Here is a 72,089-nt window from a genome sequence, read left to right on the forward strand (position 1 = left end):
AGTCAAACCCAATGTCTAACTTGCCAAGTTTCCAATAAAAGGTTGTACGTATTCACCTTTCAAAATCGAGCTTTAACTTCTTCCGTTTAAGCTGGATGAACGGGATTGATCAGGCCTATAGTTTGATAACAACCACGTATTAATACTAGATCACGTAATGTAGTTCCATATCTTGTATCTGGTTTAACCTTGTAAATCTTTTTGAATAAAACTCTTTTGTTTATTCTAGGGTGACGTTTGATATAGCATGCTTTGGCCTAATAGGTTCAGTCGCTCTCATTGAGTTTCTCCAGGTAAGTAAACGGATCCCTCGGTTGATTGGGATTTATATGAATTACTTTCCTTAGACAAGAAACCTGGTATACCGGAGATATCCCCTTCCAGTTACTACATGCCCGTCAAAATATAATTTTATTTGGACATTACTTCATTTAGAAATAATATCCTTATGAAAACATTTAATCGTATATTAAAACAAGGTTATAAGCGATACCATTGACTAGGGTTTAGTATAAAGATAACTTAGTACATAAGTCACCTTTGATAGTCTAGACAAGTTGATAATAACTTGGACAGACGTTCGATTCTTTGTTTTGATTGCTTACGAACTTCCTGACTCACAGGGCTTTGTCGTAGCGCTTAGCAGCGAACAATCAAGTGTTCAAAAGAGAGAAAGAAGTGATTTTGGTTTGAGATTTGGCTTGAACTCGAAGTTGCTATTTATAGGCTAAGCAGGTGACCCATCGCGATACGTGATGGGTTTTTAATGTACCCATCGCGTATCGCGATGGGTCATTAAACCGCCATTTGATTAAAATAATCAGCCGACATATCAGATATTTTCACAAAGGGTCGCGATATGCGATGGCCATATCCTTGGGCCCATCGCGTATCGCTAAGGGTCATAATTTACAATTTTGTCCCCTAAGCTTTTATTTTGATGCTTTCGAACCCTGTACTTTCTCGTTTCACCATGCAAAACACCCGACATGCACGCGCACGGACACCACATGACTAAGAAACCAAACTAAAGGTCTGTAGCCTAATCGAGAGACGGTCCGGGTATTTATAAACCTATTTGTTTATAGGTTAATCATCAATCATTCATAAAGGTTTTCAAACGAGATCACCATATCATTCAGATCAACAATCACAGGTGAATACGTTAAACCTTTTACAATCAGTCATTAAGATAAACATGTTGTTTATCTTAACAAGTCAGTTAAATGTTTATATGAGATTAAGTGAGTTCTAACATACAAAGATTTAAGGGATTACGTGATCCCTATTATATACAAGATAGAAAATAAAAGCAACTCAGACCTAGTACACATGTGTCTAGATCAAAACATAATTTGTCTAGTCTATCAATCAAGGCTACGTGGTTGCAGACTAGAAATCATAATAAAAGTTATCCAATGGGAATCAGTTCCTGGAGAACCAAAATTGTGTGTGTATGGAAAGTGGTACAAATCCCATAAATAAGAGATGTTTTTGCTGATATTGTTCAAGAAAATGACATTGTCAGTCAGTCAAAGATTTATAAATGTTTTAGAGTCAACGATTCATCAGCATATCAATGATATATTTTCCACTATATTTCAGGGAAACATAGTAGCACAGGTAGCAAAGAATTATAGTCATTCATGGAGTTAGACGCTCGCAAGGTAGAGATGGTTCAAATGTTTATTATTAAAATATTGTAAACAAGATTTAAACATGATTTGTAAAATCAAACAATTTTATAAATCAAACACTCGGGTATTTATTATCCGAGAAGCTTTCTAAATAAATTAATATTTTATTATAAATAAAGACTTCCGCTAAATAACATGCAACTCAGATATATTTACAAAACATGTACCAAATATTGTTCACACGCCTAGGCCCTAAGTCGAGGTGTGATATGTTGGTATCAGAGCCATCGATCTTAGCGAAATTGGTATTTAATTATACCTAGGCTTTGATGATAGAGATATAATTTCTTTGTAAATTTCCTTGCCTTCTGTTTTGTCATTCACGATATATATATCATACAAATACATGATTTCCTAATTGGAGATAAGATCTCAACCATAATTCCTAATTACATCATTATAATATATACTACATATATATCAAATATAAGTCTATTACACCCCCGCTGTAGAAGCGGGAGGTGACCGGATGCTGAGACTGGTCCTGAAATCTTCAAATAGAGAGGTAGACCTTTCATGAAGATAACTACAATATGATATGGATAGGGTACTTGAAGAACACGAACTTGACCGTGTTGTACTTGTTCGCGAACGAAATGAATGTCAAGTTCAGTTGTGTTTCATGCGCTGATGATTGACGGGTTTGCTGGCCAGATAAATGGCACTGACATTATCATAGTAGACCAATGTGGCTCGAGATAGAGGTCGATGAAGTTCCTATAGGAGGTGACGAAGCCAACAGATTTCGACAACTACTTTTGCCACACCTTGATATTCCTCTTCAGCACAGGATTGGGAGATAGTTGGTTGACGCTTGGAAGACTAGGAGATAAGATTAGACCCGTAGTATACACAATATCCCGATGTCGATCAACGGGTATACTGACAACCTGCCCAGTCAGCATTCGTTTAAGCAAGTAAAGACGGTTGCATGGTTTTACCCAAGGTGAGTCCAAAGTGAACAGTTCCTTTAACATTAACATATCGAATAATACGCTTCAAAGCGTCCAAATGAGATGATCGAGGTGCATGCATATGCATGCAGACCTGTTGAACCGCATAACTGATATCCGGACGAGTGAAGGTGAGGTATTGTGATGCACCTTCCATGCTACAGATAACGTGGGATCATCAGATGTGGTACTTGTGTCGGCACTCAGCTTTCCATTTGTGTTAACATGAGTCACAGCTGGCTTGCAAGCATTCATTCTAGCGCGTTTGATGATGTTTGGGCATATGTAGCTAGATATATAAACATGTTATCACCGGTTCTAGTGACTGAGATACCTAGGAAATAACTAAGATGCCCGTAATCCTTCATGGAAAATTATGTTGCCAAGTTATTCATTAATTGTTTACGAAGATCATCGAAGGAGGGGGGCAGAATTATGTCGTCAACATAGAGAAGTAAGTATGCCGTATAATTACTCACGTGTAAAATAAACAAAGAATTATCACAATGACTCTGTTTAAACCCCAACTATAGAACATGATCACTAAACAGTTGATGAAAAGCCCTCGGTGCTTGTTTGAGCCCATATAGAGATTTCCTTAGCCGATAGACCTGATATGGATGAGTTTTACTACGAAAACCCATAGGTTGATACATGTAGACGAGTTCGTTGAAAGTGTCGTGTAAGAATGCGTTAGTGACATCCAGTTTGTGTACCGGCCATGAGCGAGACAATGCAATGGATATGACCGTGTGTATCGTTGCCAGTTTGAAAACCGGGTTAAAAGTTTCCCCACAGTCTATACCAACTTGTTATGTTCGACCATCACACACTAAATGCGCTTTATACCTTTCAAGTGTGCCATTAGAATGAAATTTGTGTTTAAATAATCACATGCTTCGTATTACATTCGTTTGTGGATGGAGACAAGTTCCCAAGTCTCATTCTTAATAAGGGCATTATAGTCGTCGTACATAGCTTTGTGCCATTCCGGGATGGACAAGGCGTGGGATGGGTTTTTGGGAATAAGGACGATAGTGGTGGCCGATATGTTGAATAATTTCTTAGGTTTGGAAATGTCGTCCATACCGTGCGTACGCATTGTACGAACAATGGGTTGTTGGTGTGGTGGGTTACTAGGATTGTGCATGATAATGGAAGGAGAAGAGGAAGCTGTGTGTGGTGACTTGTTTGTTTCAAATTTAGGTGGGGAGGAGATGTAGGTGGGGTTATTTTGGGTCGGAGATGAATGTGGAGTGGCTTGGTTGAAGGATGATGGTTGGTCCGATAGGTGGGTGTCATAGGATGTGATAGTGGAGTCGGTGGGTAATGGGCTTGGGTTAGGAGTATTTACTCTAGAATCAAGATTGTTATGTGTGGAGGGGCTGGCCAAAGTGGATGAGGCCACTTGTGTCCATAGGTGGGGATGATGGGGGGTGTTTAGGAAATCGTAAGAGATAGGTGGTTGAGAGGGAGTGGAAAGTGTTTTGGCAAAGGGGAAGATAGTTTTATCAAATATGAAATGACGAGATATCGTGATTTGACGTGTAGAGATATCAAGGCATTTATAACCCCGATGATTTGGTGGGTAACCAAGAAATACACATAGGCGGGAATGGTGCGCGAGTTTATGAGTAGGGGTAGCTGGGTGTAGAGGATAGCATAGGGAACTGAAAGCCCGGAGATGATTATAAGATGGGCTTCGGTTGTAAACTAGTTCGGTGGGTGCTTTAAATCGGTGAAGTTTACTAGAAAGTATGTTTAGAATGTAGGTGGCCATGTCAAGGGCATGATGCCAATAGGCGGGAGGAAGAGAATCTTGGGCGAGAAGAGTGCGAATGATATTGTTAATGGTGCGAATTTTGCGTTCTACTTTGCCATTTTTAGAGGAGGTGTGTGGGCATGATAATCGAAAAATCATGTTGTGTTCACAATATTGTTTGAAGGAGGAATTTACTAATCGGTTCCATTGTCACATTGGAAGGTTTTTATTTTTCGTTCAAATTGGGTTTCGATTTGTTTAGAAAAGATGGAAAAAATAGTGTAAACTTGGGATTTCTTTGCTAACGGGAAAGTCCATAAATAATAAGTGTGATCATTTTACTTCTCCCACACCATCGGCATAATCATCTTTAAAGAAACCTGCTGATGCCGACCCTAAAACACCACCAGCGCCTCCAGTTCTTGACTCTTGGGAACGGATTGACGCCACTGTCCTTCAATGGATTTGTGGTACAATCTCTAGTGATCTGTTACAAACCATTATGAAGAAAGACACAAAAGCCTTTGATGCATGGACAGTTATTGCTGATCTTTTCAACGACAGCAAACAACCTGAGCGGTATATCTTAAAACAAAGTTTGTCAATACCCGACTTGATAACTTTCCAAACATGCATGCTTATTGCCAAGCACTAAAGGTGTTGGCATATCAATTGGTAAATGTGGATGCCCCGGTTGCCAACAACGATTTGGTTATACAATTAGTTATTGGCCTTACCGAACAATACGAAGGCATAGGCTCAGTAATACAAAACACCGAGCCACTCCCCTCATTCCACACAGCGTGGTCAAAGGTAACAATGGCAGAACAGAAAAATCAACACCAAGCGGCGATGGCATCGTCTTTCGCCGGCACGGCTCTACATGCTACAACAAACAAAGAAGATCAACCACCCTACTCGGATTATTGATTAGATTCTTCATATGATCGGGTACGTGGTCGTGGTCGCTATCTGGGTCGAGGCCGAGGTTGAACAATCAACACCCTCACAATTCGGCTGGAACGGGTCACTCACAAAATCAAACCATCTGGAATCATCAACCTATGCAATCCCAGCCCCCTTGGTTCCAGCAGCCCGCACAAGCCCAGCATCCTTATTCCTGGCCCAATGAAATTCTTTATGTTAGTGATGGTGATATCAAGGTGTAGTTTGGATTCCATGGCGATTGATTGGAGAAATGAAGGGTAGAATATAGTGGTGGAAGAGTGGGATGGGTGAGGAAATAACCGTCGGTGAATAGAAAGAGGTGGCTAGGGTTTAAGCTAATGATACCATGATAGAGATATAATATCTTTGTGAATTTCCTTGCACTATGTTTTGTCATTCACGATATATATATATCATACAAATACATGATCTCCTAATTGGAGATAAGATCTCAACTATAATGCCTAATTACATCATTATAATATATACTAAACATATATCAAATACAAGTCTATTATATGATCAGAAATAAATACCAGTCTTATTACAAAGCTATTATTTTCAGTGAATTAGATACTTGATTGAAAAGTATCTAGGCTTAAACTATTGCATATTTAAATTGTTACAGATAAGATATAACAAGTACGGATAAGATAAGTGTAACATCGTGAAAATTTCGAGTTCAAAGTATCAACTTTCCAAAGTCTAGGAACTGAAATGGCCAAATTCCAAAGTTGAGGGTTTAAAAATAAAAGTTCTGATTTTATGACCTATCGCGCTACGCGATGGCTTAACTGAGAGACCCATCGCGTACCGCGATGGGGTGTCTGACAGCAAGACACGTGGTATGCCACGTGTCCACACGTGGCACATCGGTCGCCACGTGTCCCGACACGTGGCCACACATGGCACGACGTCTGCCACGTGTCAACACGTGGCACGGCGTCTGCCATGTGTCAACACGTGGCAGACCTACTGTCTGTGTCACCAGGGCTACGTCGCGGTACGCGATGCGTACCCTGAAGGCGGTCGCGTACCGCGATGGGACCCAAGATTTTGCCTATAAATAGCAGCCTCGGGTCTTCATATTTTCACACACAAATTCAGTCTCTCTTTCTCTCTCTAACATCTCTCTACACCTCGATATTCGTACCATCGATCCACCTCGATAAACGTGCCCCGATTTCCTCGTTTTGTGTACCAACGTTTCCTCAAAGTGCGTGCCACCCTCCATCTACATACCAAGAATGGCGTTTGTTCTCGAAGTACGTGCCAACGTGTGTTGAAGTTTGGCGTTCATTGATTTGCGTGTCGAGAAAAAAGTTGATCAAGAAGTAAAGTGGTGTCGGAGTGCTGCTCGATTTCGTAGGGTTTCCAATACGCCAATAAGGTTAGGCGTAATGTCAATTGAATATAATATTATATTATGTTAAAGGCTTAAGCCTTAAGTCGAGGTTATACTCGATACCTCGATAAAAGAGAAATAAACATAACAAAGAAATGAATGAAAGATAAGATATTGGATATGATTACGTATATATGTGTGTAAGTATATATGTATGCTCTTTGTTATGAAAATATTATTTAATGAATAATGAGTATTCTTAAATAATAAAAGAAAAAGAATATGTTCTTGGAGAAGAAGAAACATCGGGTTTTTATATAAACCAAAGGTTTATAATTACTTTTAAACTAAAGGTTTTCAAGTAAAAGAAAATGAACTAAAGGTTCATCGAGGTTGAGATATAAAATAAGACTAAAGGTCTTAAGCCGGATCGTGTATCCGACTAACAAATATTTATACTCGTACTATAGGTGCGAGATAAAGAAGGGAAAGACCCTTGGACGGTGAGTGAAGCCGATCCTAAAGAGAAAAGGTGAATACGCCCCCAAACTTTTACTTATTTTAAAATGTTTCAAACTTATGAAATTGTTTACAAGGAACTATGTGTTCCTAAAACCGTTATGAATAAAGGGTATAAACCTAGCCCTTAGGCTGTGGTATACGTATGTCTGGATCCTTACATAGGTGGTACTATGCGATGAATGGCCATGATCGCACCACCCTTGGTCGTAGGACGCTCTCCTGCAGGGAGTACGACCGTTGTGTATATTTACGGGTACTTAACTAAGTCGAACGCTGCGGTGTTTGCTGAGGTGACCTAGAGTAGAGACTCATATTTATAATGTGTTATTAGACTTTGTTATTCCTAAGCCACGTTGGTCCGAGGCAGGCGTAGTCTTGAGGGGTAATAAAGTAAAAGAAAATATTTTGCGTCAGCGTGTTCACCAGCATTCGTTGCTGACGTATTTTCTTACATTTCGCAGGTGAACAAGATTAGCACTTGGAAATGTCAAAGTGCTTTGAATATCCGATGGTTTGGATTTATTCTAAAACTTAATATATGATGGTTTGTAAATATAAACAAGTAATGTTTTGTTAACAACTCTAACGGGTGTTTTATAATCCCGTCTTTTGAATGTATATATAAAAGTTATGTTTTGATCCTTAAAGATTTATAAGTCTTCCGCAAACTAACGCAACTCTGATTTATTTACACTTATGGTACCAACTATTGGGTCACACGCCTAGGCCTTAGATGGGGGTGTGACAATAAGAACACCCTCCTATCCCTAATATAACCTTGTATAGATGTCCGATCTTCAATCGAGCCGAGGATCATTTCAGCCTCGATCTGGTAAAGGAAAATGATATATGAGGACATCTCTATTTCCAATTTCTATATCTAGTGATGAAAATATATACCAAACAGTAATGGAGGAATATTCATATTCGTTTGATGCTAACATTCAACTAGCTCATATTATTCTAAGTCGAATGTGTACGGAGAAGGATCAAGTAGATCAAATAAACCAATGATGTCAAGGGGAAATGAAATAATGACTTATCCTAAAGAAAATCCCCAGGGACAGGAATATTTAATTACCCCACAATCCAAGATCCGTACTTTTCTCACACTCAAGGTGAATGCTAGGACGTGGAATATAAAGAAATGTATGACATTGAAGATTATTCAACTCATTATGAAAACAATTTCACTAAACTAGCTAAATCAATGATTAAGAAAGAATTGGATACTGAGGAGGAGCAAAAAGAAAGGGAGAAATACGAAAACATCAAGAATGATTACAAAATCAGAAAATTGATCGTTCGCTGGAAAAAAGTAGACAATAAGATCTCAACAGTTGTAAACAATATAACTGTAATAAATTTGTGCACTCTTGTAACTGCAACACAAATAAAATATATGTTTTAATTTCCTCGAAATTATTAAACTTATCTTTAAAATTTATGTCAATAAAAGATAGCACGAACTTAGAGAGTAATTATTTCAGTAAGTCTGGAAATGAAAGAAAACGAACTAGAAGATGCAGAAGAAATCCAAGTGGACAAAATTCAAAAGATGACTGGCATCAAGTCAATGCCACATAAAATAATTAGCACGGATTAAAAGAGACAGACCCAGAAAGAGAACTATAGAAATTCTCGTGGTCTATTTATACACAAGGTATGTACTAGCCATTTCAAGAATATGCAACTAGAAAGTATTGATGCCTCTCCAAGAACCTCATCGACTATCATCATTAAGATATTTTGAAAATGATATAGTGGAATTATCATTTCATACGATTATCCCAACATCAATTCTAAAACAAAGAATAAACAACATAATTGTGCCCTTTTGAGACAAATAACCTCAACAAAAAGTTAGTTGAGGTTAAGTAAAAAAAGATGAATCAAAGCCAAAAACAAATCCTCTCAAACATGTTAAACATTTCATAGACAATTAGACCTTTCGTACATGTATCATTTTTTGCAATGTCACCCAGTTGTTGCAAACCTTCTGTCATTAGTATATAAATAAGAATTTCTTTCATGCTAAATCAATTCTCTTTACAGAATGTCTAACCCAAACAATCAAGAGAATAATGACGAAGTTTCAATTCAAAGAAGCAACAAGGATATATTAGAACCTGCATAGGAGGTTCCTGAGCAGTATCTTGTTAAAATTCAAGAGATGATTCATAACACAATGACTCCTCTCATCGATGCAATGAAAGGAGAAACACATAAAAGTAAGTCTCAGCATTCAAACAAGACCGTAGAACTCACCCATACTGAAATCCTTCTCATAAAGACGAAAGCGTTCATAGTTCCAACGTTGATACCAAGTTCAATCATAAGTTCAAGAAACAATTAGTCATCCAAGGCTGTAGTTTCAAGAACTTCAAAGCATATGTACCAAAAGAATTCAATGGTGACAAAGGTGCCATATCATCTTAACGATGATTGGAAGAGATCGAGTCCATTGTCATTATCAGCCAATGTGCTATCGTGAAAGGCACTAATCTCAAGGAATACAATACTAAGTTTCATGCGTATTGTATATTGGTACCACATATGGTAACACCCGAATTCAACAAAGTGACCCGTTACATTTGGGGGTTACCACGGAAAATTAGAGACATGGTGAGGTCTCATTTGCCTCAAACCACTTATTCAACCATGGAATTAGTTGGTTATCTCATTAATGGTCTTATTAGAAACCAAGAGGAAGATAAGAATGGTAAGGTAAATAAAGAAGAACCCGAGGAAAAGAATACAAAGAAAAACAAAGAAAAAGAGGAAGGTTCATTCGAATTCACAAGACCAATCTGCCAAAGTTGTGGCAGAAGACACCATGGGAAATGTTTAAGATCAACTAACATTCCCAACATAAATCTATTAATAACATGTACCTTTTGCAAGAAACTCGGTCATTCGGAAGATAATTGTCAAAGGAAAATAGTTGTATATTTCAGTTGTGGAGAAAACGAACACTTTAGCTTAGAATGTCCGAAAAAGACAAGCAACGCAAGTGGAAGCGGTGCTAAGAAAGGGGATGCTAAAATAAAAATGTTAAGCAAACAATATGTATCCGATAATCAAGAATAAAAGCAGGTAAGAGTACGTCAAAAGAATGTTCAAGATTCAAAGACATTAGAAATAACTAATAGTATTAGTTAACTCTTGTAAACTCATTTTTAAACGAGGAGTTTTGTAACAGCAAAAGGGTAAGTAAATCCCTAATGTATACAAAGAAAGATATTAGCATAAAGATCGTGTCTTTACACAAAGAATGTTTATACTCATGAGAAGAGAGATAGTTAATTTCAAAAATTATTCGAAATACAATAGACTATATATTTAATATAGTTCATCACCTATAGAAAAATGAAATAAAGAGAATGATGAATTAAACTAGACATAAGAGCATGTCTACTCAAAGAAAATTAGTTATCCGAACTTTGAAAGTTCAAAGAAATAATTGATAGACATAAGCAGAAAGAATCCGCTAAGATCATGAAGCAAAAGATTACATGACTCAAGTTTGGATATTTGGAAAGTTATCAAGATAAATAAAAAGGATTCGATAGACTTAATCTAAGATGCAATCTAGTTAACATCAGTTAATGTTTAGAATGTAAAAGGTAAGGTAAATAGTTAAACACAACTGGCCACTGTGCTTAGCTATTTTTTACAATTACTTATCACATTTTAAACTATTAACTGAATACATCATCCAAAGATGTGAGTTAACAACAAATCAGGAATTTCAACCATTCAAACAATTTAGTTAACCTTGAGAAACAAATTAATATAGAATCTAATCATAAATCGATAAGCAAGAAATCACTTACAACGAATCTCGAGGATGAGATTCATTCCAAGATGGGGAGGATGTAACATCCCCAAAATTTCGATACAAATTTGACAACTCAGTAAAGTTGAAGGATTAAAAATATTCTCAAAAATAAGTAATGGCAAAATTAGATAAGGAAATAAAAGTATTCCATAAAGAGGTTTATCCCATATGAATGAAATGGGAGAAAGGAATTCATCTCACATGGAAGGATGGAAGAAAGTGGAAGCATTCCACATGGGTATAAATAAGAATAATAAAATCCATCCCACATGGAAAGTAAGAAAAATTTGGAAGCTCTTTATAAGGAGATGAGATTCCATAATAATATTATTTTATGCCTAGCATGCACCCAGTGGTCCTAGTGAAGGGGCGCACGGGCTCGGGCGAGGGGTGCAATGTGGCGCTTTGATGGCGCACTTTGCACTTCGCACGCTCGTATCGTCGCTTAAGGGTTGCCTTAGCACTTTTGGAAAATGAAAGTAAAACCAAAACATGACAATTTACCAAAGACAATGGACTAAAAGTGAAAATCTGAAATATTGGTCCTTCGCGCTACACGAAGCAACTTAGAATTACTTCACGCTACGCGAAGTGACCCTCATGCATGCTTGACACGCGTGGACACGTGGCATCACGTCGCAGTCCCGACGATGACTCATTAAGGTCGGTTCGCGTGACGCGAAAGACCCTAACATTTTTCCTTCGCACGAACGGGAAGGAGCACAAAACTTACTATAAGTTGGAAAGGTTCACTACACTTCCCATTTCACCCTAAAACATACTCTCTTACACATCGTTAGCCTCATTTTGCGTGCCAAGCATCATGGTGTGTGTCAAGCCTCTAACGGTATAAACTCTTGTACACAATATAGAGTAGAAGTGTTGCTCGTACAATCTTAGGCGTATAAACTCCAAATACCCGTATAAGGTAGGGGTTCTGCCTAAGTTATTATATTATTATATAATGGCTTAGACCCTAGTCGATGGTATAGCCTAGACCTTGATCAGATTTATAAATACAAAGGTTATAGATAAAATAATTTTTCTTTATAATTAAGAAACATAGAATTTTATATACATGAGGATATAATTAAAATAATGTTTCTACAAGATTAAGAAACATAAGTTGTTACATACAAAGGATATAGTTAAAACGTTTCTTCATAAGTAAGAAACGTAAAAGTTTTATATGAAATGAGTATAGTCAAAATAGTGTTTTTTCATGACTAAGAAACATAAGATTTTACTTACAAGGATCATAGTCTGATTAACGTTTCTTCTTGAAAAAGAAACTTATTATCAATGTTTCTTCATGAAGAAGAAACTCATCACAGGACTGGTAAATTAAACAAAAGACTTCAAGTCTAAATATTTTATTTAATCTAATGATCAATCAAGGTTTAAAGCTATCAATCCAGACTAAAGGTCCGTAGCCGGATCAAGAGGCGATCCGGGTATTTATAAACCTATTTGTTTATAGGTTAACATCAATCATTCATAAAGGTTTTCAAACGATATCACCACATCATTCAGATCGGACGATCACAGGTGGATATGTTGAACCTTTTACAATCAGTCATTAAGATAAACGAGTTGTTTATCTTAAGTCAGTCAAATGTTTGTATGAGATTACGTGATCTCTAACATACAAAGATTTAAGGGATTACGTGATCCATATTATATACAAGATAGAAAATAACAAGCAACTCAGACCGAGTACACATGTGTCTGGATCCAAACATAATTTGTCTAGTCTATCAATCAAGGCTAGACTAGAAATTATAATAACAGTTCTCCAATCATCAGTTCCCGGAGAACCAAAATTGTGTGTGTGTGACAAGTGGTACAAATCTCATAAATAAGAGACTTTTTTACTGAGATTGTTCATGAAAACTATCTTGTCAATATTTATTAAATGTTTTTAGAGTCAACGATTCACCAGCATATCGCTGACGTACTTTTCCCCCATATTTCAGGGAAACATAGTTCCACATGTAGCAAGGATTTATAGCCATATATGGAGTTAGATGCTCGCAAGGTAGAGATAGCTCAAATGTTTATTATTAAAATATTGTAAACAAGATTTAAACATGATTTGTAAAATTAAATAAGGTTTATAAAGCAAACACTCGGGTATTTATTATCCGAGAAGCTTTCCAAACAAATTAATATTTTATTATAAATAAAGACTTCCACTAAATCCCCTGCAACTCTGATATATTTACAGATAGGTACCAACTATTGGTCACACGTTTATGCCTAAGTCGGGGTGTGACATTCACCTGGTCTTTTTTAACAAATTGTTTCTATATTTACTTATTTTGTATATAACTAAAGCGACACTTCTTTTGTATATATTAGTTAAAAATATCATTCCCAGTAGGAGGTAAGTTTTATCAAATAGAAGTCAATATGTCATGGACTCCGATGAATTGTAAAATTAGCAAGGATTATTAGTATATTCTTGTATAAAATAGTCGGTTATTCTATAGAACAAATTTGTAATTATTCATACATAGGACAAAATGTGCAATTAACATTTAACTTATCTAGCATGTTGTATTTAACAATAATCTTATTTTGCTTAAGGGATATACAATTACTGCATTTAAAATTCTATATGATTTGACATGATAATAAATTTGTATTATGTTTTCTTCACGTGTAGTTCTTTTCTTAAACTATTTATTTTTAAGCTTTCTCTAAATTTTAATTTGAAATATCAGTCCAAAAATATATTTTTAAACAACATGTTTTTCATGAGTACATAAGAGCATCTACATCAACAAACCATTACAAACTGTCACATCAACTCCACATCAGATTCCAAACTTTTTTTAAAAAACCTCTATTTATTCCATAACAACAAACCTCCACAAACCGTCACATCATCACCTCATACTCCAATTAATTTATATAAAATAAATTATCTTTTATAATATATATTAATTATTTATAGTTTATGTTTGGCATATTATACTTAAATAATAAAATCTATTATGTAGTGAAATAAAAAAATTAATAAAAAATTAACAACAGTCAATGTTCTTCTTCATCAACGTTTCATTTTCTTTTTCCATTTCCAGATCTCATAAGTTTTCCTCTTCATTTCAATCAACAGTTCATCAACACCACTATTGATTTTGTCAACACATTCGTCCTTAATCGAATCAGGTTTGTTCTTCGAATCATCCTCCAATTTTGCCCTAAAGATTTTGTTCTTTCCGGTTGAAAAATTAGGGTTCGTTATTGGAAGGGGAAGTTTAACGATCCTCACCTGAAGTCGCTGCCATCGATCCGTCCTTGGTCTTGTTTCTTTTATCCATTATATTTAATGGGATATAGCAGAGCCGGCCTCGTCCGCAGAGCTGTTTGCAGTCCCGAACTGCTTCGCGGGACTTAATGGCCACAACGGTGAAGTCCGTGCTTTCCCTCTCCGCCGCTTGGCCACGTCATCCAGACCTTGGAATTCGTAGCCCGTTGAGAGTGCTCTAAGTTGCGTTTGTTTTATTGACCATTTCTTTTAACAATTGTTGATGCTTAGGTGTCAAAAGTAGTAGTTGTTAATCACGCATATTTAAAGTTTGATCTATTTCTTTAAACAAATATAGTAAATCAAACTTGTGGGTGTGTACTCTTGCCAAGGATTATTTTAAAACATCATTTTTAGTTACTATCAACAAGTGTCATAAAATATGGAAGGTATAAATTGGTAGCAATGTAAAATAATTAACTATACAATAATTGGATAACTATAATAATAGATGTTGAATATTAATTATTAAATATTTATTTAGAATAATATAATACCTTTTTTTTAATGGCACAAATTTAATGAAATCTATTCTTAAATCTACATAACATATTTTTGTAAGACTCAAACCCGCATCATTTTGACGAAGATAAACACATGTTTGTGATAATATCAGTAGGCTAAGTGGCCATCACCAAAATTATCGAATACATGATCATTTTATAGGAGTGATACATGAGAACAACTATTTAACTAGCTAACTATCTAATCTATTTATACTATCAAAGCATGGTGATTTTTTCATATAACATTATTCTAGAGCTGTCACATAAAACTAGAGTTGAGCGTTTTTCGGTACCAATACTGGTGCCGAATCAGTACCAAGTTTTTAGTTTTCGGTATCGGTACCGTACCGGTACCGAACCGGACATTTCGGTACCGGTACCAAATATTTTGAATTTGCAGGATCAGGGTTTTCGGTATCGGTGTCGGTCGGTACCAGTACCACCCCGAGCTCATCCTTACATAAGATGTCATGTGAGTAGTTTCCTATTTTATCATCTTTCTTCTAAAGACAATATTTGACACGAACCCGTTTAGTTGTAACCCATGACCCGACTTTCATTCAATCATGCTATAACAATGACCGATTCCTCCTCAAATGCATCTATCTTCATATAGAGGTAAGGCCTTGTAACATTTAGAAAAGTAAATTAGTGTGTAATACAAGTCTTGAACCCAAAATCCCATGTTTTAAACTAAAGATGATTACCAACTCCACTTAAGTAGTAATTGTATGGATTTCTTGATTTATAAATGATATGTTGTTAATTCACTTATAATTAATACTAGCAAATCATTAAACATTTAAGTCATAATCCAATGTTGTATTCAAAGAGGTTTTTAGATATTTATGAATTGTAAAATTTTGTTTATCATTATTTATATCTTATAAATCCATAAAATATATAATCATGTATATTATTTTAATTTAACTTTTTTTTGTTTTTTAACCACGCGTTTATCACACGGGCTCTATCCTAGTTTATAGTAATTAACGAGTGGTGCAAGAAAAAATTCTTCTGAATTAGGTTCAAGAATTTTATTTTATTTTATTGTTTGTTTTTTTAAACAACTAAACAAACTTTCATAAACTCAAACAATCAATTCAAGATTTTCCTCGGTAGAAGTTGAAAACAACAAATCAAAGTGAACGTATCCCACTAAATCGTTACATTAAGGGGTGTTTGGGATTGCTTACTTTTAACAACTTATAACTTATTAACTTTTTAAGGTATTTGGGATTGTTTTTTATGTGAGAGGGAAAAGCTAATAAGTTACACTTTTATAACTTATTAAAAAATTATAAGGAGTTTTAATAAAAAATCCCAAACACCCCCTAACTTGCTAATAACCTCCAAGGGGATATATACTTCGCCTTTAGGAATAATTAATTATGTGAGATGGTTTAATGAGATCTTTCAATTGTAAAGTTGCTTCTTGATCTTGCTTGAGCCTCAAGCGCATCGTTTCATCATTCTTCACTCCTTGGTTACCAGTAGTATTCTTTCCACATGCCTTGCTTGCAGCTTTTTATAATCATAATAGCCTAATAGGCATGTAAGCAAATAGAATGAACATGATATGTCAGTGTTTGTTAATTTAGCTTTACTCGAATAAATGATTGAACACGGATTTAGACGAACATGGTTTCCTATCCGAGCTAGTTTGTTAAGTTTGTTAGGAAAATAATTGTTTCGTCTACCTTCATACTTAAAATCAAATTATATCTTTTATTTTCAAGAAAAGAAAATTCTTACACATATAAACACCAACAGAGTTACATCTGGATAATGGGTAAGCGAGCAACAAGCTGTCTCGTGCTTAGCAACCTTCCTAGATTCCGCCCTCAAAACCGTCTGTCCCGGAATGAAGCCACTCTCTTAGCCCCACCAACGGAGAAGTGAGGTCGACACACGCATGTTTACCCCCTGCCCAGCCAAACACAAGAACGTCCACAGGACGTAGGGTAGATCTTCCCTCTCGCGGATCAGTTAGAAAGTTAATAGGAGCCTCTTTCTTGGCTGAGATCCCGGCACGCCTAAGCACATCCCATAAGACATCTCTAACCCAGTCGTGACGATACTTGAATCCCGACAATTCCGTACAGCGGAGGCATGCTCACCAAATCTATCCAAACATGTTTTTTTACAAATGGGGCATTATTCGTCTGGAGGGAAAAAAGGAATCATAAGGCAAAGATGACTCTTTATTCAACTGCCGAAATCCGTTGCCCAAGAGCTTCAACGGGCACAACAATAAAAAAATCATGGGCATGAGCCCCCTTGAGACAAGCAAAAACTGCCTTTTTGTCTCGGGGTCATATCGAATCGCTTCTCCAAATTATGTACGTGTTTACCATAAAGAACACTCGCCAAGTTTTGTTGAGGTTTCTTGGGGACGGTCTCCTTATCAGTAAAACCGCCTAGATAAAGGTCCAGGAGAGTTGTTCCAATATTACCAAGTGCAAATGAGTAGTCAGGATCTATCCCCATAACACCAGCACTTCGCAAGATGTGGTCTTGCATTTTCCACGACTGGGCCCTGGAAGCCACAAAGGCATATGCGGAGACATCCTCCGCCGAGAAAATTCCTAAGCCTCCGCAACGCATTGGGAAGGAAGCCAACCTCCACTAGAAGTCCCCAAAATGCGGTCCTCCACCACAACAATATCTTCAATTGCCCCCCGCAGGCCCGCATCAAAGATGGACACAGCCTCTTTGATATGTTCAGGTTGATAGGTCAGGAGCCCAAACACTAACTTAACAACACCCATGCACGAGCGCAACAAAAGGAGCTCACTTTGGGGGTCCCTCAGGTCCGGCAGGCGTTTCATAAGTTCAACCGCCCTCAAAGCGATTTTAGTTGTCAAAGACCGAATAATGCATCCCGACTAACCGCTCCCCCCAGGAGTTTAACTCCCCTCACAGGCCTGCTAATCTCGCTAGGGAATAAACCCGGCACTTTCTTCGAACCATCGCAAGACGGCCAAAAAATCTCCATTTCCCGAATATTTAGCCTAAGCCCCAGAGACGCCTTCTCTGAGCGAATAATGCCCAACGCTCTAGCAATTCATAAAGACAAACGAACACAAATTCATTTAAATGAATATGATTGAACAATAACGAATAATTTAGTATGTTAATCGTGTCAAGTTGGTGAGTTGAAATATGCAACCCGAACTTGACCCATATTGTTATCCGTGTTAAAGATTCCAACCTTAACATGCACATATAAATTCGGGTCAAGTCGAACATGACTCTTTGAACCCATACATCTAAAGGAATTAGAAGAGCTTTTCAAAACCAGAAGGAATATAATTTAGAGTCGGTAGTGCAAATGAATAACATGAATTTAAGAAAAATAAAGATTTTGAAAATGGATTGGAAATTGCAAATGTATATTCAGAAAATAAAAAGCTGTAAAAACAAAAATAAAAAGTATAACTATACTTCTTTTAATTTCTTAAACGGGTAAATGGGTCCACCTTAATCTAACATGTAAGTTTTTAAATGGTTCAATCTGAACCCGATCATTTTTGAAATGAGTCGTGTTAGCCGACTTAAAACTTTATATTTTTATGTGAGATTTGGTCATGTTTCGAATCGTTTTAACAATCGTCACCCGTACCGATTTAGCTTATTCGGTACGGTATTGGTACTCAGTTTTGTTGAATTTTGGTACAGGTACAATTGGGTACAAGTACGGATACGGTACAGGTACATATGGTATTTTGTACATGTTTGGAGTATGTAAAGGTTAATTGGGATTCTTCATGTTTAATATATAAAATGAATTCTACAACCATGTTATTATTGAATAAGTACCAAACGTTTCTTCAAAATTAAATAATATGACATCCAAGACTCGAACCAACAAACAATCACTTAAAGCCGGCGACCGAATTAGGTTCTTCAATACTATCTTATCATGAAATCGACGCCAATTTGGCACCTGTACTAATTTGGTACCCGCCACATACCTGTGAAAGTACCGATACCCGGACTAATTGAGGTTGTTTGTTACTCGTACCGGTGTTAGTTTCAAGATCGTCGAGATTTGAAAACTAATAAGCAAAGTGGTACATAAACGGGTACTTTACCACGCTCATCCCCACTCTATATATAAAGGATATAAAGGTATATATGAAAGAATTGGTTGGGTGAAGGTAAAACGAGCCGAAACTATATCTAGTGGGCTTGGATATTAAGTCCAACTATGGCCCAATCCTATAATAGAATCATGTAAAACGAGAACACAAACTGAGACGACCTCTTAAATTAAAACCGCCTTAGAGCACTGTAAAAGGCCATTTTTGTACTGGTGGTTGGATCCTTGGGGTGACTGAAATTATAGGACATAGGATTTAGGAATCACTTAATATAGAAAACAAACAAACCTAGAGGATTCAGGTTGCAACCTAAGCGGCGACTCAATATGTTTTGGTTAATATTATCATAACGGGTTGATTTCAGTTATAAACAGTTTGGGTTAATTTGGATATTAGGGAAATGGGTCGCTTGATCATGCTAATTGAGTTTAGACATACGTAGCCTTTAGTTATAGGTGGGTCCAAATTTCAATCAACAAATCTAAGTATATCTTAGGTTAACTAATCTTAGCTTTTTAATTTTCATTTTTGAAAATTTTAATTTATAAAACCACCTCTTACTCTCTTAGCACTTCACGTAAATATCAAAATAGAAACTACAAGCATCCACGTAAATATCAAAATAGAAACTACAAGCATCAAGAAACCAAACATTTTGAAAAATCACCAAAATTCACATAAAAAACAAACAAACTTGGCACATGTCAAAAACACCGATCATGGTCCAAGCAAAACTTTCAAACCAAACCTATAAAACTTAGGAATGATACTTAACCAAAACCAACACCAAACCAACAATCAACGCCACCTTCCAAGGCGAACTCCCATCTTGCTTTCCCGACTCTACCGGCAAACCCGCGGCTTGGACCGCATATGACAACCGGTTCTTCATCGTAAGATAAGTTACCCCTAATAAAACAAGGGGCAACAAGTACAACATAAACTTGAGACCCGTATTCTCGCTTTCATCATGCGCCTTGGACTCGGACTGACTAGACATGTACATCAAGAATATGACTAGACCCGAAAAGGCTAGCAACTGCGTTGGCGGAGTGGATGCCGAACCAAGGGTCTGGTCGACCCAGCTTTGGTCTGACCTACCTTCTCTTATGAACCAACCCATCTTAATTAAGCTCTATATGTGTGTGTTTTTGTTAGTATAATTTGATTTGTGTGTTGTTTGGTGTGGGCACGTAGTGTGTGGATATATATCTTATCATGAGTTTCGGATTGTAGTGAGAACCGACTCTGTTGTATGGTTTAATTATTTATTTCATAAGTTTGTGATTGGGTAGGAGTAAGCAATACAGGTTTTTTACACTCACGTCGGTTAATATTGTAATTGAACCACATAACCAAACCCAATAAACATCGACGACTTGGTTTATATTTTCTTAAAAACTAGTTTTTTTGCTAGATTTAAATTTTGCAATGATTGAAAAACCGAAAAGCCCGATTTTAAATGATTTATAGAAACTAATAAATGGTATATAAAAAAGAAAACGTATAAGTTAAGTCTAGAAATGTGTAATAATTAATTAATTACTAAAAAATAAGTTTAAGTCAAAATGTGTAAATTTAATATCCAAATTCAGTATATTGACTCGGTTTTTTCAATCAAATGTTTTCATATCCAAACGATTAAAGTGAAGTATTGAACTGATGGTAAAAGTTGAAAACCCATAAAAATGAAGTTGAAAAGTTTACAAAGATCCAAAAATTGAATTTTTGGTTAGGTTAATTTGATCCCGAAACCAACCCAAATCAACTATACGCATCCCAATAGGATCAATCAATCAATCATATCCAGTGGAATCTCACTAATAGCAAAGCTATAAGTAGGGTCTGAGGAGGATGAGATGTAGGCACACCGTACCTCTATCCAATGAGATAGAAAAGTGACTTCCAGAGAGACCATCAGCTCTAAAAAAACATATGTATAAGCGAATATAAGAGAAAATCAAATTTTAATAGTAATATAATTAATAATAGCACGTAGTAAAAATAATAATAATACTAATACATAAATAGATAAAAAATCTTAAATATATAAACGAAACCTTTAAAGGCTCTCTGGTTGCTCCCTACAGTTTCTCAAGCCACCAGATTACTTTATTTGTAAATTGAGTATTCTCATGCATTTGACCAGAATTCATGGATATGGGTCTTATCAAACACAAATAGCCCTTAAACAGGTTATAACATCTCATTAAATTAAAAATTAATCACATCAAATATATGATATGAAAATCTTATAAAATAGGGATATATTAAAAATTAATATTTACCTTTAAAAAAATATTGTTTATAATAAGAAACATTTTTATAGTAAAAAAAATAAACGGGTCATGGGTCTCACCAAACCCAAATATATTTGAAACCGAGTTATAGCATTTCATTTATTTGTGAAACATTTTCATCCTCATACCTTAAATATATTATTAACTTTCTTACGATAAATAAAATTAAAATCCAAAAAAATATATAAATATTGGAAACAATAATGTAAAACAATCGCCGTAATACGGGGATAAAATCTAGTATATAATATAGAGTTAATTGTCATTTTAGTACCTATGGTTTGAACAAGTACGCAACTTTAGTACATTTTTTAATTTTTCGCAACTGGCTACTCCATGTTTCAAAAACTGGTCATTTTAGTACTTTTTTGTAACCCCGTTTAAATTGCCCGTTAAGTCAAGGGCATAATGGTAACTTTAGTTATTTTATTTATTTTCTTTTTTCTTTTAAGCCCCTTCACTTCCTCCTTTAATATCATCCAAACCCTAATCTCATTCTTTCACCAAACATTTTAAACAAGCTTGCTTGCCATGGTGGTTTGCTCAAGTGGCTGAGGTCATTGCCGCCACCAGCCACCATTTTCACCCCCATCTTTCTGCACCGCCACCAGCCACCATTTTCAACCCCATCTCCGTTCTGAACCGCCACCAGCCACCATCGTCACTTGCCTTTGTAACCGTCTTCTCTCCTTTCCCGGACCGGCAAGAAATCAAGCAGTTGAACTTAGATCCAAATGTTCTCAAATCCTCACAAGTTTTCACCGGAAAATGAACCCAACTCCTTTACACCGGCGAACAATCTTGTTTTTTGAGACGCGCCGGCATCGGAAGCTTCAATGTTGTAAATTCCGACAAAGTTGTAAGCGTATTTCTTCTAGTTCTTCGTTTACAACGGCGTCCAATGCTGGCTGGAGAGCAGTGGAGCATGCAAGGATGGTCGTTGGCGGTAGTTAATGGGCGAATGGTGGATGGTTGTTAATGAATCTGGGGGATCTGAAGGGATTGGATTGATTGAAAATTAGGTTTAGGTTTGACCCAAGCTTCAAGCTTTATTTGTGATTTTGACTTTTTGAAAGAAACCCGTTAAGGTGGAGTTTTATTAAAAGAAAATAAAATAACAAAGTTACTAAAGTGCCCAAGACTTAACGGACAAACATAGACGGAGTTAGAAAAAAGTACTAAAATTACAAGTTGTAGAAAAGTGAGGTAGTCAGTTGCAAAAAAATCTAAAAAATGTACTAAAGTTGTATAGTTGTTCAAACCATAGGTACTAAAATGACACGTAACTCTATAATATATGAAAAGAAAATAACATAATGTTGTGTGACCTAAAATAAGATAAAAAAAAGCCCCTAAAATATTCATTTCTTCCTAATAATCCTCAACAACTATTGTTTTCAAGATAATATCATATAGATATTGATGAACGGGTAAAGAACTATTGTTTCAAGGGGTTGATACGGGAATAAAGTGAATAAACCATTTAAGCTGTAAAACTATTTTATGTATAAATAGTTTACAAGAAAAAAAAAAGAAATTTGCCATTTGATTTCTGTTAAATAAATTTTAATTAAAGGAATTATTTTTATATAACCTACAAATATACAGTGATTTGAACCTTGTGTGTCGTAGCCTTTTGTAAAAATAATTCGTTTACAACAAAATATAATTAAAACACAACTTTCGAGAAAGATTAGGGTGGCTTTTATATCTGATAAGATAAGGAAAGGAAGATAAAGATGGTTTGGATATATGAAAGGAAAACAGACGACGACTCCCGTTAGATCAATAGAAAAAATTCTACAGATGAGAGAATGGGTAGAAACAAGTCCAAATTAACTTAGAATAAGAGGATCAAACATGATTTAATAAGACCTGCATGATTAATAATAGTAATATGTGTTATGATAATAACTTCACTTACACATTAGTTTTTACTTTTATTATTAATATTAGTATTATTTATTTATTTTATTATTTATTTTAATTTTATTCAAATTCTTGTCCGTACTTAATAATATACTATTGTAAATATTAATATAATTTTATGTTTGTTAGACTGTGGGTAATGGCTCGCGAAGAACGGGGCGCGGTCCAAGTGGTCGGTTAGGTGGCTCACGAACACCACTACACCCATTTAGTGGTCAGGGGCGCAGACGTCCGGCGTGGGTGTGACCGCGGGAGAAATATAGCCGTTGGAGCCTCGTTGACTGGTCAACCTTACCGTTGGCCAGTAAAATATATTTATTTTTTTATTTTTTTTACCTATAAATATAAATCCACACTTTCTATAAAAACTCAAACCATACATTCTCTCTATCAAAACTTCTATTTATATATTTATAAATGGCATCGTCGTCATCGTCTTCGTCTTCCTATTCTACCGAAGAAGACGAACTCATTTGTCAAGCGGTTCAAACGACAATAAGCTTTTTGAGAGATCAAAATCTCCCCCGAGCCCCATTGTTCCGCCAACCGCGTATTCGTGATCGAAAGACCACTAACAAAACTTTGATACGTCGCTATTTTAGTCCCAACCCCACATATGGTGAGGATAGTTTTAGAACCCGTTTTCGAATGACTAGACGATTATTCACGCGTCTAGCAAATGACTTGCCGGAGCACTTTGAGTATTTTCAACAAAGGGATGACGTTAGAGGTAAGCTCGGATTCACGGCTACTCAAAAAATTACCGCCGCTCTTCGGCAACTAGCGTATGGTGTTGGATCGGACATGTTGGACGAGTATCTACAAATGGCTAAAAAGACCGGACGCAATGCGCTTAACCACTTTTGTAGACGTATATATTTTTTTCACGTTTGTTTATATATTTTTCAAATATGTACATAACTTATATAACTTTAATAATTGTATTTAGGGGTCATATCGCTATACAAGCGAAGATACTTACGTAGACCAACAATGTATGATATCCAACGCATATACGAGGTGCACGGTGAAAAGCATGGTTTCCCCAGGATGCTCGGTAGCCTTGATTGTAAGCATGTTGGTTGGGCTATGTGTCCCACTGCTTGGCGAGGTCAATTCCATCGAGGTGATCACCCCGGCCCTACTATTGTACTTGAGGCGATGGCGTCACAGGATCTTTGGATTTGGCATGCGTTCTTTGGGGTTGTCGGGTCTAATAATGACCTCAATGTTATCAATCAGTCACCGATAATCGATGACCTTATCGACGGGGTTGAACCCCCTCAAGCTTTTTTTGCAAATGGAGAACATTTCAAGTACGGGTACTACCTCGTTGATGGTATTTACAACGAATGGGGGATACTTGTTCAAGCTTACGCGTCTCCAGAATCTGACAAACGAAAGTATTTCAAGAAGAAACAAGAATCGGCAAGGAAAGATATTGAAAGAGCGTTTGGAGTCCTAAAGAAAAGATGGGCAATGTTGGCGAATCCAATAAGATTTTGGACAAGGGAGAAGATAACGGAAGTCGTCATCACGTGTATAATCCTACATAACATGATACTAGAAGACGAGGGTAAAGCTATTTGTCAAAACTACCAAGGTGATATTCCAAGACAAGAATCGACGATCACCAATGAATAACGACTCGACAACATATATATCATCAAGAGCCGTGAGTTACACGGCAACGTTCGGCATGAGTTGGTCGAGCATTTGTGGGATAGAAGACCCGATAATCTTGTATTAGACTAGTATCAACGTAATGTTTTATATTATTATTAATGTAATGTTTTATATTATTATTTAATGTATTATTTAAAATAATTAAATAAATAAAAAACTGGATCAAGCTCCTGATCACCTGAACCACTACACCCTCTGGGGCTTGGTTGAGGGGCTTGATCCATGGCCATGTCATCGCCTACGTGTCATATTTTGCTTGGATCACTTGGGGCTCAACCAAGCCCCATTACCCTTAGCCTTACTATTATATACTGCTTCCTGAAAGAAGCCTCTCCATCCATAAAGATAAATGTAAGGTTTACTGGCATTTCACTTTTCTCATATCCTGATAGCTTTAACTATTTATGAAATTTGATAGGTATTATTGATATTTATATATGTTATTCGGTTTCATAAGCTTATGCACGTATTCACCTAAAAGAACTCATATTTTGCCCGTTTCAAACTTTAAATTAACTAGTCTAAACCTCATTTTCAACCAATGAATAATTCTACAAGCCTTGGTAACTTCAGCAAACTTAAGGTTGTGCCCATTTACTGAGTACTAGGGATGAGCATGGGATGGGACCGATACCGATCTGGATTTTCCCGATCTCGAAAATTAGAAATTCTTGGTACCGGTACCGGTACCGAAATATTCGGTTCGGTACCGGTACCGGGAAAGTACCGATACCGAGGATAAAAAATCGGGAATTACCGGTACCGTATCGTACCGTACCGGTACCGGTACCGTACTAATCCAAAAACTTAAAACTTTGGTACCGATTCGGTACCGACGGTACCAAATCGATACCGATTTCGGTATCGGTACCGGTACTGATTTTGCTCATCCCTACTGAGTACACTTTAATTTAAGCTTGAGCTCGTTTAAACTCAATTTGATTTGAGATTTTGGTAAACCTTAACTCGAATAAATCATGAGTGATTTAGCTAGTTTTACTATATGTAAGTCATAAAGGAAAGAAAGAAACTTTATTGTTTACGGATCATATACAAGTGAGTTTCTAGCTAAACCAAAACTGAATTAAAATACATATTTGGGTGTCAAGACATGACGTTTGTTACCGAAACAAATATTGACAACTTACTTGAAAACTTGATGCAGGCCCTTTTTATAAAGCTCGGTATACTTGATTAGAAGTATTTGTAGTTTAGGTTAATATTTTGTTTCACAGATTGATCGTCTATATTGCAAAGTTATGGATTTAATGCACTTTGGTGTAGCTGAAATTTGTATTTTGAAGTTTATATTGTAAAATTCTGGATTTAGTGCATTTTGGTTAATTGTGTTATTTTTTATGAATTAGTTTGATTGTTAAAATTAAACGGTTTAAATAGATTTGGGAGGTTAAAATCTGGATTTGGCGCCATAATTGCAAATTATAAATGCTCATTAGACGCGGTTTAAGAGCGCGACTAAAAATATTTCTATAAAGGTGAGTTGCTCATTTGCCGCGGTTAGGAGGTATTTGACGCGGTTTAAAAGTGTGGCTAAAAATGATTTTTTGGAAATTATAGTAGAGCATTTGATGCGGTTTTTGAAGCATTTGACGCGGTTTCAAAACTGCGTCTAAAAATAAGAATAACTTTTGAGGCCCTATTTTTTGACGCGGTTAAAAACCGCGTCTAAAGCCCTTTTTCACCGCATCTAAAGCTATTTTTTCTACTAGTGATATCTAGAGAATATAAAAAATGTAATAACTTTTTTATAAAATTTTATAATCCAACAAAATGTTTGTATTATATATATTTTATATGTATTTTTTTATAAAATATCTTAGTTTTTTAAATATAAACTCTTTTTTATCAATAACCCAATAAGGTAAAGAGGAAGAGAAAAAAGTTTTAATGAAATTCTTATTTAATAAATACGGAGTAGTTTTTAAATCACTATATTGATAAATAATTTATTTTTGGTAAAAAGAAAACTCCGATAAATACATAATAATGCAGATGATAAAATATAAAATGAGAACCAAGGTGATGACAAGATTCCCCAATGACGAAGAAAAGCAGTCGGTGGTATGTTGTGTGCCAAATGAAAATGGTCCATTGAACAAGAAATATACTGTCAGTCCTTTGCATGGATACCACGTGTCGAAAACCCAATTGCCACCTTTCCCATCTACTTCTATCTACATAATAGAAAACTAAAACATTTTGTTAGATTATTAGGCTATGTGTGGTAGGCGTGGGTTCAGGCGATAAATGGGCGAAATTGGGCGTAAACACCGCCTCCAGGTGATATGTGGGTGAATTTGGGCGGGATGTTTTTATCGCCTGAAAGAAGAATAAATATTATTATTATTATTAAGAATAAATATTATTATTATTATTATTATATTATATGTATGTGTGTATATATATGTATATATGTTGTGTGTGTATATATGTATATGTATATGTATATGTATATATGTTGTGTGATATATATATATATATATGTATATATGTTGTGTGTGTATATATATGTATATGCAAAATGAATCCTAGAAACAACCCGAACCAACCGAACCACCCATTCCTTCCTTTCGGTCATCACCATGGTTCGCAAAACCAACCGAACGTGAACTTACAATGGAACCCGATGAACCTAAACCAACCGAGCTATCCGTTTCAATTTCCCGACTCGAACCTAAACATGTACGCCAACCGAGTTATATTTTTTTTTTATATTTTTAGTTATGTATTTTTTTTTTTGTATTTCTTTTTAATTTTAATGCTTTTTTATTTTATTATTTAAATAAATTAGTTTTTATTTATTAGTTTAATTATAAAAAGAAAATAATAAAAAAAGATACTGTGGGCCCAACTTGTAGCCCCTACACCATTACACCCCAAAAACAAATTCGCCCCCTTGCTGACTGGGCGCCACGTGTCACAATTCGCCCACAATTGTAGCCCCTCCACTACACATAGCCTTATGTATAGATGTCATTTTACTTCTCGTCTTATAATGACACATCAGCTCACATAATACCCTACCCAACTTCACTCTCTTTTACAATATCTAGAAATGGTCATTAGGGTGTTCTTCAGGTTTGTTTTCCGGGTTTCGGGTTTTTCGGGTTGGGTTATTCGGGTTTCAAAGTTTTAAATCTTGACCCGGAACCCAACCCCAATCTCTCATGAGTTTTTCGGGTTCGGGTTTTTTCGGGTTGAGTTAATCGGGTTTCGAGTATCCTAGAAAAAAACACAAAACCAAAAAATTTTAAAAACTATAATAAGCAACATATTCTTCTTTGCTTATAACACATATAATCAAATAATAAACTAACATGACTTGATAAAACAATTCAAAAGAAGAATAAAACTAACTCGAACCATAATCGTATTCAATTGGGCGTAATTTGGTTATTCGATTACGGTTGCTATAAGTAATAAACGGAATTCATAAATTAATAATAAGCAATCGACCCATAATAGTTAGAATTACAACATTCGATTAGAACCAGCATCTGATAACTTTAGTGACTAAGACTTAGCCTATTATACATAAAAATATATTTAATTCAAAACTAAAAGTTTATTCGGGTTTTTCGGGTTAGACCCAAATCTTCTAAATAAAACCCGAGAACCAACCCGAATTACTTCGGTTCGGGTTAGTCTTTTCTCGGGTTCGGGTTCTTCGAGTCGGTTTAGTTCGGGTTCGAGTACTTATTTTTTCGGGTTGGGTTTCGGGTAAAAGTGACATCCCTAATGGTCTACCAATTCACCACTTCTCTCACTTTTTAAATAAAAAATAATAGTTATTTAACTAAAATTATAAAATAATATTCATTATTAATTTATTGCTTAAAGAATTACGACTAAAACTAGTAACATTCATTAATAATAAAAAAAGTATAAACGTAAAATTTAAAAAGTAATAAATTTTGAGTACCCATCGTGGTCGGATGGCCGAAAAAGTAAATATGTTTTGCCAAACTTACAGGTACAAGCACGTGTGAAAGTCGTTTACGAAACCAAAAAAGTATTTGTTTCAAAACAAATCTGTTTTCGGTAAAATTTATATCAAGATGTTCATAAAAAAAATTATACAAACCTATGTATTTAGTTTTGTTTTTTTTTAAAGTTAACAAAAACAAGTTATTAACCAACAATGAATTTAGGTGCTATATTAAATAAAGAGACAAGTTAGGTGCATTTCTTGGTTGAGCAGCAAGATTATCGGTGAATTTTCAACCAAAAACTTCATGCTGAGCGGCACTTTTGTGAGTGGGATGGTGTTTGCCGGCAACACCGATTGCCAACAAGACAATTGCACAGTGAATCAGTGACCACACCTTTTAGCCTTAGAAAAGCCTGACCTTTTTCCTTATCTAGAATAAAAATTTAGAGATCTTGATCTCAAAAAATATTTTGGATTTATTTGCATCATAATATTTATTCAGTAGTATTCGATACATAAAACATAGAAGAAAAGTATTCGATACATATATAACAGAGAAGAAAAAGTTGAGTTGAGATGTAGCCCAGTTGACCCCTAAGTCCTTCATAGATCCGATCCGCCTGTACCTAGTAATATGGTGTTTTTTTTAAACTAAAAGAGACGATATGTTTTAAATCCTTTAAAGTACAAGATTAGAAAGGATTTTAGGTGAACCAAATTGCACTGTTCAAGTAAATAAAAAAAACTTTGTTGGATATGCGCAGATCATATGTTAAAGAAAACTAAATAAAAATTAATTTGGTCAAAAATACCATGAGTAATGATAAAAATACCTTTCTTTTACTTTTTATTTTATGGGCTCGTGTTTATTTCTCCAGAGTAAATCCTACGATACATGTTAAGACATTAGAAAGAACTACATATCTTTATTTATTTGTCTTTGTTGCACTCTACACAACCCCTCAGCAAGATAAGCAATTTGCTTTCCTTTTCCTTCAAGTGGCACAACTTCTCCTTGCGCTAGACGTAGTTCACTGCATGAAGGTTGCAGCAGAAATTGTGAAATTTGCGAGTATTGAGGTTGGTTTTGTGAAAATTATGAAAATTGTGGTGGATTTTGTGAACTCATAGCTTTGCTTATGTTTCGCCTTGAACTCGCTAGGGTTCAACAGCCATTAAGCGGGTCATTCTTGTTAATTAGTCGTATAACTGTCATTAAACGGGCTATTCTTCAAAAATAGAACACTTGCGCCGGGTGGTTATTTCAAAGTAGCAGTCCGCTACCCCAATAAGAGCCTTGGTATATCACAGCCATCATTTCGTATAAACTAAGCCAAACTCATATAGGAAGTTAGAGCATTTTCATTCCACTCCTCATCCTTATCTCTATAATTACACTAAAAAAACTCTATTTCTCTCTCATGTTCAATTAAATAATATTTTTATACCTTTATCATTACAGTTTTTTCTCTCCTCTAGTCACAACCAATCCAACAAATATTTAAAAATAAATAGGGGCAAACAATGTTCCCCAAATGTTTCCCCAAATTTACAAAAAATCACTACATTTCTCTGTCCACCCTATAATTTACACTCACAATCCCACCCTATAATTTGCAAACTCCTCACACATAATTATACGGGATGGGATGTGAATGCTCTTATGTCATGTGTAGTGGAGGGGCTACAATTGGGGGCAAATTGTGACACGTGGCGCCCAGTCAGCATGGAGTGAAAATTTGTTTTTGGGGTGTAATGGTGTAGGGGCTACAAGTTGGGCCCACAATGTCTTTTTTATTATTTTCTTTTTATAATTAAACTAATTAAATAAAAACCAATTTATTTAAATAATTAAATAAAAATGCATTTAAATTAAAAAGAAATACAAAAAAAACATAACTGAAAAAAATACATAACTAAAAATATTAAAAAAACATAACTAAAGAAAAAAATTAAAAAAAAAACATAACTAAAAAAAAGAAACTAATATCCGTAATATTCGCGCATTTTTTCACGTCGTCGTTGAAACAATAATGCGGCTTCCTCGTGAAACCCCTCCGCTTTGAGGGATTCGTAGTCGTCTTTCATTTGTTTTAATTCCAACGTCTGGTTCAGCTTTTCTTGTTGTTTGTTGGATGCTCTAAGGGCGGCTCCTATTACGGTGGCATTTGTTTCCAAACGACCGACCAACTCGTTTATTTCAACGGGCTCCGTATTGAATCCTGTTTACGACGAACCTTCCCCCTTATTTTTTCTCGATCTCCCGCGTGGTCGAGGCAACTCCTCTACCTCTTCATCGTCGTCTATATCAACATCGTCGGCTAAATTGACGGTGTCGTCCAGGAAGAAGCTACGAGCATCGGAGGGTGTGTTTGGTGTGCTAGGATTTGTCGACGACGATGTCTTCGACCTTTTTGATTGTCGGGATGAGCCGGCTCGTCGGGCGACGGGAACGGCTGGTGCCCCGCTCCATTTCGCGCACCCGCGAAGTTTTTTCTAACAATTCAAATACTTGAACGTTTTTCCGGGCCGCCCAAAAGTTTGGCCCTGAGCTCGAAAGTCGCTCAAGACTTGAGTTATAATGTCGCCGTCGTTATGCCCACTACGCCAGCCGGGCCCCTGCAACCGGTTAATTATCCCGGAAAATTTTTGATAATCGGCGTTAAGCCCCTTCCAGTGGGCTTGAACCGCTTCTTTTCCCCGGTAGTCTTCGGGTTTATTGGTTATCGCGAGCCAAGCTTCAAAGACTTTCTTCCAAAACATCCCGGTGGCTTGAAAGTTAGCTACAAGTTAAAATAATTGTCACAATTAGTATACATTTTAATAAACACTAAATACATTTTTAATAAATACTTAATATTAAAAAACTTACCGACGTCGGGATCATCCGAAATGACGATCCAAGCCCTTGCGAGGGCCACCTCCTCCTCCTCCTCCTCGCTCCAATGCTTATATGGATCACGTTGCGCCATCGGCTCCCCCGGTTTTTTTTTTTGTATTTACGGGTCGACTTTTGGCTTGAACCGGAGGCCCGTGCCGTTTGCGTCTCCGGCACCGTCACCGGCTCCGACTCCGGTGGTGTAGACCCGAACGAGGCATTGTGTTTTGGGGGCTGAGAAAGTTGGCGTACATGTTTAGGTTCGGGTCGGAAAATTGATACGGATAGCTCGGTTGGTTCGGTTGTTTCTATTGTAAGTTCGGTTGGTTCGGTTGGCTCGATTGCGAACCATATGTTTGACCGAAACCAGGGAATTGGTAGTTCGGTTGGTTCGGTTGGCTCGATTGCGAACCACACGCTTGACCGAATCCAGGGAGTTGGTAGTTCGGTTGGTTCGGGTTGTTTCTAGAATTCATTTTGTTTATTTTTTATAAGAATTTGGGTATGATTTATGTATAAAATGGATATAAAATAGAGAAGAAGGGTGTATGTTTATATATATATATATATATATATATATATATATATATATTTATTGTTTAATTTTTTATTTTTAAATTTGACCTTTGTCAAACGGTCTTTTAATTATAATATTATTATTTTTCTTTCTCCATCGGCGACAAGATAACCCCGCCCCTTTTCGCCCAATTATCGCCGGGGAGGGGGGGGGGGGTGTTCTAGCCCCATTTCGCCCCAATGCGGCACCCATTACACATAGCCTTAGAAACATTTTCAACCAAAGTAAGATAAAACATTATAATAAAATCAAAACCCAAATCATGAAACAAACCACAACTGAAACTGAAACCGAAACCAAGCAAAAAAGTACGTTATAATACATGGAAAACGGAGCATCACCAAGCATCATACACAATGAAATCCAATGTCACCCAAAACAACATACGATCCAAACAAGCAAACGAAACAAACAGCATATATATTACTCCTCGTACTGCCCCTCTTCACCCTCTTCTTCCTCGTACTCCTGATCATCATCCACCGTTGCATCCTGATACTGTTGATACTCCGCCACCAAATCATTCATATTGCTCTCCGCCTCAGTAAACTCCATCTCATCCATCCCCTCACCAGTATACCAATGCAAAAACGCCTTTCTTCTAAACATAGCTGTAAACTGTTCACTCACTCGCCTAAACATTTCTTGAATCGAAGTCGAGTTTCCAATAAACGTGGAGGCCATTTTGAGCCCGGTTGGCGGGATGTCACAAACGCTTGATTTAACGTTGTTTGGTATCCACTCGACAAAGTAGGACGAGTTCTTGTTTTGAACATTCATCATTTGTTCATCAACTTCTTTGGTGCTCATTTTGCCTCGGAACATGGCTGAAGCAGTTAGGTATCGGCCGTGGCGTGGGTCTGCAGCGCACATCATGTTCTTGGCCTCCCACATTTGCTGAGTCAGCTCTGGCACACTAAGAGAGATGTATTGTTGGGACCCACGAGAAGTGAGGGGAGCAAAACCGACCATGAAGAAGTGGAGACGAGGGAATGGGATAAGGTTGACTGCAAGCTTTCGGAGGTCAGAGTTTAGCTGACCGGGGAATCTTAAGCAGCATGTTACACCACTCATAGTTGCAGAGATCAAGTGGTTCAAGTCGCCAACTGCAAGACAAAAAAACGTAACCGATAAATTTTGCTACATTGATCATAATATTATTCGATGTGGCAAAAATTTAGTATATTGAGTGACAAAGCCAAGTCACTCGTGAGCTACTTGAGATGGGTTTGGGCTCAGACAGGTCCACGAGTTAAACTGAAGCAAAACCATTTCAATAAAGAATTAAAAGTAATGTGCAATGTGCAAAAACTACATCATTACAGTAATATCTAAACTTTTTAAATTAAAATGATTTTAAGTTTCAATTTGGTTTATCTAAACCGTTATCGATAAACCACAACCCAAATCGACCCGCTCATAAATAATAGACTAAGAAAAGAGAACATATACTTACAGCTTGGAGTGGTGAGCTTTAGGGTCTTGAAACAGATATCATAAAGCGCCTCGTTGTCAAGAACCATACACTCATCCGCATTTTCAACCAACTGGTGGATCGAGAGTGTGGCATTATAAGGCTCAACCACAGTGTCTGACACCTTCGGCGAAGGGAAAACCGAAAATGTAAGCATCATTCGGTCCGGGTATTCCTCTCTAATCTTTGATATCAGCAGTGTTCCCATTCCAGATCCTGTACCTCCCCCAAGCGAGTGGCAAACCTGAAAACCTGCCACCAAAAAACCAAATCAAATTGAATCAAAACTGATTATAAGCACTTGGATCCTGTGTTGCACACATACTAAACATATGAACATTAAATCAATATTGAAAATCACTCCGTAATCAGTATTAACAGAACTGAAGTTGAAAAAAGTCAGTGCTGTGAAAATCAGTATTACGCGCCAATTAATCGGAGATCAGTGATGAACCGATCTTATTCAAAGTAATCAGACCTATAAATCCGAAGCCAGTCCAAATCGTTCAATATCAGTCAAATTTCAATCAAAGTATGTCAAAAACGGTCAAATTCTGATCCAAATATGTGAAATTAGTCAAATCTCGATCAAAACTAGTTTGAAAGTGTATACTTATTAATCCAATCTGATTAACAAGTATAAAGAAAATAAAAATATAACATAAGATTCCAATCTAATTAATCCGGATCAATTGTTAGCGCCTGGTGAGTTGTACAAATCTAATAAAAACGATACACCTAGATCAACAAAATACTGATGACATAAACATACCTTGCAAGAGATCACAATTCTCAGCCTCCTTCCTGACAACATCCAGCACCGAATCAATCAACTCGGCGCCTTCCGTGTAATGCCCCTTGGCCCAATTGTTCCCAGCACCAGACTGGCCGAAGACAAAGTTATCGGGCCTGAAGATCTGGCCGTAGGGACCGGATCTGATGCTGTCCATGGTGCCAGGCTCCAGATCCATGAGGATGGAACGCGGGACGTAGCGGCCGCCGGAAGCCTCGTTGTAGTAGACGTTGATGCGTTCGAGTTGGAGATCGGACTGGGCTCCGGTGTAGCGGCCGGCGGAGTCGATGCCGTGCTCGTTGCAGATGACTTCCCAGAACTTGGAACCGATTTGGTTGCCGCATTGGCCGCCTTGGATGTGAAGGATTTCTCTCATGGTGGGTGGGTGAGTGAATATGAAATGAATGATATTAACATATAGAGTGGGTAGGAATGGGATGTAATGTAATGTAATGTAATGTAATGTAATGTAGTGTGTTCTACGATAGATAGACTGAAAGGTTATTTGAATGTGGAGAGGCTGACAGTGTCACACAGATGGCAAATCATTTTTTTATTTATTTGTTTTATAGTAATCATGTAACTGTGAATGTTTAAGTTTTGTTTGAATCCTTGAAAACGTTTGAATCAACCATCACTTTTGGTCAGCCGGTTTACGAATGCTCAAGCCATAGCAAAGAGTTTGGTTTATAGTTTATACATAAAATTGACCATATAAAACAGGATCGGACGGTAAATTCATTATTGAAGCTCAAAAAGTGAAACCAAACCATTAGTAACGATTCAGTTTAAACTTTCAACGGTTCCGTTTCGGTTCTCAATAACAAAAAATCAAACCAACGGTTTGGCTCACGGTATAACTCAGAAATCGTTAAAACCAAATTGTGAATACTCATACGTAATATGTTAATTTTTTTATTTGAAAATTATAGCAAAAACCATACTAAAAAAATGCTCATTTTTATGGCGTAATTTTTTATGAAAAATATTAACGTATGAAAAAGTTAAGGTAGCTGAAAAATCATTGTTGAGAAATTATTTATAATTAAAATTAAAAGAAATATATGGGTAAAGATAAAGGCCCAAATAGTAACTAGTTATTAAATTTACAAAAGTTGATTAAGTTGAGGGAGGCTATGTTGTAAACTATTTCAAGACATATTTTTTAATGAATAAGTTTGTCCCTATCTTGCATGCTATATAAATGTACATTTGCCATTAAAAATTTTAAATTAATTAAAAATGAGGTGTCTTAATTTGGTTATTACTTTTGTATTATATATTGTATTGATAAATAAAGATAGATATTATATATGTTTTATTTTTGTTATAAATTAATTTGGATGTGTAAATAAGTCTAGTCGGTTACGGGCTATGTTGTTTGATTTACGAGAGCTTAAAACTTGGGTTTGGTTTGTTTCTAAGTTTTTTTAAAATTCAAGCTGGACTCTGATTTTAATTTTTATTTTTATATTCTAGCTTACGTTTGACTAGTTTGTTATTTCTATTGTAATATGAATCACTCTAAGAGAAAATTGACAAAAATGCATGGATTTGATTTGATTTTTATATATTGTATATTTTGATATTTTTATAAATAGATTAGGAAGAGACGGCATATGGTAGTTTTAAGTGGTAGACTTTTTATAAAATGAATTTAGTGGGAAATATTTATATAATTACTTTTGCTACACGAAGACGAAGTAAACATAAGAGCTACGTGTTATAATGTGCTCGTTTCTTAGGATGTCGAGGGTTCGAGCATGTGACGATTGGTGTATTATTGTTGTGAGTAGATTAGATTGTTAAAAAAGAATTGTTAGGAGACTACATATGGTTATAGAAGTGTTAGAGGAAGATTATTGTAGAGGTAGGGTACCAAAAAGACTCAAATACCCTTAAGTACCACCCGCGGGTCACTGAGAATCCTCTTATAAACCACCCGTGGGACGCATGGATCACCCACATATCACGAATAAGGAGGAACGTCCTCATAACACACGCGGAAGCATCCTGGCATCCTCAAAAGCCATCCACAGGACAAGATATCAAGATATCTGTCCGCCTAATATCCGAAAAACAATGCCAGCGGACAGCTGTCATCACTCAAATACTCTCTAAAAGGAGGTTCATGATTCTTGCTTGGGGAATACGTGACTGAACAACCAATGAATAAAGGACATCTGGCCAGTTTGTTATAACCGTGCACATGGCCAGGGTGCAATCCATCTTATCATTGGGCGACGCGTGTCTAGGTTGTTATACTCATGCACATGGGACGTATAGCTCAACCTATCACAAGAGGACACACGTCCAGGCAGTTATCAAAGATCTTCTAGAAGAAGACAGCTGGCCCAATCACTTTCCTGCATCCTTCGGCTATAAATACCTTGTCAAACGGTTTGAGGTATTCATCCACTCACTTGCATTCTTACTACACTTAGTCTGCTTATTTCAGTACTTTCTTCATTTACGAAGGTTACTGATTCTCACGCCGGAGGGTGGTTACAGGAAGACCCCCCCTCTTGTCCTTCCTGTAACGAGACTCACGGTGTCTGTTTTGCAGGTTCCGGTCATTGGACTTTGGGAAGCTTTACTCATATCTTAGTTGTAATTATCGTACTTTACCCTGTAGACTCATTGGATCCAGGACCCATACCCGGGGATTGGATCCGTGTTTCTTCATTGGCGCCATCCGTTTTTGGTGTTAGAACAACAATAATTTTCGTTGGTTTTTCGGTTCGTTTGATACGAGTAACCTTCCTGAAGGGCCGACGGGAACCCCTGCACCAGATTCACGTGTAACTAACATAGAAGCACCTCCGGGTCTCAGTGTTTTTGCACGAATTACGACTCCAAGTGGCTGTACTCTTGAACATGTCACAGCACCGGGGTCACGAATCACCAATGTAACACCTGGGGAATTTACTCTAGAAAGTATTACAGCACCGAAAGGCCTCACTCCCACAGATATGGGACGTGCCTCGGCACCGGAAGGTTCCAATTTGGGTAACCCCAAACAAATTGCAGAAGAGACCCGCCGAAACCGGTCGATATTTGATCTGGAAAACAACTCGGGCGACTCCGATAGGGTAAGATCTCAACAACGTAACTCTAGATCTAGAGAAACGTTAACTCCTGAAGAGTGGCTCCACGCGCAACAACAAAGTTTGGTGGCTGAGTATGAACGCAGAAAACGTAATGAAAGGTTTCACATTCGTACTGAGGAATCTCCCCGGAGATCTCTTTCTCCTCCACCTACAGTGAGAGGAAGTCAAATCCGTTACAGTCAGCAGGCGGAGCCAGAGTTTGATGAAATACCGAGGTTACGCCCTCGTCCTCGCATAGACATGCGGATGCCATCCTACTTGGAAGAATTTGATAGCTATGATTCAACTTATCAACTGGGTGAATACAGTACGCATACCGGAGATAGTGGAATGAGCTCCAGAGCAAGGAGTAGTCGTCCGCACGACATAGTTCGCCACACTGAATACCACAATAATGCTGAACGAGACTTCACCAAACCATACTGCCCCACGGCTTTCGCAAAAAAATCAAAATTCATAGAAGTATTGAGCACAACACCCTTTCCTGTTAATGCTAAGATACCTACATCGGTAGGTAAGTACAATGGTATGACTGATCCAAGTGATCATCTCCAGAATTTTGTGGCGGTAGGCGGTGTTAGTGGTTGGACGCTTCCCTATTGGTGTCACATGTTCGCATTAACACTAACAGGGGCAACAAGAGAATGGTTCGAAAAGTTACCTGACGGTGAAATTTCTAGCTGGGACGATTTGGTGAAGAAATTTTCTCAACAGTTCAGTCAACAAAAGAAACATACTCGAGACCAATCAGAAATCTTGGACGTCGTTCGTCGCGATAACGAGTCTATAGAAGATTTTATAACCAGGTTCAATGATGAGAGCCTGAACATCGGTGGTATAAGCAAAGATATGCTTGGGGGTGCCTTCCGCAAAAACGTCAGATGTGATGATTTAGTCCGCACACTTACGGGCAGAGATGGAATGCCAAAAGAGTGGGACGATCTCATGACTGCAGCAAAAGTGTATGCGAACACCGAAAAACGTTAAGAAGTGGTAATTCAAAGCAAAAATTTAAAGTCGAGTTTCAAACCCCGAGACCAAATAGACAGGCGAAAGGCCCTATCTGGTCAATACTTCAGCCAAGTACGGAAGCACCAAAACCATTTGATGCACGATCCATCATAGGCAACAAAAACAAAACGGGACCCTCGAACCCGAGGCCCCAATAATTGGACTCCCCTTTCAAAGACTCCCGCCGAAATTCTCACCACGGAGAATGTGAATTTTAAAAAACCGCAACCATTGACGAGAAGATCATTCCTTGACCCGAAAAAGCGTTGTTCGTATCATGATGACATTGGTCATAATACGAATGAATGCAGAACATTAAAAAATGAAATTGAAGCAGCTGTAAAGTCTGGAAAACTTGGACACTTGGTAAAAGGTGGAAAACCTGACAATGGTAAAGCTCCCTCACGGGATATCCAGGGTCCGGGTAAAAAGCAAGTCAGAGATTTAAACGTCCATATGATATAAGGCGGGTATGATACAAGAAAAAAGAGGAAGGAGTCTAATGATGAGGAATGGAAGAATGAGCCAGTGATTTTTCCTCGAATCAAAGGGGTCCCAAATAACAAAAACCTCTTGATCATCACTGCTCAATTCGGACATTACCGTTCCCAATACATCTTCTTCGACACCGGTAATACTTCGGACATTATGTATGAACAATGTTTTGAACAGCTTGACGAGGACGATAAGGAAAGGTTAAAACCCATTCACGCTCCAGTATCGGGATTCGGAGGGGAATAATGCATCCGCGAGGGGTAATCTCATTCCCAGTCACTTTAAGTGATGGAATTCATTCTAGGACAGAAGAGGTCGAATTTCTGCTTTTACTAGCAACATCAAAGCATGACATTATTCTTGGACGAGAAGCGATTGGTGACTTCAATGCTCACCCGTCCACAGCACACGGTGCAGTAGGAGTCCCAACTCACACCGGCATAGCAATAATTTATGTTAATCGACACTGCTTTGCAACAGAGAGCTCAAAACCTAGCAAGATTCCAAAACAAACTATGAGGACTGAACCAGAGAAATGAGTTTTGAATAAAAAATTTCCTGATCAAACTGTAACAATAGGACCTGCTATTTCCGAGATAGTACGGACTTTCTTAAAACAGTTATTATCGAAAAATATTGATGTGTTCGCATGGCAATGCGCGGACATGACTGGTGTTCCGTGGAACATTGTGGAGCACAAATTAAGGGTAAACCCGTTGTTTACGCCTATTGTTCAAAAACAACGAAAGATGGGTCCGGAACAAACAAAAGCGATGAATGTGCAAGTCCAGGACCTCCTACAAGCTGGAATCATCTGCCTAATTAGTTATCAGTCCTGGGTTGCCAATCCAGTTATTGTCCCCAAAAGCAATGGGTCATGGCGGATGTGCATCGATTTCAAAGATCTAAATAAAGCATGTCCCAAAGATTGTTATCCCTTACCCGAAATAGATCTCAAGGTTGATGCTGTGGCACCATTCAAATTCAAATGCTTCCTGGATGCCTACAAAGGCTACCATCAGATCCGCATGGCAGCAGGCGATGAGGACAAAACAACATTTCGTACTGATCAAGGCACTTTTTGTTACAAAATGATGCCTTTCGGACTGAAAAATGCGGGAGCCACATATCAACGATTAATGGACATAGCATTTAAAGATCAAATTGGCCGAAACTTAGAAGTGTATATGGATAATCTCATAATAAAAAGTGTTGAGGAAGACCAGATGTTGAGGGATATCGAAGAAACTTTCGAAACTCTGAGGAGCAACAATATGAAGTTGAATCCCGCCAAGTGTTCATTTGGAATGGAAGAGGGAAAGTTTCTGGGAGTAATTGTCACGGATGCGGGCTTCAAAGCTAACCCAGATAAAGTTCAAGCTATAGCCTGCATGCCTTCCCCATCTTCCCTCAAGGAAGTTCAGACACTCAATGGCCGACTGGTTGCTCTGAATCGTTTTTTGGCAAATCATGCAGCTAAGTCTCATCCTTTCATCTCAACTTTAAGGAATTGCCTCAAGAAGGCACAATTTAAATGGACCGTGGAAGCGGAAAAAGCTTTTCTGGAGGTTAAAAGATGTTTGATGGAATTGCCCACGTTGATAGCACCCCAAGCGGAAGAACCTTTAACGTTGTATCTATCAGCTTCCGACATTGCCATCGGGGCTGTTCTTCTGACAGATCGCAAGAATGTTCAAACACCGATCTACTACGTCAGCCGAACATTATCAGACCCCGAAACAAGATACTCCATGCTGGAAAAACTTGTTTTGGCACTAGTATATGCTTCCCGACGTCTCCGCAGGTACTTTCAAGGGCACCCCATTAATGTCTTAATTGGATATAAGCTCAAAAACGTTCTCAGCAAGCCTGAATTGTCTGGACGACTGGCCAAGTGGGCCATCGAGCTAGGTGAACACGCAATAGAGCACAAACCTAGGCCAGCAATCAAGGGGCAGGTGCTGGCGGACTTCGTGACAGAAGTCCCACACCACAAAGAAAAAGAATGTTTGATCGAACAACAACCCCAAGCACCTCCGGAATCAGGACAGATTTGGTCCTTATTTATGGATGGAGCTTCAAGCAGTGAGGGATGTGGCCCAGGCCTCAGGCTAGTCAATCCCGAAGGCCATGAATTTACATATGCCATAAAGTTGGACTTCAAAAGTACCAACAACGAGGCAAAATATGAAGCTTTTTTGGCAGGCTTGAGAATAGCTAAAAAGCTTGGGGTTAAGCATTTGGAAGCCCGAGTGGATTCCATGTTGATTGCGGGACAGATCAATGGCACATACGAAGCGAAAAATGATATCATGGCTTCATATGTGTCACATGCGAAAGATCTGATGCTCCAATTCTCTTCTTGCAAAGTCATTCATATAAAGAGAAGTGAAAACAGATCAGCGGATGCCCTCAGTAAATTGGCCTTAACAAACTTCGAACACTTTGCCAAAGACATCCGCATCGAAATATTAGACCGCCCGTCTGTCCCGCAACATCAGGTCTTAGTGATCCAAACGGGAGCAGAATCCTGGATGACACCGATTACAGCATACCTGTCGTCCGGAGCACTTCCGGAAGGAAAAACAGCGGCCCGAAAGATAAAGCACAAAGCCTTGAACTATCAAATACTAGACGGTGTCTTGTATCGACGTTCCTTCCTTGGACCATTACTACGATGTGTGGATGCTGAGGACGCGAATTACCTAATCAGAGAAGTTCATGAAGGCATTTGTGGTCTTCACGCTGTCCCGCGAATGGTCGTGGCGAAGTTAATGAACGCCGTATACTATTGGCCAGGGATGCACTTGGATGTTGTAAATGATCAGAACGTGTGATTCTTGCCAAAGGCATGCCCCTAACACGCTACGACCAAAGAACGAGTTAGTTCCAGTCACTTCAGCCTGGCCGTTCCAAAAATGGGCTATTGATATCATGGGACCTTTCCCTGAAGCCCCTAGACGAGTCAAATTCTTAATAGTAGCCATTTACTACTTTACAAAATGGGTGGAGGCCAAACCACTTGCTTCTATAACAGTAGCGAGTGTTAAGAAATTCTTGTGGGAATTCATCATATATCGTTTTGGCCTCCCCCTAGAGCTCGTTAGTGACAACGGAACACAATTCGCGGACAGTGGGTTACAAGAATGGCTAAACGAATTACACATTTCTCAAACCTTCACCTCTGTAGCTCACCCGCAAGCGAATGGTCAAGTTGAACGAACTAATCGGACCATCAAAGAAGGAATCAAGGCCAGACTAGGAACTAAAAGGACGGGTTGGGTGGAAGAATTACCCCATGTACTATGGGCTTTCCGTACTCAGAAAAATTCCAGCAACTCCGAAACCCCCTTTAGTCTAACCTATGGCACAGATGCCATGATTCCGGCTGAAATCGGAATCCCATCCGCCAGAGTTCTCATGATCGAAGATAATGATCATGAACTCCGGATGAACCTTAACCTCCTTGAGGAAAGGAGGGAACTGGCATCGATCCGAGAGCATAACTATAAACGTCAGTTGCAAAAATATTATAACTCTCGGATCCAAAGATGTGAATTTGACGCGGGAGACTTTGTCTTCCGCAGTAATGAAGCCTCGGGGCAAGAGCCTTTGGGAAAGTTGGCCCCTACCTGGGAAGGACCTTATAGAATTCAGAAAGTTCTATCTAAAGGTGCCTACAAACTCGAAAGGTTGGACGGGACAGAGATCCCTAGAACCTGGAATGGGGCCCAACTGAGAAAATGTTATATTTAGTTGGTTTTTCTTTTGGCCTGCGTGCCTAACTAGATGCTAAGAACCTTTGTAATTTCGTTTCTTGTAATTCGGATTATGCCTTAGTTATGAAAATTTTCATTTCAGTCATTTGAGACTTGTATTATTACATAATCCTTTATTCGTACACAAAGAAGATCCGCTGAAAACACTTATATTATAAAAAAAATATATAAACAAAGTGTGCCGGATACAATAAAATCCTTCTTTATTCATACAAAACGGGATTACAAAGACATAGAGGAACTTAATTAAGAAGAAAAGAGAAAAATCTATCTAAGGCGCGACATCGTTGTGTTCCGCATCATCGTTTCTCGCACCTTCTTCTTCCTCTTCTCCATCAAGTTCTAGAAGAGTCTTTAGCTGCTGGATGCTGTCTTCCTTATCAGCAAGTTCGGATATTTGATCCGTCAAGGAGAATTTCAATAAATCGAAACCCTTTGACTTCTGCTTAAGGATGGCAACAGTATCCTGACCAGCTAAGACATACTCCTTAGGAAGCTTGGAGTTTAATCCAAACTGATAAACTTCTTGGAAGCCTAGTTGGCGACCGGCCTGTTTTGAAGCTTTGGGAAGGATAGCAACACAATTCCCAAGCTCATCACTAGCCCGGACATCAGCAATGACCTGTCAAAATCATCACGTATAAATAACTCTAAATACTTAGATTATTTGTGGCTAGAATAGAATACATACCTTGGGAATAGCTTCCGCCAATAGCCATTTTTGGTCCGCCTTGGCCTGCACAAGCTCCATCTTGTGACCAACGCACTCCAAAGCTTGGTCACGATTTTTGGCATTAAGATCAGAAAGACGCTTGTCTTTGGCCGCTGATTCAGCCTGCAGCGCCTCAATCAACTTGGCCTGTTCAGCCATTGCTTTGGCCTGTTCTTCCAGTTTCCCCTGGAGGGCAACCTTAGCTTCCTCGGCTGCGGAGCGAGCAATCTTCTCCGCCTCCAGGGCTTGGCCGATTTCTCTAGCTTCGTTTATAGCCCTAAGGGCTTCTTCTTTAGCATCAGAAGCAGAGGCCGCCAGTTCGTCCCATTCTTCATTCATCGCCAGCCAGTCTCTGGTTATCTCATGGGTAGTGAAAATAGAATTTGCCACATAGTAAGTATGAGAGTTCAGCAACTCCTGGCGGACGCTGAGGCGACGTCTTTCCTTTTCACCACGCGGAAGACCCTCCCGCAGAAATTCATAACATGCGTTCACGTCACGGAATGTCGAATCCCGACGTAAGGTCCAATTAGGTTGATGCGGTGTAGGGTCTTCCTCTTCAGGAGTAGGGGAAGTTTGGGAAGCATAAGGGAACGTGCTTATCCCCCCTTGATCCTTAAAACGGTGAACATTATAAGAGGGCAACACCTTGACATGATCAGCCGTGTCGACCCCCTTACCCCTCAATGGCGAATCATCCGCCACAACTACCGGGTCCTCGGCAGTATTAGGGGGCGGTGGTGGCGGACGAACAGGGGAATCCTTTAAACCGGAAATACCTTCAGACAGGTTATCCAGATTCACTAAAGATCATTAACAGTGGGTTAGAAATATTCAAACTCAAAAATAAATAAAGAGAACGTAAGGTAAACTTTGCATACCTAACGAAGGATCCTTAGCATCAAGCTGGTCCAGGCGCGCTCCCAAGGCGGAAGGGCTTGTATTTTTAGATTTTTTCTTCTTAGAAATAATCTTTACTAGATTAACCTTGCGCTTGCCCGCCACTTTGGAAGCACCCGCATCAACAACTGGACGATCACCCTCAGCAGTGACGTCCTCAGCAACAAGTCTCTTACCTTCTGCTACAGTGGTAGCATCGTCTTGCTCCGCCGTTTGGTGGGATGCAACACGTTGACGAATAAGACCTGCAGATGAATCCCCAGCTCTGTTAACATCAGTTGAACAAACTTCTTCACAAAGAGATGACTCCTCGCTAGACGAGAAGAGCACAATCACTCCGCTAGAAGAAAGAGCATTCATAGGTTTGGGTTTCAAAATGCCCCCACCTTTCTGGATATAATCTTTAACATATGCCTCACCTTTGGTATACATCGCCTCGGAAACTTTAGGTTCCGGGCGGAAAGCTGTGGGGAATATAAAATAATAACAGGTGCGCTCAAGGAATGGCGCATCCCTCTTATCGATTGGACGTCGCACCATCATACCCCCCTCGCGATCCAACAAAGTACTAAAGGCGGAACCTTCACCTACACACAAAAAAAAAAAACAAAGTTAGAAAATGCTTAATGACAAAACAGAGATAACAACAAACTTACTCTTGTTGGTCTCCTTGTAATATGGTTCTAGAGTTGGAAATGGCCACAAGCGGCTCATCTTGGCACTCACCATTGCCCCTTCATGAATTGGGCGCAGGGGAGTTGGCGTAGATGTCAACGTTTTATACCACGCTTGGTCCTCATGGGCACTAGCGGGAACCACAGGCATGGGGGCGTCCGCCTTGCGTTTGGTCATCTTGAAGGGAATGACGTCCTCATGAATCAAGAAAAAATTGGGCTTCCATCCGTGAAGACTGCGGAGCCATTCCGTTCCGATGGTCCTCTTTTCGATGGTTGCAAAACTGTACCACCCATCGCGAAAAGTCATCTTATAAAAACGGCAAACATGCCAACAGTCGGTTCTAGGTTACGAGTTTGGCAACAAAACTCAAAATGTCGAATCCTCAACATCCCAAAGGGATGGATCTGGGACAGATGAATCCCGTAAGTCGTTAAGACCGATCTGACAAATTTGGTATTCGGAACCCGGAAGTCCCCCGTGGTAAAATGATCCACGTAGACAGCCATTTTATTCGGAGGAGGATTAGTGGCGATGGAACCACTAGCAGGACGCTCCGGCTCCCACTCCTTCGCTAATCGTAAATGTTAACGACGTCGTTATAGTCCTCTTCTTTAAGGCATACGACAACGTCGCTGATAGTAGGGGTATTCTTCTTCTCTTTCACCATTTCAGTTTCAAGAAAATTAAGAAATCACAGAAAAGGGGAAGAAATTTCAGAGAATGATGAAAAGTTTTGTCTACTTAAGAGAAATCTGAAAGTGATAAAGATCAAATGGAAACTGCAAGGGTTATATTTATACCCATTGCAATTAATGCGATCCATAAAGTGATAGAAGAGAGAGAAACGGCGGACCGCTAGACGGTTGACACGTCAGGCGGGAAATTCAAGATAATGGAAACAGGCTGTCTTAAGACGCCAGGCACGTCTTGTCAGTTGTCCTAAAGGGGTCTCTCTCTCCGCCACATCATCATAGTTATCCAAACGTTTAATCATTTCAAAAAAGGCTGTAAATTTCAAAAATATCTTTTAGAGATATTTTCTCCAAACAGTTGAATGTCCACAAAATTCAAAGAGGTTTTCTCATTAATTATTTAAACGATGATTACAAAATGAGAAAGGAAAATTAAAATTGATAAAAATCTAAGAATATCCTAAGGGTTCAAGCCTGATGGATCTTCCAGAGCCTTCTGCGAAGTATCGTCTAAGGAATCGTCCTCAGATTCCTCCCCAAGGTAACTCTTCAAAAGTTGAACACCGTCGTTTACGGAAGCAAACTCCGGAAGCGCATCTTGTAAAGGAAACACTAAAGTGTCATGCTCTTTGACAATGTCCGCACGATCTTGTTTGACGTTTACACCATATAGCGGATGGTCTTGAAATGTGTGGTTGCTTCGAGTATAATTCACTCCTTCATGGAAGCCCACCACACGCCCAAGCGAAGAAGAGGCAGCCATCACATTGGCTAAGCTATCATTCAGCTCCTTACTTACTTTAATGCGGCGGACGACCTGTTGAGACAAAAACATAAGTTTCCAATATCAAAGAATAAGAGCGAAATAATAAACTATAAAGATTAATTTACAGCATCAACTCCCCGAGTAAGGAACCACTGACGGTCCTGCTCTGCATGCTCTGCCCGCCCTTGGAATTCCTTCGGTTCCGCGATAGTTTCCTCATGAGCTTTGAGGAGCGAGTCATAAGCAGTTTGAATTTCAGCAGCACTTTGATCTTTAAGACTGACTCGTTCCTTTTGTAACTTTAGCTCCTCCTCAAGCTCATGAATTCGGGCACCCTGAAGAGCAACTTGATTCTCTAACAAGGAGTTGGTTTCATGGGCACGAGCTAAATCATCTTTATCCTTCTGACCCTTAGCCCGATCTGCCTCACGAATAGAATTTTGCCTTTCACAGGCTTCTTTCCATCGCCGAGCAGCGTCCGCATTACGATCCTTCTCACTCTTGAGGGCGTTCTCCGCGTCGGCTTGTTTCCATCTAGCAGTTTGGGCGGCAATGCGATGCCCCTCAGCCTCTTTTTTGGCAGCCTCAGCGGCCCGCCGAGCCTCTGCCACTTTCCCGCCAAGAGTACGCCACTCACTTAAGACCTCCTGGCTACCGGCCAAAGCTACGTTTGTGTGAAGGTCATGGCGGGAAAGGTCACGTTGAACTGCCATCTCAGCGGGTGGCGTACAGTGTTCAACAAAATCTATACAAGTTCTGGGATGGGAGAACCGTGACCCGTTAGTAATCCCCCATGGAGGGACAAACAATTCATGTGTGTCACCCAGGACCGTATCTCCATAGTAACGAGAACCCGAAGGTTTAAGGCGGGTTGGGGTTGAAAAAATTTGCTAAGGAGAAGGCTGAGGAGGAGACTCCTCAGTCCTGTAACCCTCCTCATTAACAGCAGGATTGTCCTGCTGACCACCAGTACCACCCCCAGCCTCAAAAAGGTAATTAAAATGATCATCAATCTCAGACTGGACGTTAGCTCCCTCTATAGTGGAAGTATCAATCGGAGGGGTTGGCACTCTCTCCTCTACCAAAGGTGCGGAGGGTTGATCCTCCGTGTTAGTATTGCTAGGAGGAGTTGGAGACTTATCCTCCACATTCTTCTCTGGAGAAGGAGATGGTTGCTTTTCAGTTTGAGGAGTTGGTGTAGGCAACTTCTCAAAGATATCTTCACTAAAAATCAGCAGGTCTACAAAAACAAAAGCTATATTTAGCTACACATCTTATGAAAGTATAGTACTTAAAAGATTAATATATACCTTCAACAATGTCAATACGGTCAGCAAGGCTATATTGTGGCTTCTTAGGACGGTGAATTTTTCGTTTCTTCTTTGAAGATCCCGCCTCTGCATCCGCAGTCTCGCCACCCGCTTGTCTTGCTTGGAAAGCCATAAAAGCTCTCTTTTTCTCTAATTCTGCCAATAAATGGGAGACAGAGGAAGGTTCAGGTGTATCATCGTCAGATTCCCTCTCTCCTTGGGAGATCGAGAAGTCAGAACTATCGTCGTCATCATCACTCGACAATAAAGTGGCGATCGTCCCGTCAGAAGTAATAGCAAAAAGGGATGAGGGTTCAGAACATACGCACCTATTTCAAAGGTGGCGTTCGAGACAGTGGGCTCAGCCCACACCTTCTTTGGAAAAAGGAAGCGGGACTTAGTTTTCTCAAGAATAGGCATGCCACCGGCATCCCGGATGCAATGTCGGACACACCCCCTATCTTCAAAATGGGCATTGAACATCGAACCCCGACCTGAGGAGATATTAAAAAAAAAAATTTAATTATAGAATACATCGCGAAAAGAAGAAAAAACAGTAAGAATAACTTACGTTCATATAAGTTAACAAAAATGGTCTCCATAAATTCTGAAGCCCATAAGCGACTCATGCCTGCCCATACCAGGGATTCTTCTGGCAGTGCTCGCATTGGTGATGGTTCCATCGTGAGTACACGATACCATTCTTGACCTTCATGGTTAGCGGTAATAATGTCCGGAAGGGCAGAATTCACCGGACGGCGAACCATGTCTAAAGGCACCACGTCCTCAGAAATCCAAAAGAACTTATTCCGCCAATCCTTGGATACTTTTTCAGCCTCATATCCGATGCTTCCGTCAGAAAACCCCTGACACGTATACCAACCATCACGAATGGCAAGACGGTAAAAAACTGGAAATCGATCAATATGTGGCACCATGTCACGTGCTATGCATACGAATTCATAATGACGAATTCGCATCATAGCACGAGGATGCAATTGGGATAAATGGATTCCGTAAGCAGTTAACACCTTCTGAAGGAATCTCGTTATGGGTAAAACGGAAGTTCCCATGAACAAAATAATCGGCATACAAAGCCATTTTCCCAGGCGGTGGGAAACTGGCTATAGAACCAATGGAAGGAAACTCTGGTTCCCACTCGGGTGGAATACCATACGTTTCCAATAACTTTTCATATTCTGAGTAATCCCATGCAATCTCTATTTCATCAACTTCAGTCTGAACATTCGACATTTTAGGAAGATCTAAAGAAGACATATAAGGGAGATTCGATACTTTATTAGAGAGAAAAGAAGATAATCAGAGGAAAAAGGGTGATAAAACTTCTAAAGAAAGAAGTCTCTCCTTATTTATACCCATTGCAATTAAAGCGATGGGATATGAACAGTAGAGAGAGAAAAATATCACCCAACCAGTGACTGCCACGTCACGCGGGAAATTCGAAAAAGAGAAAAAGTTGTACAGTTGGGTACAGTGACAGCCGTAAAAAACGTCCCATCACCTGTTCATGCGCCTACGAGTGGTCAACTTGTCATTTTTCATGATTATCCATACCATCAGAAGATATTTTCTACCTAACTTCTGAACAATAAAAACCCCCAAAACGCATTAAGTCTAGAATTTCCCCGCATAAAGATTTCACACGGAAGAAACACTGGACTGGGGGGACTTGTAGAGGTAGGGTACCAAAAAGACCCAAATACCGTTAAGTACCACCCGCGGGTCACAGAGAATCCTCTTATAAAACACCCGCGGGATGCATGGATCACCCGCATATCACGAATAAGGAGGAACGTCCTCATAACACTCGCGGAAGCATCCTGGCATCCTCAAAAGCCATCCGCCAGACAGGATATCTGTCCGCCTAAATATCCGGAAGACAATGCCAGCGGACAGCTGTCATCACTCAAATACTCTCTAGAAGGAGGTTCATGATTCTTGCTTGGGGAATACGTGACTGAACAACCAATGAATTAAGGACATCTGGCCAGTTTGTTATAACCGTGCACATGGCCAGGGTGCAATCCATCCTATCATTGGGCGACGCGTGTCTAGGTTGTTATACTCATGCACATGGGACGTATAGCTCAACCTATCACAAGAGGACACGCGTCCAGGCAGTTATCAAAGATCTTCTAGAAGAAGATAGCTGGCCCAATCACTTTCCTGCATCCTTCGGCTATAAATACCTTGTCAAACGGTATGAGGTATTCATCCACTCACTTGCATTCTGACTACACTTAGTCTGCTTATTTCAGTACTTTCTTTATTTACGAAGGTTACTGATTCTCACGCCGGAGGGTGGTTATAGGAAGACCCCCCTCTTGTCCTTCGTGTAACGAGACTCACGGTGTCTGTTTTGCAGGTTCCGGTCAATGGACTTTGGGAAGCTTTACTCATATCTTAGTTGTAATTATAGTACTTTACCCAGTAGACTCATTGGATCCATGACCCATACCCGGGGATTGGATCCGTGTTTCTTCAATTATATGGTTCATTCTTAAATGTTAAAGTTTAAGTGGTATTGTTGACTCATAATATTACTTGATAAGTGAATATACATTATTTGATAAGTGAATATACTAATGGTTCGTATTTAGTTATAATGTAATTATGTAAATGAGTCGAGTCGCCTGTTATATATATATATATATATATATATATATATATATATATATATATATATGTGATAAAAGCTTAAAATGAGTTGAGTTTAACACTATGTATGGCAAAACTAGGTAAAAGTTGGTGGCTGAAAGCTAGTAGCTATTTGAGGGGCTTCTCAACTTGGCAATTGACAAAAAAAAAATAACATGTTAACCCGTTTAATTTTGTAAATGTATTGCTTTACTTGAGCATAAATCTATACGACATGCTTCACATACAACATTTTAATCACGATTGAAGGAAAAGTCAATACAGACACAAATGTTTCTAATTGATAAAAGTTAGAAACATTGATAGCCCTGGAAGTGGCATGTCAGAGGTGTTTATCATTTTTTCTTAAATTTTAATAGTAATGGGAAAAATTGGGAAAAATACTCAATATGCAAAATCCGAATCTTTTGACTATTTTCAAAAATGTCTTTAGAAATAAATTCAAAACCCAATCATATTTAAAATTCTAACTTTCATTTGTTTTACATTTTCAAGTCAAAACTATAAACCTGTAACACGTTTGACGATAAATCTATTTGCATTATCAAATTTGTAAAAATATTCAGATTACCATTTTTTTACCCGTAACAAATTTGAGCCTAATGTAGTTCATTTGTACCACATGACCTTTTTACCAACTTTTAACTCGTAATAATCAAATTTAATTTTCACAAAAAACCCAAAACAATCCTTGATAAAAAGAACCCAAGAAACTAAATATGATAAACTTTATTATATATAAATGTGCTTTTGGTATATACTATTCTTATAATTTAACACATATATGTATAGTTTACAAAATTAACCAAAAAATTAAATAGATAGATTGAAATCTGAAGAAACACGGATCCGATCCCCAGGTATGGGTCCTGGATCCAATGAGTCCACAGGGTAAAATACGGATAACTACTAATACGGTATGAATACAACTTCCCAAAGTCCAGTGACCGGAACCTACGAAACAGACACCGTGAGTCTCGTTACAGGAAGGACAAGAGGGGGGTCTTCCTGTAACCACCCTCCGGCATGAGAATCAGTAACGTTCGTAAAGGAGAAACTACTGAAAACTAAGTAGACTAAGTGTAGTCAGAATGATTGTGAATGAATGAATGTGTACCTCATATGGTTCGACGTGGTATTTATAGCTAAAGGATGAAGGAAGATGATTGGGCCAGCTATCCTCTTCTAGAAGATCTCAATAACCGCCTGGACGCGCGTCCTATTGTGATAGGTTGAGCTACACGTCCCATGTGCATGGGTATAACAACCTGGACATGCGTCGCCCAATGATAGAACGAATTGCACCCTGACCATGTGCACGGTTATAACAACCTGGACAGGTGTCCTTTGCTCATTGGCTGATAGGTCACGTATTCTTCAAGTAACAATTGTGGTCATTCTTCTAGCTGATTGGTGACAACTGTCCCATTGGCATTGCCTTCCGGTCATTCTGGCGGGCAAATGTCATGTCCTGCGGATGACTTCTGAGGGTGCCAGGATACTTCCGCGTATGGTACGAGGATGTTCTTCCTCTATCGTGATATGTGGGTGATCCATATGTCCCGCGGGTGTTATGTGAGGCGCCCCTCTATAACCCGCGGGTGGTACTTAAGGGTATTTGGGTCTTTTTGGTACCCTACCTCTATAAGTCTCCCCTGTCCAGTGTTTCTTCCGTGTGAAGTTTTTATGCGGGTGAAATTATGGACTTAATGTATGTTGGGAGTTTTTGAATTTTTGAAGTTAGGTAGAAAATATCTTCTGTTGGTATAGATAATCATGAAAAAAGGACAAGTTGGCCACTCGCAGGCGCGTGAACAGGTTACGGAATGTTTATGACGGCTGTCACTGTACCCGACTGGGCAACTTTTTCTCTTTTTTGAATTTCCCGCATGACGTGGCGATTGCTGATTAGATGATGAGTTTCTCTCTCCACTGTTCATATCCCATCGCATTAATTGCGATGGGTATAAATAGGGAGAGAAATCTTCTAGTCGAAGTTTTATCGCCTTTATTTGCTGATTATCTTCTTTGCTTTCTTTCTGATAAAGCACTGAACTTTCTTATTTATCCTTTCATGAAAACCTTCTGCAATGTCGAACGTTCAAACTGAAGTTGACGAGATAGAAGTTTCGTGGGACTATTCAGAATATGAAAAGTTTCTAGAGACTTATGGCATTCCACCGGAGTGGGAGCCGGAATTCCCTTCTCCTGATTCCATAGCCAGTCTACCACCACCTGGTAAAATGGCTGTCTATTCGGATTATTTCGTTTATGGGAATTTCGTTGTCTTATAACAAAATTTTTCATGAAGGTGCTAACTGCTTACGGGATCCATTTATCCCGGTTGCACCCACGTGCTTAATGCGGATTCGACATTATGAATTTGTATGTATAGCACGTGACATGGTACCACATGTTGACCGATTTCCTGTCTTTTACCGTATTGCCAACCGTGACGGTTGGTTTACGTGTCAAGGCTTCTCCGATATGAGTCTTGGCTATGAAGTCGAAAAGGGGTCCGCCAACTGGCGCAATTAGTTTTTTTGGATCTCTGAGGACGTGGTACCTGTTGCCATTGTCCGTCGCCCGGTTAATAGCGCTCTTCCGGATGTTATCACAGCTGCTCATGAGGGGCGCGATTGGTTCCGCACCCTAATGGCGGAACCAACACCAATGCGGGCACTACCTGAGGAGGCCCTGGTGTGGGCAGGCATGAGCAGCTTGTGGCTGATGGTGGGTGCTGTATAGCTTGTATAAAATATGATAGATTGGATATTTAGCTTTTGCATAAGATCGTGTTTTAAATTTATAAAAGTGATTTTTACAAAGACTAAACACACACAAAATAGGCAAGTGTACCTATCGTATATGTAGAATAGTATTGGTAAGAGCCAAGTATCGATCCGTGGACACAAATGTTTCTAATAATAAATCTTTGTTTTGCTTTAATCAGAGGTTTTAATCATTTTGGGGTTAATTTTTGAACTATTTATAAGATGTAAATACCTATATGTAATATATAGGTGACCAAGATAAGAAATTCTAAACGAGTTGTTCAATTATGCGAAGGTTACCATCTAAGATCAAGAATCCACTCCATTTTAACATTGATAAATTAATATTTGGACATGTGATAAACTTGCCATAACAATATATGATAGATAGCTCCTTAAACCTTAAGTGAGCATCTTTGGCACTAAGGAGATAGCATGCGCATTTTAAAGTCCACCATTTTCTAATGTCATACCATCTCAATGACGTCAATTTAAGTTGACAAGTAGTTTCGCAAAGTAGAAAGATTAGGATTGACTTCGATTTCTCAAATACCAATTCTAACAACTTTGGGTGGTTGTAGTTCATCACCCAACCTCCCATTGGTTTATTTATGTAGGTTATAATTACACATTCCGTTAACATATGATTTCTTTAACTAATTTGATATCCTAAGCAAAGCGATTTTCGGATTACCAAGGTTTAGAAAAATACATCATAACTTATATCTCATCATTTCTAAGTACAATATAAGGATCCGTGTTTCGATAATGTAACAAAGTATTTCTATCTTTCAAGAACATGAATCGATCATGAAGGATTGCCAATGGAATTGGCAACCACCAACTTTGAATTAGTGATTTAAGATGGTGAAACATTTCTCATCAAAAGATAATTGTAATATAACCATGTACTTTACTAGACTACATCACATGTCTTGATTAATTATCAGGTAAAACAAAGCTTCTTCATAGATTTTAGATGGTAAAAGGAGTTTAGCTCATAATGAGCATGATGATAAACATTAAGATGATTGATGATAACAAATACATGATTAAACTTGGAACAATCTAACCAATTATAGATGAATCTTCATTCTTAATGATGGTAATGATGGTTGATGGTAATGACCTCCAAGCCTTCAAACTATTCACTAGATCTTCAAAGTGAGTGTTAGTATGTGTTTTTATAAGAGAGAACCGAATAGATTTCTTTTCAAGGCACACCAAATGAGTGCAACATGAGCCACTATTTATAGGCATTCTGGAGAGTGAGACACGGCCCCGTGCTTGATGAGCATGCCCCTGTGCATTTTTATGACATGTGCTAGATTTGTTTTTTCTTTTCTGTGACGTGGCCACGGCCCCGTGGTTGGTAGGCACGGCCCCGTGGTTTTTAGTGACATGTGCTCAATTCTTCTTTGTCTTTTCTGTGTTCTCGTCTATGTCCCGGTGCTCGATGAGCACGACCCCGTGCTTTTGTTTCTAGATTTTTTCTTTTTTTATGTTCTCGTCTACGGCCCCGTGCTTGATGAGCACGGACCCGTGCTTTTGCTTCCAGATTTTGTCTTTTCTTGTGTTTAGAAGCATGGGGGCGTGTTTCTTGAGGCATGGGGGCGTGTTTATTTGTTTTATTGTGTTTCTTCTGTTTTTCTTCGTCTTTTCGCTTGTTTCTTCGTTTGGGGCTTGGTTTTACCTGAAATTATGTTTTATTATGATAAGTAGCCTCTTATGCTATGTTATTAGATAGAAATTGCAGTTTGTAGAGATTATTTGATGCCGAAAAGATGTATATTTTTATGTACATCAAACATCCCCACACTTGAACATTGCTTGTCCTCAAGCAATCTTCTTATAAATATTATCTAAAAACAACAAGCTTAGATTATAACCATCCCTTAAGTGAGCTTCCAAGAAGATGAAACAAAATAACCAAATTTTTAGTGATAATTAAGAAGGAACTTTTGTTTTTGTGAGCTTCCGTTTATGCAAAACATCACGTTCTCACAATGTTCACTCACACTCGGTTTTATATCTGATCATACCTGTGATGTATGTATGTGAACACTCTTAGTCAAAATGCAACATGTGATAAATAAGCTTGTAACACATTCAAATCTCCACCTTTAAAAGGGTTGCATAGATCAGAAGGTAAAAGGGTTTGGTTTTGTGTGAGTAGGGATTTTGTATTTTGTGGTGGTTCAAGGGTTAATGAGGCTGGTTAATACAACTTCCTACTAATTGTTGGGAGTCTTAAGATGTCTTCAATGGTTAGCTCCTTTTCTCCGAGTTTCTTTTTATATATATATATATACCTAATAACTCTTTTAAGGTCAGATCGTCAAAACCAGTTTTATCGAGGATGTGGATCAATTCTTCCTCAATCCTGTTCTGAATATAACTTCCAACTCTAATGGATCGTTCGGCTTTGAGCCTAATAGCCCCCACCCTCATTAGTTCGGTATATTCATGCTGAGACTGAGTTTGACTTTTTCTACATCTTCCTTCGTGGGACCAGTTTCCGCAACCTAAGCATCGTTCATATCTTTTTGCTCTTCTCATCATCGCGTTTTTGGAAATTCCACAGAATGGTAGCCTTTGTTCGTCTTGGCGCCACTTTTTCCTCACATCATTGCTAAAGAGAAAGATTCTCTCCCTAAGTTCTGGAGGCAACCTAGGTTTTGTGAAGTGTATGCAGCAAAGGAAATTGAAATCGAAAGAATGCATTTCTAGTTCTTTAGGGTCTGCCGGTAAATGACCGGTGTTGTATTTTACCGGTGAAAATGGATAGAGTGATCGGGTTTTTTGGTTAAGGTTTTTTAGGTTTGTAACTTGGTAATAGGTTTGATGGAATTATGTCAATATTACCTTCTTTCTTATACAACGCTTCGTGCGGTCTTTGAAATGAATAATTGCGACAAGTTCTAAATCACACGAAACATATGACTCACTCAAAGCTTCGGAAAAAAATATTTATATGGCATGAGGTTTATCTCACAGTAACGGAGGAATTGGGTATTAACGCCATAATTTACATAAATTTATTCTTAATATTACAAAACTTCTTTCTAATTTTTTACTTTATGATTGGTTATTTGCAAAAAATTTCTTGGTTTTCTTTTTAGGTTTAGAATAATCTTTGTTTGCTGCAAAAATATTTGTTGTTTTAGAGAACTTTTATAATTAGTTGGATAAACAATTGGTCAAGTAATTCCCCTCCCCACACTTGAATCTCACATTGTCCTCAATGTGAAAAGATTCGTGAAATATAAAAATTCTAATAAATTATTATGGGTTAAAATGGAGAGTTACTTCCCTACGGGTCAACGAAATTTTGACAGAGCGTCCCCTGTTTTTCGTCCGTTTTCCTGTTTTTGTACCTATATAATATAAAACTGCAAACATTCACAAACAACCACGCATAAACTGTTGAAAATTGGGTATGGAATCATCCATCCCTTGCCCTATCAGGCTAAATTAGTACCTAGCATAATGTCTTTGGCACCCACGGCCATAAAAATATCCAAACCAACATAAAAACAAACAGACAAGTACGACGGAAAGAAAATTGTTTAAAACACACATAATAAGTTCATAAAATACTACCAACCCATGCCCGTGCCCATGCCCAACTTACCTGTGCTGCCAATCATCAGTTACCCGTGTCCGGGTCAAACGGTCCCCACTGCCTATCCATGCGATAGCCCAATCGTTCAATCTCTCACCTCGTTGCTTCATACTCGGCTGCTCGCTGTGCATCGGAGGCAGCCATTTGCTCGTTGATCCTGTTAAATGAGGTGGTAGTGTTAGTTGAGAATTGATCGATTAGTCCATATATACCATCCAAAGAGTATCGGCTATCATGTGATGAGATGGGGCCAGCCCCTGATGAAGATGGCCCTCCTCTCTGACGGTAAGTGCGGCGGCGGGCCTGTCTGGGTGGTGATGTCCTTCTCTCGTGCACATCCTGTATCATCATCTCAGCCGGGTCTTCCGGATCCCAAACTTGTTTGTTCTTATCATAAAACCTCCACACATTCGGGCTGATTTGCTGGATCATTTTCACGCTTTCACAGTAATCGAGGTTGAGAGCTATCGGGTCGGGGCTTAGAGTTCCTTCTGTATATGCACCATAGGCCTCATAAAGGTTGCGGATCCACGGTCCTCCGAAGATCGGGGTATTTCCTCGGGCACTTGCATTTGTTGCGAAGAGTTTGCAGAATAGCATCGTGATATTGCATGCTAAGTCATTTTTCATGTAGTATAATGCCCAAAGGTCCCTCAGGTTGACAACCCCTTCACTTTGTCCTCGAGCTGTGACGGTGTGACTGAGCAAACGGTGGATGTACCTCATGAGTGGGTCACGCAGTGCTATGCTTTTTGAAAGGCTTGGTTTGTACTATGTTGTCCCATAACTCAACTGTTCCCAAGCTTCTTCCCTTATGACTCCTGCTTCAGCTTCATCATCGTCACCTTCATCTGTAAATGTTGTTTTAGCCTCGAACCAGATGTCTGAGTCGGTTTCCTCGGACGTGTAAATTCCCAAATCAATTCCGAGCTGGGTGACAGAAGTTTTATGCCATATACCTCCACATCGGAACTCGATTGCCTCTTCATCCCACATATCAAACTTTTTCTTTTTTCATATTGAACGAGGCTAAGAATTCCTTTGTAAGTTCTGTCACTGATTACCCTGTTTGGCCCAAAACCCGTCTCCAGGGTCCCTTCACAATGTTCTTATAACGGTTCCATTGGTTGACGTGTCTCAAAGTGTCTTCACAAGCATAAAAGTTGGCTTCTGGATACCTGTTGTTGAGATAAGTTAATCTTGTGTTTGCTTGTCGGTCCTTTGCTTTGCGGTTTGGGAAGACTAGAAATGCATGAACGTCTTCTCCATACTCGGCCATATGCAATTTACACCCTAATTAGTCAAAATTCGTGAAAAATTTTCAATTTGTTGGAACAGAGAGCAAAGCACGGCGGCATGCTTTCAGAAACACGGCCCCGTGCTATTGTCTCGGGTCAGATTCCTTCGATGTTTGACTTTTGGTTGACCACGATTCATGTTGTTTTGGGCACGGGTCGTGTTTTTAGTACTAATTTCTACTCAGACTCGAACCCTCGTTTCTAACCGGTTATATCAATTAGGTTTAATGGTGTGTCGGGTTTTTATTCTAACACCCAAAAACCCGAATTGTCCCTTTCAATTAAACCCTAACCATCAAGCATTCAACAATCTATTCATCATATGCAAGCAAAATAACCCATATCCTTTTCGGGTTTTGACCCGATTTGGTTGATTTGAGTGATTTTAGGGTTAAACCAAACCTAGATTGATGAATTTGAACAATGCAATTGTTAAATTAACATACCTTAAGTTTTGAATTGAAGATTTGATGAAGAAATTAGCGAAATATTGGATAGTCGGCGGTTTTCGGTCCAGAATGCAGTGAATGGTAGGGTTGGTGGTTGGAAAAAGTTATTTTATTAAGTTTAAACTCGTAACTGCTCTGTGACTAAAAGCACGGCCCCGTGCTTTTTGAGGCACAGTACCGTGCTGCTTAGTGCAGACAGTATTGTTTAAAATTTTTATTTTATTTGTCGAACTGGTTTGTTTTTTACTGGGTTTTATTTTTTTTGGTTAGTTCCACATGGTAATTAAAAATCCTAAACTTCATTAAAACATAAAACTAAAGACATAATTAAACATAGATGAAATGAAAAGTACAACAACAACTCTCGATCCTAACACATAGTACTAGCGGGAACAACTTCAACATGAAACAAAGTCAGAACTTCAACGGCCACCACTTCCGAACAAGTCCTGGATGTGTGGTGGTGCTTGTTTGGCTTCCAAAAGTTCGTCAAGCTTTTTGTTGAGTGTAACAATTTCTCGGTTGAGAAAATTAAATTTGGAAGTCACATCTTTGTGGTAGCCATCCACAACATGGAAGTTCTCAAACCTAAGCAGGTCGACTTTGTTAATTAACTGGATTACTCGAGCTTCGGTTTGCATGTTGCTCTCAACTTGGTCTCTTATGATGCATTGGAGTCTCATGACCTCCTCCTCAAGGTATGAGGAGGATTTATGTTGTTTCCCCTTTTTCACTGGCCTCCATTCAACCCTTTTTCCTTCCATTTAGGTAAGTTATGTTTGGTGTGAATGGAATAGTGAGTTTATGCATGCATTATATAGAGACTGGAAAGTTGAACACGACACCGTGCTTTCGAAAGCACGGCCCCATGTTGCTAGAGGAATAAATGTTTCTGAGTCAGAGAACTGTACGGAGTCAGCGCGTATCATGCTGAAGATTCTGGGGTGACCTCGGCCTCGTGCTTAGGAAAGCACGGCCCGTGCATTTTTTCACGGTGAATTTCTTTGTAATTTTCAGCAAGATGCGAGATCTGGAATTCTTAGAATGACGTTTATTATGATAATTTGGAAGTTTGGTCATCTAAAAATTACTTTTCATTAAATAAAAGTCCTAGAACAATTATGGGATAAGCCCGGTTTTGTAAGAATAGAAAATAAACAGGTTAAGCCCGAACTCCTAACATATTGTGCTTAATGCACTTGTTTACACATGAAAACAGGAAAATAAGTTTCTTAGAGTTCCCCGAAAGGTTCTCCTCCTCCGAATGGTCCTGGTGGTGGAAAATACGTGAAACCAAGAACTTGAAACTAGAGTTGTTCATTGATGTCTCGGAGTTATATTTTCATGTTTTCCACTGATTCGGTGAGTTGTACGAGACGCATCTCAGCAAGGAGATTCATTTCGGTGAGTTCTTTCACGAGTTCTTGAAGTTTCAAGAGAAGCTCGGTTTTGGAAACATGGCGGGCATCGTTTCTCGGGTGTCGGGAAACGGGGATTGCTTCACTCATCTCACTTGGCATGTTGAATTTTCAGAGGTTATTGGTTTTGGTTTTGGTTTGTGAAAAGAATGCAATGACACAAGGTGCCTTTTATAACCAACCAGTAAGCGAAGCACGGTACCGTTCTTTTGGAAGACGCCCCCGTGTTTTTGTTCTAACAATTCTGTTACAAGCTAGTCTGATTGAGATTTTTGCAGCGAAGATGCCGGTCCGCATTTCTAGGTACGGGACCGTACTTTTGAGAGCACGCCCCCGTGGTTTTCAATTTTTTTTGGAGTTTTTAGCTCATTTATTTACAAGGCCTAGTTTTGTGAAGGTCTTGGCCAGACCTTGTTTCCTTGATTTCTTTATTCAAAAAGGTTGGAGGTTTAATACCTCCAAAACTTCTTTTAGTGGACCGTCGATATATGGCTTTAATCGATGTCCATTTACCTTGAACTTTTGGCCATTTGAATTTGAAATTTCAATTGTCCCATAGTCAAAAACTGATTCAACTACGTATGGTCCTGTCCATCGGGATTTCAATTTTCCTGGGAAAAGACGTAAACGAGCGTTGTATAACAGTACTCGATCGCCGGTTTGAAATTTTTTGTTTCCTTTTAAATGGGCGTTGTGTATGCGTTTAGTCTTTCCCTTGTAAGACCAGGAATTTTCGTAGGCCAATGTTCTCAGTTCCTCGAGCTCACGAATTTGATCTTCCCGGTTTACTCCGGCGGACGTTAGATCAAAATTCACTGCTCTGAGGGACCAGTAGGCTTTGTGTTTTAACTCTACTGGCAGATGACATGCCTTCCCGTAAACGAGCTTTAAGGGTGTCGTTCCTATGGGAGTTTTGTATGCCGTCCTGAGGTCCCACAAAGCGTCATCTAACTTTTCTGCCCAATTTTTGCGATTTATCCCCACAGTTCTTTCTAAAATTCTCTTAATTCCTTGATTCGAGACTTCTACCTGCCCGCTGGTCTGAGGGTGATATGGTGTTGCCAGTCGGTGATGGACCCCATACCGTGCAAAGACCTTGTCCATCAGGATGTTACAGAAGTGGGTACCTCTGTCGCTGATTAGGGCTTTCGGAGTACCGAATCTTGAAAATAACCTTTTTAGAAATCTTACTACAACCCGAGCATCATTAGTGGGAAGAGCTTGTGCTTCCACCCATTTAGATATGTAGTCAACTGCTACGAGGATGTATTTATTTCCGAAAGAGTTAGGAAATGGGCCTATGAAGTTTATTCCCCATACATCAAAGATCTCACAAATTTGAATACCCTTTTGAGCCATCTCATTTTTTGATGAGATGTTCCCGGCTCTTTGACAAGAATGCATGCTTGGATCAAAGTATGTGTATCTTTGTATATAGTGGGCCAGAAAAATCTTGCATCAAACACTTTCCTGACCGTAGTGGCGATACCATGGTGTCCACATGTTGGTCCTTCATGGCAGTGTTTGAGAATGTCTAAGGCCTCCTTGCCTGCTACGCACCTACGAATAACTTGATCCGCACCTATCCTAAACGCGTATGGATCTTCCCAGAAGTAAAACTTAAGATCGGAGAAGAATTTCTTTCGCTGTTGATGGGTAAGTCCTTTTCTTAGGATTCTACAAGCGAGGTAATTTGCGAAGTCGGCATACCAAGAATTTCGTCTTTTTCTTCTATGACTTCTTGAATGCGCATGAGAATTTCATGTGGGAAATTATCACTGATAATTTCTTTGTGAAGTTCTTCAGGAGTTGGACATTCTAAGCGTCAAAGGTGGTCGGCAGCTACATTCTCTGCCCCATTTTTGTCTTTGACCTCGATGTCAAATTCTTGAAGTAGTAGGATCCATCGGATGAGTCTGGGTTTGGCATCTTGTTGTTGAAGAGGTAACGTATTGCGGCATGGTCGTGTAAACTATGGTTTTGGAAAGAACTAGGTAGGATCTAAATTTTTCAAAGGCAAATACTACTGCTAGTAACTCTTTTTCTGTTGTGGTGTAATTTTCTTATGCATCGTTCAGAGTTTTACCTGCATAGTAAATTGGGTGAAAGTGTTTTTCTTTGCGTTGTCCGAGTACGGCTCCAACTGCAAAGTCACTTGCATCGCACATGATTTCAAATGGAAGGGTCCAATCGGGTGTCGTCATGATTGGTGCGTTGACAAGTTTGTCTTTTAATGTGTTGAATGATTCAACACATTCCTCAAAGAAGACGAATGGTGCGTCTTTCTCCAGAAGTTTGTTCATAGGTCTTGAGATTTTTGAGAAGTCTTTATGAAGCGGCGGTAGAAACCTGCGTGACCTAGAAAACTTCTAATGGCTTTTACTGAAGTTGGCGGTGGAAGTTGGATATGGTTTCTATTTTGGCCCAATCAACTTCTAGTCCGTCTTGAGAAATCTTGTGACCTAGAACAATGCATTCCTTTACCATAAAGTGGCATTTTTCCCAGTTGAGCACTAGATTTACTTCTTCACACGTAGCTAACATTTTTTCTAGGTTTTTCAGACAGTGATCGAACGAGTCTCCAAAGACTGAGAAGTCGTCCATGAAAACTTCCATAGATTTTTCGATCATTTCATGAAATATGGCCACCATGCAACGCTGGAAGGTGGCTGGAGCATTACATAGTCCAAATGGCATTCTTCGGTAGGCGAAGGTTCTGTATGGACATGTAAAAGTTGTTTTCTCCTGATCCTCAGGAGCAATGGGAATTTGGAAATATCCGGAAAATCAGTCAAGAAAACAGTAGAACATTTTTCCAGATAATCGCTCAAGCATCTGATCTATAAAAGGAAGTGGAAAATGATCTTTTCTTGTGGCTTCATTAAGCTTCCGATAATCACTGCAAACTCGCCAGCCTGTGATGGTTCTCATTGGTATTAGTTCGTCCTTTTCGTTCATTACGACCGTTATTCCTCCCTTCTTGGGTACTAGTTGAACGGGACTAACCCAGGGTGAATCCGAGATCGGGTAGATTAATCCGGCATCAAGCGGTTTGATTACTTCCTTCTTCACCACATCTTGCATGTTGGGATTTAGACATCTTTGATGTTGGACCACGGGTTTGTACTCTTCCTCCATGAGGATTTTGTGAGTACAAAAGGAGGGACTGATGCCCTTGATATCCATGATCTTCCATGCGATGGCCTTCTTATGGTTTTTAAGAACATTAAGAAGTTCGTCTTTCTCTTCTTTAGAAAGGTGAGATGAAATAATTACTGGGAGTTGAGAATCTTTTTTCTAAAAAGGCGTATTCAAGATGTTTTGGTAGTTCTTTTAACTCTAAGGCTGGTGGTTCTTCGATTGATGGTTTTGATTTTTCATTGTTTTCAATGATTTCATATATTATTTCTAATTCTTCGTGGTAGTTATTATTGATATTTTCGTCTTATAAAATGGGTTTGTTGAGTGTTTTGTCTAAGACTTGTGTTTCTAGGGAAGTATTGACGGAGGAATCTCGCATATAGCAACTTACGATGGAATCTGTGATGTCAACACAGTATAAGGTGTCATTGTGCTGTTGCAGATATTGCATAGATTTTCCTATGTCAAAAGTGATTGCCTCGTCATTGACCCTGAGAGTGAGTTTGCCGGTGCAAACATCAATGATAGCCTTTGCGGTGGCTAAAAAGGGTCTTCCTAAAATCAGAGGTACATTTTTGTCTTCCTCCATGTCTAGAATTACAAAATCTACTGGAAAACAAACTTGTCAATTTTGACAAGCATGTTTTCAACAATGCCCCGAGGATATTTAACGGATCTGTCAGCTAACTGAATGCTCATGCAGGTGGGTTTTGGTTCTCCTATCCCTAGTTTTGCAAAAACCGCATAAGGCATTAAATTAATACTAGCTCCTAGGTCAGCCAGGGCGTTGCTAACAGAAAAATTTCCTATGAGACAAGGGATAATAAAACTCCCTGGATCGATCATCTTTGTTGCTAGCTTGCTTTGGAGGACAGCTGAACATTCTTCACTTAGGGTGACATGCGAGAACTCCTCCAGCTTCTTTTGTTTGTCAGCACTTATTTGAGAAACTTGGCATATTTTGGCATCTGAGCAATAGCCTCGACAAAAGGGATGTCGATATGGAGTTGCTTAAAGAGTTCTACAAACTTCCCATACTGAGCTTCCAATCGTTCCTGCTTCAGTCTTCCGGGGTATGGAATAGGTGGAACATAAGTTCGGACTAGCTCCTTAGGCTGTACTGTGCTTGTTGGGGTCAGCCTTTCCTGTGTTTCATCAGAAAATTTCTTTTCCATGACTGTTTCTGAAGTTGGTGAGACAACAGTAGTCGTACCACCCCTGAGTGTAACGGCGTTAGCTGTTGCATTCGGGTTGGTGATTTTGTTTCTTGGAAGAGTGCCAGGTGGTCTTTTGGATAATTGTCGGGCAATTTGTCCGATTTGGGTTTCTAGGTTCTGAAGTGATGCTTGTTGACTTTTCAGATCGGCTTCATGTTTTAATAATACTCCGCAGATATCAACAGCTCTTGAGTCGGCTTTCTTCTCTGCTTCATTTGTTTTGGTCATCAGTTGGATTAGCATTTCTTCGATCTTAGAGTAGCTTGGGTTTTGATGGCTACTAGAACTTTGATCTTGAAATTGAGGTTTAGGCTGGAAGGGTTGATTCATCGGTCTTTTTTCGAATCCGGGTAAAGGTTGAGTGTTACCTCCGTCTTTCCAGCTGAAATTCGGGTGGTTTCTCCATCCTGGATTGTAGTTATTGATGAAAGCGTTGTTCTTCCATGGCTATGATGGCTTGTTTACAGTCACTTGTCTTATGATTTCCTCCACAAGTGTCACAGGCGAGTCTGGTTTTTGATAGCTCGGTTTGTGTAGTTTCCCAGCCGGATCTACACGGAAGTATCTCGTACTACGTAGGTGCGGAATCCCTACGTAAGACGATACGAGCGTAGGATGCGATATACGTTAAACCCAAGTACAAATACACGTTACAATACTCAAAAGACACGTTGTATTGCAACTCCTTTAACACGTGATATGCAAATCACAATTACACGTACTAATCAACTACTTCAAAATAACCCGTACATCAAACATATATAGTAATCGACAACTTCGCCTAACAGGCTAGGCGAAGTTGTTGATAACTTCGCTTGTTCCTCAAGTTTGCTTATAAGAGGCGAACTTGTGAGACAACTTCGCTAAAACATTACAAAACCAACTAACACGATTACAGACACTATATACTGAACTACTGACATCATGTACCAACAGACTCCCCCTTGGCAGTAGCTTCATATCTCTAACTCCAATCACGTGTCTTGTTATCCCAAAACTCTTGTCTCTCTCGTCTTCAAGCATGAACTCCCTGTCTTACACAGACAGAGACGACTCTCTGGTATTTCCTGGCTTCTTCTTTCCATGCCGGAATATAGAATATCTTTTTCTCGTTCAGCACCTGCAAGTCAGCTTGAGACAAATTCACCAAGTGCATAGGATCATACACTCTCAGCAACTCTTGTTCATCTTCATCCTCCATCACCGCTTCAGCTGTTTCACTATCGACATACCACCATTTCAGATTCTTTAGGACATCCTTGGGCATCTGTTTCATCGGCACTTCTTTTAAACACCGGATCGGCTTATACTTCATTATCATCCAAGGTTTGCCATCAGCTCTCATACCTCTGTCTTTATCTTCAACGAGCTTTCCTTTCTGCGGCTTTAATAACTCGAACTTTTTCTCTTTGATGCTTTCTTTCCACACGATCTTTCCAATAATCCTAGCCATATTGTCATCACTCCTGTTTATCAACCCCAACTTGGCTAAGTCCTTCACCTTACACTCCGGCAAGGTATTCAACGATCTCAACAATCTCTTGAAATACTGAACTCCGTCAAAACGTTTAATCACAAACAGCCTCAACTGCTCATCGTATAACCAACATATAATCCCCTTCTTCGATTCAGCATATCCTTTGATGTTGTAACTCTTCTTGAACATAGTAGGAACCGCCGGTTTCTTTGTCTTTACGAACCATTGAGTGTAGCCTTCTTTCCATCTCGGCTGCTCTTCCCATTCAGTCTCATCGCTTCCCATATCTTGACCCATATTTGACTTATCAACTTCGGGAATTTCATGCTCAACGTTTTCTTCCACAATCTCTCCCTCTTCAATCTCACTATCAATTACAATATCAGCCCCTATCTTCTCAATCTCTTCACTTGGTAACACATTGTCGTCACCCACAGTATCATCATCCAACACCTCCTCAGCATCCACTACCACCATATCATCACCCCCTGATCCACCAGTTGCACCCGTTGACTCCCCCTGAGATGTGGAAGTCCCAAGAGCTTGTTCAGTTCTTGGCAACTCACCACCTGCACCTTTCGATGCATTGGGATCATCGTCTCGATCATTCCTCTTCTTCGTCCTCAACTCATCGCCCTTGCAGCTCGTCTCCCCCTGAGATGCTAAGAACTGTTGCAAAGCATCAAAAAGTTTACCGTGCTCAATCAGGAGGGACGACTGAATTTGATTTTCGGCAACAAGGCGCTGGATAGCGTGAGTCTGGATCAAGTTTATTCTCGACTGTTCTGCCACGACCCTTTCAAGAGCTGCTATCCTATCTGAGTCAGATAAGGTTGCATCAAAATCAAACCTCATATGAGAAGTGTCTTGAGCATATGGTGGAGGGATTCCCAAAGAAGCCGGTACATCAGAAACAGGCATAACAGTAACCGCAGGTGGTATCGAAACAGATAACCCTGCAGTGGCAACCAAAGTCGACTCTACGAATCTTGCAACAACCTCCGATGGAGTAAGTGTAGGAGGTGGCAAGGAGACAATTTCTGGAGTCGAAAACTGGAATGTAGTGGGTGGAATGCCAAATGAAGATGATGTAGATACCACGGGAACATCCGAGGTGATTGGTCCTGTCACAGTCATGGACGCAGGGACCATAGTCATTCCAGATAAAGCGGGTGGAGAGAAACGAACCACCCTCAAGCTTTCACCAGCTCCCGATCCTTCACCCGTTCTTGCCCTTTTAGATCGATGAATCAAACGACCCAACTCCTCCTCAAAATCAGACTCACTGTCATCTGTATCTTTCTTTCTTTTTCCATGAATTCTTTCTTGAGCGACCAGTATCTGTCTTGCTTCAGCAACATCGTCAGCTGAGGAGTCAGAGTCGGTTCTTTCAGAATCAGCTACCGACGTAGCTACCAACGACCATCAGCACTAGAAACCTGCGCAACTGAGACCTGAACTTCTTCCTCAGGATCAACATTCCATGTCGAAAAATCCTTGGCCACCAAAAGCAGCTTCAAGGTCTACGTGTTCCTCCGGTGCCACAACAGGGGCAGCAGGCAAAGCTTGCTGTACCACAGATGGTGGTTGAGGTGCTTCAACCTGTTGTGGTGCCGGATCCCGAAAATCGTCCCCACGAGGAGCAACATACGCTGGGTTGATCAAATAACCAAATAGCGGAGTATGTCGTGGACGAAGCTCTGGTTTACTTCGAGCACTCGACGCTCTGCACTGTGCGAATATCCTCTTGCTGATACTCTCTACATAACGAATCGGACGTCGCTGAGGTAGCGTAGAAGCCACGTGATTCAAGATCATTTGTAAGAATCTTGGATACATCAGGAATCTTTCACGAGCCACCGCTCGTCTCTGACGGTCTATCTCATAAAACACCATCTGACTGAAGCTGTAACGCTTGTTGTATGTCAGTGCTGTCATTGCCGACTGCATCGTCGCACCCATCCCGTCCGTACCAGCCTTTCTACCCGACATGCACACGATCATCACGTGCATAAGAAAATGCCATTGATCCAACAAGAATCCTTTACGTCTCTGAGTGTCACCCAATGGACCAGAATAGCCCATTCTTTAAAATGCACCGTCTCTGAATGGAGCAACAAAGTCTGTAGGGTCATCTCTGGTTTCGTTCCCAAACTGTAAAGAGACCTTATCTGTTCCGATGAGAACTGCACCACCTGATTGTTAACGGTGGAGCGCATTACCGGGGGCTCGACTCTGCAATCGTATTCAACCGTCTGCCAGAAGTCTTCTATGTTCGGCAGAGAGATGGGCAGAGTTGTAGAAATTGCATAGAAGATACGCGAGCGAATCAGAAAGTTGATGATCTCGCGATAATCATCAACACCGCTAGCATCCAGGTCCAGTGTTATGTACATATTGTGCCCTGGAAAGAATTGGCGGTTGTTATCACCACCTTCGTCACCACCACCACTGGCTCCTGCTACAGCTGCCATATCTGCACCACAAACGGTCTAAGTTAGAGAATCATCAAGGCAGATCGTAACTTCGCTTATTACCATGAGCGAAGTTAAGATAAACATTAGTGTGCAAGCGAAGTTAGACATTGAGCACAACTTCGCCTATACAATAACTTCGCCTGACAACAGATTAACTTTTAAATAATATTTAAAGCATCAGGCGAAGTTAAGCCTAAGGCGAAGTTAAGGATAACTTCGCCTAATCATAACTTCGCTTCTTGAACAACTTCGCCCCTGATTAATTAAAATTTAAAGTAACAGGCGAAGTTAAGCCTTAGGCGAAGTTGAGAACAACTTCGCCTAAACTATAACTTCGCCTGAACTGAAACGGCAAAGGTTTAGACGGCCAAACGAGATGTCTTTTGGATAATTTGAAGACTGTAGACTCTAAAAAACATGTTTTTATGGAGATCTAGACGAACAAGTTGGTTACGACCACGTTAAAACGAGTTTGGAAAGCGGGTGTTTAAGGTTTGCATGAATGGGTCACTAATCGGACCAAAACGAAATCTAATTAACGTGATCGACACGAATTATGCATTATCCCGACCCTACACACCTTTAATACGGATTGAAATTGAGAAAAGATAACAAGTGTTGATTCGTTTGACAAGTTCGCCGAGGGTTATATTATGATAAGTTCTCTGGAGTAACTTCGCTGGGTTTTTGAAAATAATAAAGAGTTTGACCAAATTAACCCTTATATAGGTCTGACTTTGCTCAGGCGAAGTTAAGGTTAACTTCGCTTATCCTTAACTTCGCCCCTTAACAACTTCGTTCCCTGCACAACTTCGCTTAATATTAAACTTACAAAACAGCCCCTCATAAATTTGAACATAATGCACTTGTCTCTTAAAACTTTCTTTAAAGAGTTAATTGTTACAATCAATGACCCAAGTAACCAAGTTTTAAGCCATAAAACGTCATATGCAATGAAAATTTTAGAAATAAAATACACGGGATCAAATTTCAGTCTTGACAGGGACTAGTATGTTTTAGAAAAGATCCGAACAGGAATCATACTAATTAGATGGCTGTCACATAGATCCATGTTCAGCTGTATTATGACATAAAGAAACAGGTTGTAAGCAGGTAAACAACTTAGTATGGTTTTCATCGTTTATGTGATACGGGTTAGGTTCAATTAAGCTCAAAATATAAATGGACAACACATCAGAGATTGTGATGCCTCCTATCTATTCTCAAAGCGTATTTGGCTTTTCCCAAGTCACCCCGAGTTGACCTCGACCCGTAGTGTCTGATTAAAGTAAGTACACTTCGATCTTTAGAATCTTCTTCCCGTTCTTTTTCTTGCTTCTTGATTGATAAGTATAATATAATAGGCTTCAGAAGGCTTAATTTTATTTCTTTTAATTTTTTTTAATGATTTCAATTTTTTTTAATGCTAAGGATTTACATAGCTTCAAACAGTAGACTACTGCAAGTCCCGAATCTGGATCACTGCAGTTTCTTGACACACCATCTTCTCGGGAATCAGAACACTCACGGGCTCGTGTATGACTGGGTAATCACTTTTCTGCCTATCATTCGGAAAGATATATATGGAGACATACGCAACTCTTAATGAGTTGTCCCTTTAAATCGAGAAGATTTAGTTAGTATCACTTCTACTTTTACGCACCATAAAAAGCTACCATAACATACAATGACTGTTCTAGAGTCTTTTAGGCCTAATAATTTCACTAGTTAAGCACATAGAAATAGTTTGTGTATCACTTTCCAGGTTTGGATCAATTTTCATAGAAACGTTGTATAGAAACTTCTTACGAAGTAGTAGACTTGAAAAATTATTTCATCTCCCTTAAAAAAACCAAATTCTATCGCCCCGATCAAGTCAAAGTTATCAGGTAAACGGCTATCATGAAGATCCAATGGATCAGCTGGACCGACCACATACGAATATGCGTCCTTTTAACTAAGTATGAACGACTACTTTTCAGCGAAAGAATAAAAACACATCATAAACCGCCCAGTCGCTTTCAGTCATCTGGTTAATGGCTATCCTCATAATCTACTGGTAGAAGTGAGGACCAAACACATCCGAAGATATGTCCTTCAAACAGAAGCAACCGACATAATTCTAAGCAGTAGTGACGTTTTTTTTTTAAGTAAAAACGAAAAATACGGTTACTCGGGATTGATCATCCCATTAAACTCAACAAGGTTTTGAAAACGAGTTCTGTCAAACGCTTTAGTAAAAAGATCAGCGAAATTATCTAACGAATCAACCTTTTCGAGCACTATTAATTTCTTCTCAGCACAATCCCGTATAAAGTGATGACGAATGTCAATGTGTTTAGTTTTGCTGTGCTTTACGGGATTGTTAGTTACTGAGATCGCTGCAGTGTTATCAATGCAAATAGGAGTTTGAGTGAAATTCAGACCGTAATCGCGCAATTGCTGTTGTATCCAAAGAACCTGGGAGCAGCAGTTTGATGCTTCCATATACTCTGCTTCACAGGTAGAAATGGCTACAGAAGTCTGCTTCTTGCACTGCCATGACACCAATCTTCCTCCCAGAAACTGGCATCCACCGGTTGTCGATTTCCGGTTCTGATTCATCCTCCATAGTCAGAATCCGTGTAAGCGACCAAATCCAAGTATCCCCCTTTCGTGTACCACAATCCCAGCTTAGGCTTGCCTTTGAGATACCGTAATATCCTCTTTACTCCCTTTATGTGAGATTACTTTGGGCTTGCCTGAAATCGAGCACAGAGACAAAAAGCAAACATAATATCAGGTCTAGATGCAGTTAAATACATTAAAGAACCTATGATTGCTCGATATTGGGTGGGGTCCACATCTGCATCACTGTCTGAATCAGCACCCAGTTTGTGGTTGACGCAAACCGAAGTGTCAAATGGAGTGCTGTCCTCCATCTTGAAGCGTTTGAGAACGTCTTGGACATATTTAGTTTGATGGATGAACATCCCCTCCTTCTTCTGATCAACCTGCAATCCTAAAAAGAAAGTTAATTCACCCATTGCACTCATTTCAAACCTCATTTTCATGACTTCTTCAAATTCCTGACACATGGCGACTTTTGATGCAGCAAAGATGATGTCGTCCACGTAGACTTGAACAAGAAGAAAATCTCCCCTCTTTCTCTTGACAAACAGCGTGCTGTCAATCTTTCCTCTTTCGAACCCATTCTCAAGTAAGTAATCAGACAAGGTTGCATACCAGGCACGAGGGCCTGATGTAGTCCATATAGCGCTTTACTTAGCTTGTACACATGATCAGGAAAGTCTGGGTCAGGAAAAACCCGGAGGCTGTTCAACGTAAACTACCTCATCGACTTTACCATTAAGAAAAACACTTTTCACGTCTAATTGGAACACCTTCATCTCATTGTGTGCAGCAAATGCCAAAAATAGTCGAATCGCTTCCAATCTTGCCACAGGAGCAAACACTTCATAGTAGTCGATTCCTTCCTGTTGATTAAACCTTTTAACTA

General features: G+C 39.1%; 2 protein-coding genes across 2 annotated transcripts; one reads left to right on the forward strand and one right to left on the reverse strand.

Moving 5' to 3' along the window:
• Positions 1–23,870: 23,870 nt before the first annotated feature.
• LOC143548387 (uncharacterized) lies at positions 23,871–26,598 on the forward strand. Its single transcript, XM_077039572.1, has 3 exons — positions 23,871–24,093; positions 24,172–24,544; positions 26,487–26,598. Exons 1-3 carry the CDS (start codon positions 23,871–23,873, stop codon positions 26,596–26,598), a joined length of 708 nt encoding a protein of 235 aa, XP_076895687.1.
• Positions 26,599–32,607: 6,009 nt separating this feature from the next.
• Positions 32,608–34,963, reverse strand: LOC143548395 (tubulin beta-1 chain-like). Its single transcript, XM_077039577.1, has 3 exons — positions 34,562–34,963; positions 33,772–34,041; positions 32,608–33,421 (listed from the first exon to the last, which is right to left on the reverse strand). Exons 1-3 carry the CDS (start codon positions 34,956–34,958, stop codon positions 32,739–32,741), a joined length of 1,350 nt encoding a protein of 449 aa, XP_076895692.1. The 5' UTR covers positions 34,959–34,963; the 3' UTR covers positions 32,608–32,738.
• Between the last annotated feature and the right edge of the window lie 37,126 nt (positions 34,964–72,089).

Source organism: Bidens hawaiensis, unplaced genomic scaffold (assembly GCF_021521415.1).
Source record: "Bidens hawaiensis isolate Kalapana, Puna unplaced genomic scaffold, B.hawaiensis_p1.1 tig00015077_1, whole genome shotgun sequence".
NCBI lineage: Eukaryota > Viridiplantae > Streptophyta > Magnoliopsida > Asterales > Asteraceae > Bidens > Bidens hawaiensis.

Excerpts from the sequence above, each read along its gene's own strand:
- LOC143548387 (XM_077039572.1), top strand. The coding sequence starts at position 23,871 with ATGACTAGACGATTATTCACGCGTCTAGCAAATGACTTGCCGGAGCAC. Across the intron at positions 24,094-24,171 it reads GCTTAACCACTTTTGTAGAC|GGGTCATATCGCTATACAAG; the intron begins GTATATATTTTT and ends AATTGTATTTAG. Across the intron at positions 24,545-26,486 it reads GGAGAACATTTCAAGTACGG|TAGAGCATTTGATGCGGTTT; the intron begins GTACTACCTCGT and ends TGGAAATTATAG.
- LOC143548395 (XM_077039577.1), bottom strand. The coding sequence starts at position 34,958 with ATGAGAGAAATCCTTCACATCCAAGGCGGCCAATGCGGCAACCAAATC. Across the intron at positions 34,042-34,561 it reads GAATTGTGATCTCTTGCAAG|GTTTTCAGGTTTGCCACTCG; the intron begins GTATGTTTATGT and ends TTTTGGTGGCAG. Across the intron at positions 33,422-33,771 it reads AAAGCTCACCACTCCAAGCT|TTGGCGACTTGAACCACTTG; the intron begins GTAAGTATATGT and ends TTTGTCTTGCAG.